Source organism: Polypterus senegalus, chromosome 8 (genome assembly GCF_016835505.1).
Source record: "Polypterus senegalus isolate Bchr_013 chromosome 8, ASM1683550v1, whole genome shotgun sequence".
NCBI classification, from domain to species: domain Eukaryota; kingdom Metazoa; phylum Chordata; class Cladistia; order Polypteriformes; family Polypteridae; genus Polypterus; species Polypterus senegalus.
Window position 1 is genome coordinate 160,722,685 of NC_053161.1, and position 72,089 is coordinate 160,794,773.

The following is a 72,089-nucleotide window of genomic DNA, read 5'->3' on the forward strand; positions in this document are numbered from 1 at the left end:
AAAAATAAAAATCTTAAATCTTAAAAATGTGAAAATAAGACAAAAAATTAAAGAACTGACAAAAACAAAACAACAACTAAAATGAATTAACTAATTATGAGAAAGCCAAAATTTCACAACTCAAAACATAAAATTTGAAAAAAACAAATCCAAAAACCCAACAAAAAAAAAAATCCCAGGGTGGTCAAGAGACCACTAAACTTACAAGAAAAGGCTAAAGCACCTGCTGTGATCCACACACACTCAACAATGCCCAATGGAGTCTAACGGCAGACCTCCAGAGCTCCGCTAGAATGGTGAAGTTGTCACTTTGTATTGTTTGCCAGTGATGTTATGTGATACTCCTGTATACACTATGGTTAATAGTAGGGTTGGGTGGGATTATCGAACTCAAATAATGACAACTGTAGAGTAAACCAAGTGACATGAATGTGTAATCCAATTGGCTTTTTAGAGGAGGTCTTGAGTCACAGAGCTCTGGAGGTCTGCAGCAAGACCCTTCTCCAAAATGGCCAAATGTTGTGAGACCGCCAAACCAGAACCAGGAGGCAGGCCTCACTCCCTACTAGCCTGCCCAGAGAAAGTTCACTCCCAGGCAGCCTGAGTGGTTAGCTTGCTTATGTTTTTGGGGTGTTGATTTGACTGAAGTACTGGCAACCTGAAAAGTGATACGAGTGTGGATGTCTCCTGCTTAAAAAAGCTGCGCCCAGCTAACTGGCTGAATGCAATAACCACACCAGGACACCTATGATATGAGAGCTCTGCACATGCGCACAATGCACAAGGGGCTCCAAATTTTTCCCTACCCTCTGTATCAGTAAATTGCGCTTTAACTGACATCGATCTGATATAGCGTCTTCATGTTGTCAGGGTCAAATAATATCTTCACCAAACTTGATCTTGATGCGACCTTATCACACGCATCAGAGAAATGGTTAGGTCCGTAAGTATTTAATTAAACAGTGAGATGATTTTGATCATTTTGGCTTTGAGCTCCACCACAATGCATTTGAAATGAAGCAATCAAGATGTGATTGAAGTGCAGACTTGCAGTTTTAATTTAAGATGTTTAAAAACATATTGACTTGTTTTTATTTGCATGGACTTCATCTTGAGAGTTCAAAGTGGCAGCTTCCAAATGCAAATTCCACACTTGGAATCAACTCCAGACCTTCTGCCTGCCTAATAGTTAATAAAATAACAAGGGACAAGCTTAGTAGTCAAATGTCCAAATACTTTTAAGCCCCTGGAAATGGGGAGCTTGGCAGAAAAATGGCTGTCATTCCTAAATGGCTCATGCAACATTTCTTTTAAACCTTCTGAATTAACACTGAAGACCTACACTTCAGTCACATAATTATTTCTTCAGTTCAAATCCATTGTGGTGGCAAACAGAGCCAAGCTTATGAAAATTGTATCTCTGTCAAAATACTTCTGGACCTACCAGTACATTTTAACACAGATATCTTTAGGCCACTCCATGCTTTTCTGAATTGCAGTCACCGCAATGGTGCCAACTCTTTGGCTTTATAGAGTATGGATATACAAGAGCATATTTAGCATATAGCTGATAACATGATATTCTGTTACAAATAGGATTATATAATGGGACACGACGCTTCATTCCAAGTGCGGACAGACCTTAAGATTTCATACTAGAATGAACGCATCTTACTTCGAGCAGTTAGATAAAAGGCAATGTGACTGAAAAGCTCAACGCACACAAAATATTGCAGAAAGGTTTTCCGCTGCAGTGTCAACTTCTACCAAGGGGCTGTCACTATCGTACTCCTCATGTTAATACGTGTGGTCATTTATGATCTTTTATTTACTATTAATCTACATGTCTTCACACATTTGCATGTTTCCGCTTGTATAAATTGCTGTTTAAAAAAAAAGGTAATGCCGCTAACGTCACAAAAAGCGACGGAATCAGGGACTGTGCGACGCTGCAACTGTTCGAGTGTGTCGCGCTGCTCAGTTCGCGGGGCTTGGCCGGAGAACAGAACTTCTGTATTATAAAAGGTACGTGCTTAAATAATATAAGAGAGGAAGAAAGAAAATGAAATAATAAATGATATTGCAGCACTGGCCCGGTCTGCTGTCGTGTCCACGGCTCCCTTTAAATAGCAAGGACACGTGGCGCTCTCTCTTGGATGTTCGTTTCTTGTGACAGTCCGTCTGCTGTCAGTACAGTTTGAGCTCCGTTTTTGGTCTCCTTTTGTGCCTCCCCATGGTGAGGGTTTGTCACTTTAACGGTCGGGAAATTGCGATCTTCTGCTTGCTGGTGGGCATGCAGCGGAGAGAAGACACCCGGCGTCCGCTCCCGTTAGTGGCGTCTCTCGTTACACGACAGCAGCACCTCGAGGCTGATCCCTCTTCACGGTTGTCGCTGCCCTCGTGTCTCGGTGGTCCTTTTGGGTCCATTCCGGTTCAAACCGTGTCAGTACCTCACTTTGCTGTGTTAAAGCGGCAATGCAGGACTTCGCGTTTTTGTTCGGTTCCTCTGGTCAAGCAGTGGACCGCCGAGGTCGCTGTCACTTTATATTCGTCCTAAAACTGCGTGTTGAACTGAACCAGGCACATCGATACGAATGAGATTAGATCAGATTATACTTTATTTTCCCCCAAAGAGAATACATTTTACAGAAGTTCCAAAAAGTAAAGAGAGAGAGAGAGAAAGCGAGACAGAAAGAAAGAAAACTTTTATATCAGGCAGCGTTTTCTATAATGATACAAATCACGCAAAAGTCCCAACAATGCAGACCTGCGATTATCAAGGGGAAACACTGTTGCATCCCATTTTTTTTTTTTACCAACAGAGGGTTATACTTAATACTAATTCAGCACACCGTTTAATTGCCGTGCCCTATCCTTCTATGCTCAGTTCACAGATGAGTGCCCAACTGCTTTAAGTACACAAAGCGTCACTTTATGGCACAATGGCACTTCATCTGATTCAGCTGAGGTTTTATATATATATATATATATATATATATATATATATATATATATATATATATATATATATATATATATATATATATATATATATATATAAGTAGTTTATAACAAAACATGCATACAAGAGCAGCATGTTGACGTAGTGGTAATGCTGCTCTCTCACAATAAGGAGACCAGGGTTCCTCCTTGCATGGAGTCAGTATGTTCTCCTTGTGTTTGTGTGGCTTTTCTCCCAATGTTCAAAGGCATGCTGCTTAGGTAAATTGGTCTCAAGTGTGTGTGTGTGTGTGTGTGTGTGTGTGTGTGTTTTCATCCTGAGATAGACTAGCATCCTGTCCGGGGTTTGTTCCTGCTCTAAACCCTGTGCTGCCTGGGATTGGCTCCACGAGACTCCACAATTTTAGTCTAGATTAAGCAAGTTAGAAAATTACATGCATACAAATTAGATTATTTTGACTATGCACAAAACAGTGTCAATTAACAATTATTCAGCAAAATAAAAATAAATCCCTGTTCCTCCCTGTGTGGATAGTGCTTTGAGTACTGAGGAAAGCACTATATAAATGTAATGAATTATTATTATTATTATTATTATAAGTTGTAGTGGTGCTGCATAGTAATAATGTATTAGATGTGTGTACTGAGTGCATGTTATTTCCCTCGTCCCGTTTACTGTTCATTATGTGTACATCAGTGAATGTTGTCCCCGTAAGTGTAAAGGTGATGGATGAGGGAGAGAGACCGCAGCCCCAGGATGGAAAGCACCTTGTCACATTCAGTTACATCTGGCTCTTTACTATTTAAACGATCAGAAGGGAAACAAGAAAGGAGAGAGAAGGAAGGAGAAATACAGATTTCATTTAACGACAACGAACCATCATTTCCTGCTACTTTTCACATCGCGATTTGTAACCAGTTTGTTTCTCATTCCGCCGGAGTCACTTCAGCTCAATCATCGCCAGAAACCCCGGGGTTGAACTTCATTATCCACCATACGCTGAGGAAACACTGTGAGATTGTTTCATTTTTCCTGGAGATCCAAACACATCGATTCTTTGTTGATCAGTCGTCCGTATTCAGGACAGTATACTGTATACCCGGACTCAAGTTCACGATCATTGTCATTACAGTATTCATTCATTATTGTTGCTTTGGTGGAGGGATGTACATATCTATCTATCTATCTATCTATTATAAGTTTGTCACAAATGGTGTAGCAGTTAAAGATAATTGGTGTTGTACTTGTAACCTTTTTTCAATCTGGACATTATGCAGTTGCACATGTTTATACAGCCCTGTTTGGGATCTGCCAGCTCCATTCAACTCACAAAGGTAAAGTCACATGTCATCAAAGCATTTGTGTTCATTATCTGTGGTTTAACTGTCTTTGAAATAGAAGAGTAGGTCTACTGTTGTGTCAAGAAAAGGCAAAGCACTGAATGTTTGCTGGCAACAGGGAAATAGACTTTAATTCAGCTTAGAAAATAATGGCACTGTAACATCATCCCCAGTTGCACTGACTGACTGCATTTGGGAAATCAATCATTATGATGAAAGCTAATTTTTTACAACTTAATCCTGATAAAACAGAAATCCTATTGGTTGGTACCAAATCTGTCCTCTCTACCCTTCGTGGGCTAACAATTGATGTCGATGGGATCCTGGTTGAACCGTAATTCGGATGTCATCATTGATCAGCTCTAACCACACATTAGCTCAATAGTACAGACAGCCTTTTGTCATCTTCGTAACATTGCACATCTGCATTTTTTCTTCAGTGTGAAGGATACCGAGACACTCATTCACGCTTTCATCATCACTACCCATCTGCACTATTGCAATGCTTTGTTTTATTGCCTCCTAACTAAACATATCAATAGATTTTCAGTATGTTCAGAATTCTGCTGCTCGTTTACTTACACACACTAAAAAATCTGCTCACATCACTCCTGTCCGCTATGATTTACATTGGTTACCAGTTTCTTCAAATATAAAATGATTCTTATTACCTTTAAAGCCCTTCATGGTTTAGCCCCTCATTATCTGTCTGAGCTGCTGCTGCTGCTGCTTCCTTACACTCCTGCCCGCCCATTTAGATCATCGGACGGCAACTTACTCACCGTACCTAAACACAGGTTAGTAACTATGGGGGCAGAGCTTTCAATTTGGAATGCTCTTCCTCTCAGGTTTTGTGAGGAGAAATCAATTATTCATTTCAAACGCCTGTTAAAAACTCATCTCTTCGATGAGTATTATTCTTCATTACCTTGTATGTTACTTCTACTGTCTTGTTAATGTGTTTTGTTGAATTGTAAAGTGCCCTTGAGTGTATTAAAGGCGTTACAGAAATACAACTTAATATTATTATTTAAATAAATGTGGTTCACCTTCTTAATCCTCCTGCTCAGTTCTCTGTCTGCCTTTCCATCACTTGTCGTCGGTGTCCTCAGGTATTTGTCACTCGCTCCAGCTCTTTTCCATTATGTTTGTGTAGCTCTGCTTTTCTGCTGATTTTCGTGGCCTCATTTTTCTTTGTATTCAGCTCCATTGCCGTTTCTGTAAGTTATCAGTCCATACTGCTACTGAATACTGCAGCTTGTCTCTCAAGTCTGCTAGCAGCAAATAACAATACAGTAGGACCCCTGAACTGGTCATTTGAACCTATAATACCCGGATAACTAAAACCTCCGATTAAAATAGATGGCCATAGGCATTTTGGATTATAATGTATGGATATAGCAGATTTTACCAATTTCTATGGTACAGTATCACTTTTAAGATTTCTTTCATACCACAGTGAATTTAATATTATATTAAAACAAATAAAATGATGCATTCAAACTTATTCTAAAGGAATAGTAGTTACATACTCTGTACAGTATTTATGGTAAAGCTTTTATGACAGTGAATTACACTTCCAGGTTTACCTCGGTTCATCAGAGGTACAGATAATTGGGGTTCTACTGTACTTGATATTTTCAATTTGAATAAATGTTGTGTTAAATGTGCAGATAATACCAACTTAAGTGGATTGCAAGCTACTACACATTCAGTAAATCCTGGTAAAAATAAAATTAGAATCGATCTGCTCCCAATTAAATATACAATCCTGCATAAACAAACAGACGGGTGAGTTTATTTTATTGATCCCTGAAAAGGACGTTCACCTGCTCCAGCAGCAAAAAAAAAAAAAAAAGCATAAAGTGGTAGTGCAACACAATAGACAAAGTGGCAAGTATTAAACAAGTGCAAGTGTTGTGTATGCATAGTAAATGGCACACCATGAGAGCAGAAGGAAAAAAAAAAGAGATCATAACTGGAGAGATCAAAAAGCCTAACATCAAAACCAAAAGGGAAATCCTAACTGTTAGTCAAGAAATAAAAGAACTAGTCGTAAACCCAAATGTTTAAACACACGTACACTTATTGTTCTCCATATCTACAAACTCGGGTAATACAACAATCCAATGGATTGAGCTTTATGGCCCTTGACCTTTGACAAAATTCTTAGGGTGACCCTGATCGTCTCGCCATAGCAACATAAACACAAAATAGTGACACAGGAAAATTCCAAGGTGGCGTCTCAGGAAAACTGAAGATTTACCTTTAACTACTGTAAAATAGAAGAATTCAGAAGTAATACCAAAGATGAATTCCATGACCGAAAAACCCAATAAATAGAAAAACAGGATTAAAGTTGTAATTTTCAGGTAAAAAAAAAATAAAATGTCTGTCATAACAGCAAGAGGCAGAACTGCACACATGATATACCCAGTTGTGCACTAAAAGAAATTGTGTTAGTTTTCCTATTTTCAGGTGCACCGAGTACAGTGAAAGTCTTACCTACATGTCTGATCAACAAATAACACCATGTCGGTGTGTCTACAATATTAGACTGGGATGTGGATTGAAACAATGGAGGAGGTATGGAAATGTAACTAACTGATAAGAGGTGTTAAATGATAACATTCATCTTACCTTTTACTTATTTGGCATCTTAATCCAAGGTGACATAAAAAATTTAAGATACAATTACTTGCATTTCTTTTGTTTTTCACAATCGGAGCACAGGCAGGTGAAGTGACCTGCTTGTGGTCTCACAGCGGTGTCAGTAGTGGGATTTGAGACCACAACCTCAGAGTTTGAATTCCAAATCCTTTGTAAAATAGCACCTTGAGTTACACGGTGTTGACACCATGTGGTGTACAAGTGACGAGAGGTTCTGTTTAAGCCCTGTATCCCATCTGGGAGGACATGACCTGGTAAGCTGTATGCACTGTTGGTCTCCATATTGTAAGAAGTGCAGAGAACAGCAGTTAGACTGAGTCAAGGCTGGTGAGCGGTGAACTAAATGGAACTACTGAAGCAGTCGACTCAAATGTGTGTTTAGGTCTTTTTGGTGCAGTCCTGATTTCTACTCTGCTCTGTTCACAGACAACAAAATGGAGTTTGTCATATCCAGCATGGAGGAGGTGTGCCCAGCTGTATCAAAACCCCTTCATATAGGATATAAATGTGAAGAGGGGGTCTCAGAATAGATGTGTGATGATGAGGATGAGAAAAATCTCACACTACACAGAGACCTCCTTTACAGGCATATCATGGAAAAAAGAAGTGTGGAAATTAAGACAGAGGAATGTGAGTGGGAGCCTGCACAACTTAAGCAGGAAAAAGTCCACATTAAAGAGGAGGAGTGTGAAAGAGAGCTAACAGACATGAAAGAGGCCGAGTCTCACAGCACCGACATGCAGACAATAGAGACAGTAAGCCCGATAAAGACAGAAGACTTTAAATCAGAGTTTGGCACAACATCATGTTGTCTAAATACAGAAGAAAGTGGATTAGGCTTTACAGCAACTGATCACTGCTCTCTACAGCATCGTCCTGACCACGTGAAGTCCGAATATATGGAGTCTGATGTGAACAGAACTGCAGAAAAACCTGGTTCAAGTGATACAAGAGAAGGTAAGTGCAAAAATGTAAATATATTTACAGTACACTGTAAATATAAAACACCCTTACAGTCTAGATGTTCCCTTTCTGTTTCACTGAAAATGGATGTGTAGACTTTTTCTGATTGATAAATTTTGCATTGAAAAGTTAAAGGTTGTGGACACTAGAGGGCACTGTTGCTCCTCAATCCCAACACAACAGACACAGGACACAAGTTAAAAGCAGAATGATCTTATTTGTTATGAGGAAACCTATTCATAAGTGTTTCCCACCACCACAGCCAAAGTAAATATGTGGCACAGTGCAAAGTTGTTCTTCTCTTTCTCCTCTGCTCCTCCTAGCAAGCTTCATCCACCTGACACTGGCTTGTCTCTGTGAAGTCAGTCAAGTCCTCTTATATTAGCAAACCCAGAAGTGCTTCTGCTCTTTCTCCCTCGTGATCTACAAGCACTTCCTGGTTAGGCGGAAACCTCATTCCATACAGCTTCTCCACTTTTACAACACCCCATAGCTGCACACGCGATACCCAACAGGGCTGAGATAGAGAGCTCCAAGCCCCATGTTGCCCTGTGGGAATTTGGGGCACTGTTGTAATCCAGGAGAGTTGCCATCTAGAATTCTGGGGGAGGCAGTGCCCTAAAGAAACTGCCTTCACCATTCCTTCCATCTCTTGGGCATCCCGGCCGGGTTGGGCTGCCAGATGTCTCTTACAAAAAACAGTTTTGAGTTTTAGAAATAATCCATTCTTTTTAAGCCCTTTAAAATAACACTGTGTGCACTGCCAGCCTGTGCCAGCGTGAGTGTGGCCTGGTGAGGAACTAGCCAATAATCAATTACTGTCAGTAACCAGTATGAGAAGAAATTAGTAGTCACAGTGGACTCTAAGCTATCAACTGCCAGACAGCGTTCAGAAGAAAGCTAACAGAATGTCAGGTTATATAGCGCCTTGATGTGTGGAGTACAAGTCACAGGAGGTTCTGCTCAAGCTTTATAACACACTGGGGAGGCCTCATCTGGAGTCCTGGGTGCAGTTTTGGTCTCCTGGCTACATAGCAGCACTAGAAAAGGTCCAGAGAAGAGCGACTAGGCTGATTCCAGGGATACAGTGGGTGAGTTATGAGGAAAGTTTAAAAGAGCTGAGCCTTTACAATTTAACCAAAAGAAGAATAAGAGGAGACCTGACTGAAGTGTTTAAAATAATGAAGGGAATTAGTACAGTGGATCGAGATTACGATTTTAAAAATGAGTTCATCAAGAACACGGGGGCAAAGTTGAAAACTTATTAAGGGTAAATTTCACACAAACATTAGGAAGCTTTTCTTTCAACATAGGACAGTAGACACTTGGGATAAGCAACCAAGTAGTGTGGTAGACAGTAGGACTTTAGGGACTTTCAAAACTCGACTTATTTTAGAAGAATGAATTGGATAGGAAAGTTGAGCTTTGTTTGTCTGAATGGCCGGTTCACATTCAAATTGTTCTAAACAGGCCAGAATCCGAACAGGCCTGTCCAAGAATAGATCTCACTTTAAAGGAGCCTAACCCTAGAAAACGGGGAGGCTTTGGCCTATAAACCCCCAAACAACTAGAAAGATAATTAGAAATGTCTCAGAAGATGAGAACATTTTTAGTAGAACAATCTAGACGAGAACAGGCCATTTGGCCCAAACAAGCTCACTTCATTCCAATGCTCACACAAGTACATAAGTGATCAAGCAGTGTGGTAGACAGTAGGACTTTAGGGACTTTCAAAACCCAACTTGATGTTATTTTAGAAGAATTAAGTGGATAAGACTGGTGAACTTTGTTGGACTGAATGGCCTGTTCTCCTCTCGGTTGTTCTAATGTTCTAAACGTCTTTACAGGTCTTACCCATAATCCTTCAAGCATGACTGAGTAAGTCATTACTAGTAAGCAGTACCACAGAGGGTGTAGTAACAGTCTGTTCCAACTCTGCTTTAAGAGAGGCAGAGGGTTTTTAAGTAATCAGCAGAAGGTGGGACACCTGTGCAAATTGTTCGCCTTAACTTGCAAGGCTTCATTTACTTGAATTGACACTACATCTACACTGACTACTTGCCTGGAGGAGATCGAGGCATGGATGAGGCTCAACTTCCTTCAGCTGAATAGATCCAAAACAGAAGCCATCTTAGTTATCACACCACACCATCTCTGCTCTTCTACTACCACCAGTATCACTTTCTCTGGCCAAAACATCCCCCTTTCCACATCTGTCACCAATTTGACTCACTTTTGACACCCACATCAAAGATCTCTGCAAGTTATCTTTCTATCACCTCAAGAATATCGCTAAACTCTGCCCAACACTCATCCTGGCAGATGCAGAGAAGCTCGTCCATGCCATTGTCTCCTCCAGGCTGGATTACTGTAATGCGCTTCTCATCGGGATTCCCGGCAAGAGTATCCAGAGACTCCAGTATATTCAGAACAGCGCTGCCAGGATCCTGATGAGGGTGCGAAGGTATGATCACATCACCCCAATCCTGAAAACCCTTCACTGGCTTCCTGTCCCACTTAGAATAGACTAACAGGTCCCCCTTCTCACCCATTAGTGCATTTATGGATATGCCCCCCTTTACTTACAGGAACTCCTCACCCCTCATACCTCTTCACGTACCCTTCGCTCTGTGCACACTAATACCCTTCAAGTCCCCAGAACTAAGCTCAGCAGCATGGGTGATAGGGCTATTTCATCTGTGGCACAGAGGCTGTGGAACGCCCTCCCTGATTACCTGAGAGCCCCACAGTCGACTGATGTTTTTAAACAAAACCTAAAAACTTATCTTTTCAAAAAGGCATTTTGTTAAAGTATTTCATTGATTCTTCTGTTTTTTTATTTTATTTTTTTTACTCTGTAGCACTTTTGAGATTGCTAAAATATAAAGTGCATTACAAATAAAATTTATTATTATTATTATTGAATTGCTGCAGAATATCTGTAGGTTGCAACCTATTAGTTGTTCCCTGAAGAAGGCCTATTTCAAATATTCTGAAATTACCTTATTATCAGTTTCTGCTAACCTAAACTTTACATTTAAACCACTGACAGTTCACTACTTACCTTTTCACCATCTTCAGTCATTCTTTGTATTTCAACTGATAAAATCTGAAGATAAACTTGAAAAACTGAGATGTTCTAAAACTTTTGACTGGTACTATATATTGTCAAGCTTGGGTCACAATGTTGCACAGGAGAGTACCGAAGATTTCCCAAGGAGTAGAAACTTTGTTGCTGTTCAGGCAGATACAAACACAAGTCTCTTTCAGAAGTGATCCAGCCTTGCAAGGAACAGCTGTCGAACTGTATGTAGCGGCCCCAATTCCTGCTCAAAAGAACAGGAGGTCTTATTCATCAAAGGGGGTACAGCAGCCCGAGCAGAAGGAGTCTGGGGGAAGAGAGACAGGAGAGTGAGAATGCAGGACAGCTGCTACTCTGTCTTTTAAATGTTCCAAGCTTACACGGTAAGCCAGCATGACATCAGCTAATCATGCAAATATATATATAGTGATGAATGGCTGGGGATCATGCCCTGCCAGGAGACCTGGAGAAACGGGGAACCGGGAGAAGGGCAATTCATTCCCCAGGACATGAGTGGACAGCCTCCCTGGGTTGCCACCGTCTCCAACCCATATAACAACACTTCACAGGATCTAAATCTGTTTGGTGGGACTCATCACTTATAAAGAAATGGCAGAAAGGAAAACTAACTCTACCCAAACTTCATTGAATTAGAGAAGAAATAAAGCAGAGACACAGGGATATGGCATTAATATATGGAAGGAGTGCGGTCACAAAGTTCTTGTCCGAGTAGAACAACCAAAATCAGTTCTGTACACCAACTCACAAAGACCTAACTGGACTTTAATTTCTATTCAGCATTGTAAGAATCACATTTGTTATTGTAAAATCCTGCAACTTAAAGTCAGGAAATACCACAGCTGTTCCACCTGCTACTACCAATATTCTGTCATTATGATTTGTGCATGCAAGGAGAAGCCAATAATATGACCAGTCAGCTGTAAGCAGCATCTGTTTGAACTCATGCCCCAGGACATGAGAGGACAGCTTCCCTGAGTTGCATCGGGGCCACGGGCTTGGGGTTTAGAAGTGCAATCTTGTTGGGGTTTGTGGCCCCCACTAAGGGGGCACCAGGACAGCTCCAAAATCATGGTCTGCAGCACTTGCCGGAAGAGGAGCTGGATTTGAATGCAGCATTTCCGACACACCTGGAAGTGCCTCCGGAAGGTGATCGGAAAGTGCCTGGAACACTTCAGGGTGCAGTTTAAAAGAGGCCGCCTTCCTCCATTCAGTGAGCCAGAGTCGGGAGGAAGAAGACAGAGCTTGCAGGAGAGGAGTGGAGGCGGCAGAAGAAAAGCGAAAAGAAAGTAAAGAAAAGGACTGAGTTATTGTGGCTGTTTTGGTGCACTGTATTGTGTTACGAATAGAAGAACAGAAATAAACGTGTGAACTTTTGGACATTGTGCATCCTTGGTGTCTGTGTGGAACCGGGCTGATCTTTCACTAGAGAGGTGGGTAGAGTAGCCAAAAAAATTGCACTCAAGTAAGAGTAGTGTTACTTCAAAATAATATTACTCAAGTAGAAGTAAAAAGTACAGTGGTGAGAAAAACTATTTGCCCCCTTCCTGATTTCGTATTCTTTTGCATGTTTGTCACACAAAATGTTTCTGATCATCAAACACATTTAACCATTAGTCAAATATAACACAAGTAAACACAAAATGCAGTTTTTAAATGATGGTTTTTATTATTTAGGGAGAAAAAAAAATCCAAACCTACATGGCCCTGTGTGAAAAGTAATTGCCCCTTGTTCAAAAATAACCTAACTGTGGTGTATCACACCTGAGTTCAATTTCCGTAGCCACCCCCAGGCCTGATTACTGCCACACCTGTTTCAATCAAGAAATCACTTAAATAGGAGCTGCCTGACACAGAGAAGTAGACCAAAAGCACCTCAAAAGCTAGACATCATGCCAAGGTCCAAAGAAATTCAGGAACAAATGAGAACAGAAGTAATTGAGATCTATCAGTCTGGTAAAGGTTATAAAGCCATTTCTAAAGCTTTGGGACTCCAGCGAACCACAGTGAGAGCCATTATCCACAAATGGCAAAAACATGGAACAGTGGTGAACCTTCCCAGGAGTGGCCGGCCGACCAAAATTACCCCAAGAGCGCACAGACGATTCATCCGAGAAGTCACAAAAGACCCCAGGACAACGTCTAAAGAACTGCAGGCCTCACTTGCCTCAATTAAGGTCAGTGTTCACGACTCTACCATAAGAAAGAGACTTGGCAAAAACGGCCTGCATGGCAGATTTCCAAGACGCAAACCACTGTTAAGCAAAAAGAACATTAGGGCTCGTCTAAATTTTGCTAAGAAACATCTCAATGATTGCCAAAACTTTTGGGAAAATACCTAGTGGACTGATGAGACAAAAGTTGAACTTTTTGGAAGGCAAATGTCCCGTTACATCTGGCGTGAAAGGAACACAGCATTTTAGAAAAAGAACATCATACCAACAGTAAAACATGGTGGTGGTAGTGTGATGGTCTGGGGTTGTTTTGCTGCTTCAGGACCTGGAAGGCTTGCTGTGATAGATGGAACCATGAATTCTACTGTCTACCAAAAAATCCTGAAGGAGAATTTCCGCCATCTGTTCGTCAACTCAAGCTGAAGCGATCTTGGGTGCTGCAACAGGACAATGACCCAAAACACACCAGCAAATCCACCTCTGAATGGCTGAAGAAAAACAAAATGAAGACTTTGGAGTGGCCTAGTCAAAGTCCTGACCTGAATCCAATTGAGATGCTATGGCATGACCTTAAAAAGGCGGTTCATGCTAGAAAACCCTCAAATAAAGCTGAATTACAACACTTCTGCAAAGATAAGTGGGCCAAAATTCCTCCAGAGCGCTGTCAAAGACTCATTGCAAGTTATCGCAAACGCTTGATTGCAGTTACTGCTGCTAAGGGTGGCCCAACCAGTTATTAGGTTCAGGGGGCAGTTACTTTTTCACACAGGGCCATGTAGGTTTGGATTTTTTTTTTTCCCTAAATAATAAAAACCATCATTTAAAAACTGCATTTTGTGTTTACTTGTGTTATATTTGACTAATGGTTAAATGTGTTTGATGATCAGAAACATTTTGTGTGACAAACATGCAAAAGAATAAGAAATCAGGAAGGGGGCAAATAGTTTTTCACACCACTGTAGTCTCAAGTAAGAGTAAAAAAGGATTCGGTGAAAAGACTACTCAAGTACTGAGTAACTGTTTGAACATAATAAATAATTTATTTTTTAGAAAAGTTGTAATAAGACAGACACAAATATAAAATAATGTGCAAATTCTGCTACTTCCAAATAATAACATAAAAAAATGAGTAAAAATAAATAACATCTTTACAAAATAAAGATACACAAATTACACAAAGTTCCAAATCAAAGTTTTGAAGCCGATACCTACAGTAGGTAACATGTATGTTTGAACAGTGCAAACTACTTACAGTGACGAGATATCCTGTACACTGACAGTATAATACTGCATATTCACTTTGTGGTGTAGCAGGTCTGCGGCTTCAACAAAAAAAAAAAGAAAAAAGGCCAATTTCAAACCCATTAAGCCGTGTCACTCTCCATGGGCGCAATCGCACGACCGCGGGGAGTTAATGAAGTAGTTGGAGCAAGTCGCAGCTGCATGTGCAGATGCGATTGTTCTCAATTGCTTCATTGGCTTCCTGCGGTGTATGATTAAGGCCCACGGAGACGGGAGTTAATATATGTGGGTCAGCACAAAAAAAGAAGGGGGAATTAAAGAAAAGGAGAAAAGAAAAAGAGGTTAAACGACATGAAAGGCAGGCTTGGGAACGATGATCTGGTTCTTGCAGTGAAGCTGTGACCATTTAGCAGTGAACAGGAGCCCTGCGTGACTAAAAAGTCTCTCACAGGCTGCAAGACGCGGGAAGTTTGTGTGTGGTCATGTGACTGCATGGCTACGTCTGATTGGTGAAACGGAGTAATGTGATTATTGTTGCTACATCTGATTGGTGAAACAGTCATGCAGTAGATCCACTGGCGAGTTACATTATAGTGTACTGTGTAAATGGTAAAAGGTAACGATCCGAGTGTTGTCCAATGTAGCAGAGTAAGAGTAGCAAGTAAAAGTAAAAAGTATGGTGCAGTAAAATTACTCTTAGAAGTACATTTTTTTAAAAAAGATACTCAAGTGAATGTAACAGAGTAAATGCAATTCGTTAATACCCACCTCTGTATATATAGTGAAAGAACCAGCCTTTACACACACTAAAAGGTCTGGGGCAGCCACACGTATATATTATCCCTGGCTGCAAAAGGGTTATGAAAATCGCACTAATGTACATAGACTGGAGTCCAAGAGTGATCTGAGGTATATGGAAGTTGACTGGTCTTTTAATGGCAGGGAACCAGAAGTGACTTCATCCTTGGTTCCGGAATCAGAAGTGCTGTTCTTGGGGTTGGAACCAGAAGTACTATTGTTATGGTTGAATTGGGCAGAATTCCTCATATTTGGTCTGCAGAAATAACGGAAGAAGATTTAGTGCACCCTGCCACCCCCTGGCCTGGCGTGGAATTACCTTCATTTGGTCCTTTCAGCTTCCTCCTACACACACACACATGCACATACATTACCAGTCACAGAACATCACCTTTTATATTAAAACTAAATCTGTGAACAACCTGAAATGGTACAAAGGTAAGCGGCAAACTGCCCAGAGGTTTAAAACAAATGTTTAGGTTAATAAAACCTGAAAATTAATGCAATTTTCAGAATTAGACCCTTTTCAGTGAAAAAGTAATAGGTTAAGAACTTACAGCTTTTTTGCAGTAACAGAAGTTAATGAAGCCTTAAAAATTGATGCAAACAATTCTTACAGGTGCCCCAGCATTTTATGATTGCATTTATACAGAGAGAAGGTTTGTAAGTAATAAGGGAATAAATCGCATGGCTACACCCTCTGCAGCATAATTTGGACAATATTGCACTATATATTGCTATCATAATATCAATTAATAAAGGAAGGAAGGCAGACCAGTATAACCCTTTAGAAGTGTTGGTCTCTCCTTTAGAGAAATGGGTAAAGAAAGAGAAGAGATCAATGAGTAAAGTGTCCCACACCATCCAAAGGAACCTGGAAACTGGAGGAAACTCTGTGACAGGAGCAGGTCTAGGGTAGAACAGAAGTGGTTAATGTGTTTCTGAGAGCTAACCGGTCACGTGGTAGGCACCTCACAGGATGAGAGCTTCAACCACAGGATAACACCGATTCAAGTGTCGCTTTCAACTGTGTAGAGAAGACTTCAATCTACAGGTTTGACAGGTTGAGGAGCAAAATTGCAAAATAAGAAAAAGAGGCTTGCCTAGGCTAGGAAGCACTGCCAGTCTCAATGTTACCTGAAATTAAAGTATAGAACAAATAAACAATTGGGAATGTGGATACTGAGTTGAAGCTGCTGTCTTATGAGATTCCTGTCACTCAAGCTGTTGACTCTCAGAAATTTCAGAAGTCAAGGAAGGTACGTTAGACATGGTAGGAACGAGCTAAAACTTACAGATAATGAGGAAGTGAATGCATTTTCTTTGTGGGTTTGTGATTGTATTGGATTTTAATTTTCATGTAATAATTGTAGTTAGCAGATACCATGCTGGGGTCATAACTGACAGTGGGTTTAAAAGGAATTGTCGAGAATCTGGCTTTGGCTTACTACAGTTTAGTTTAAATGTGCATTTGTTTATCATTATTTTGGTGTTGCCATTTCATGTCCCTCACCACAATTTTATTGCAAGTTTTGCACGGCCATAGCCCTATTGTTTACAGTCACTATCTGCTTGTTGCCTGTCTGACACAGAGGTCATTTGGCAAATTGTGTCATTGTTTCCTGCCTATTTAAGATGGCAGCATGCAGTTTCCGACCTCCAAGCTTTTGGATCCACAACAAAAAATAGGAGACTGACTTTGTTGAGAAGGATGGGGAGAATTTGAAACAAGTTAGCATTAGAATCTTGACAACATTTCTTTGACTTTCCTTTCTGGTGTGTTTGTGTAAGTTGTTTTAATTTGCCTCTCTTTGTGAATCTGACTATCATCATTTTCTTTTTGTCAGTATTCCCAGTTTCCTGTGTGCACGGTGTTGAAAACAAGAATAGATTCTCCAACAGCAGCATACTTCAGAAATGTGCCAGAATTCACAATGGACAGAAGTCTTATTGTTGTTCTGAATGTGGCAAACGATTCTCTGTTAAGAGCAGTCTTGAGATTCACTTGAGAATACACACCGGAGAAAAACTATATTGCTGTTCTGAGTGTGACAAGCAATTCTACAGTAGAAGCAGTCTTCAGACTCACTCAAGAATACACACTAGAGACAAGACATATTTCTGTTCCGAGTGTGGCAAACAATTCTATGACAGGAGCTATCTTCAGATCCACGCTAGAATTCACACTGGAGAAAAGCCATATAGCTGTTCTGAATGTGGCAAACGATTTACGGTTAGAAGCCATCTTCAGAACCACTTGAGAAGTCACACTGGAGAAAAGCCTTATTACTGTATTGACTGTAACAAACGATTCTCAACAAGTAGCAGTCTTCAGAAACATAAAAAAGTCCACACTGGAGAGAAGTCTTTTTGTTGTTCTGTGTGTGGCAAAGGTTTCTTGCATAGGAGCCACCTTCAGAGCCACACAAAAATTCACACTGGAGAGAAGCCTTATTACTGTTCTGAATGTGGTAAACAGTTTTCATACAGTAGCAGCCTTCAAAAACATTTAAGAATTCACACTGGGGAAAAGCCGTATCGGTGTTCTGAATGTGGAAAACTCTTCTCTGACAGCAGTAGTTTTCAGAAACACACAAGAATTCATACTGGGGAGAAGCCATATCAATGTTCCGAGTGTGGTAAGAAATTCTCTGTTCGGAGTCATCTTCAAAGGCACACAAGAACTCAGCATAGGAGCCACCTTCGTAGCCAAACAAGAATTAACACTGGAGAGAAGCCTTATCACTGTTCTGAATGTGGCAAACAATTTTCATACAATAGCAGTCTTAAAAAACATTCAAGAACTCACACTGGGGAAAAACCATATAGTTGTTCAGATTGTGACAAACAATTCTCCACCAGCAGCATACTTCAAAAACACAAACGAATTCACACTGGAGAAAAGCCATATTTCTGTTCTGAGTGTGGTAAACAATTCTATGACAAGAGCCACCTTCTGAGCCATACAAGAATTCACACTGGAGAGAAACCATATTGCTGTTTAGAATGTGGCAAACAATTCTCACACAATAACAGTCTTCAGAATCATTCAAAACTTCACAGTGGGGAGAAACCATATAGTTGTTCTGAATGTGACAAACAATTCTCCAGCAGTAGCATTCTTCAAAAACACAAAAGAATTCACACTGGAGACAAGCCCGAAAAGAGTAAGTTGGAAGGAAAATGAAAGAAGAAAGAAGAGGGTAGGAGTTGTGAAACTATGTTAACATTGTGAAGAGGATTCAAGGAAGATATTAATACTTGACTGAAAAGATTCCTCTCCCATCTCTGCATTAGAATAGGCGATGGTGGTAGAGGTCATGCAAATATCCAGATGAAAGCAACAGCTGCACATGGTGGAAGAGACGCCAGACCCCTAAACATAACTTGAAATGAAACAATGAGATGCAGTTCAGTGGTCAATTGAAGATAAAGAGGAGATCATACATTGTGACCTTTGGCAGATCAAACAAATTTGATTTTGATGCAGATTATAGAGTCTGTGACAGCTGATGAGCAATGAACGATCAGCCAGACGTGCACTGCACTGAAATGCTCACTGACTGAAAAGAGCTAATTGGAATTTCCAAACAGAAGAAAAAGAACGTCAAAAAGCAGAGACGGACATCACAAACAAACGAGAAGGAACAACTTTTGTAGTGCAGTAGGAGATTTGAAACAACACTCTACAGTCAGTAGGACGTTATGTAGTCAGTCGTTCTCTGCCTTTCCTAGTCATGTAATTTGATGTTCTCCTTGCAATGACATTTAGCAAATGCAGATTCTAAGTTTGACATGAGCACTGACTAGAAATCATGTAGTGTAACTCCGGCTTTAGAAGAGCTAAGAGGAGGGGATTAAAGCACAGTAGAGTGGATGTTACATTAACAACAACCAGACATTGCAAGAGTTGGCTCCTGGTGTACAAGAGCAGCAAATGAGAATCACATGAATTAACGGAAACTGCCCTGATCCAAAAAAAGAGGCTCACAGAAATCCACAGAAGAATTTTCTTAAACAGAATCATACAGAATTTTATATCTAATGTGAATAAAGCCATAACTAAAATGAGGCAAAACCATCAAGATATAATAACTTATAGAACTTCTTCTTCTTTCAGATGCTCCCATTTGGGGTTGCCACAGTGGATCATCTTTTTCCATATCCTGTCCTCTGCATCTTGTTCTGTCACATCCATCACCTGCATGTCCTCTCTCACCACATCCATAAACCTTCTCTTAGGCCTTCCTCTTTTCCTCTTCCCTGGCAGCTCAATCCTTAGCATCCTTCTCCCAATTTACTCAGCATCTCTCCTCTGCACAAGTCCAAACCAACGCAATCTCGCCTCTCTGACTTTGTCTCCCAACCGTCCAACTTGTGCTGACCCTTTAATGTCCTCATTTCTAATCCTGTCCATCCTCATCACACCCAATGCAAATCTTAGCATCTTTAACTGTGCCACCTCCAGCTCTGTCTCCTGCTTTCTGGTCAGTGCCACCGTCTCCAACCCATATAACAACACTTCACAGGATCTAAATCTGTGTGGTGGGACTGATCCCTTCTAAAGAAATGGCAGAAAGGAAAACTATCTCTACCCAAACTTTATTGAATTAGAGAAGAAATAAAGCAGAGACACGGGGAGATGGCATTAATATATGGAAGGAGTGTGGTCACAAAGTTCTTGTTCAAGTAGAACAACCAAAATCACAATATTGCACACCAACTCACAAAGACCTAACTGGACTTTAATTTCTACTCAGCATTGTAAGAATTACATTTGTTATTGTAAAATCCTGCAACTTAAAGTCAGGAAATACCACAGCTGTTCCACCTGCTACTGCCAATATTCTGTCATTATGATTTGTGCGTGCAAGGAGAAGCCAATAATATGACCAGTCAGCTGTAACCTGCATCTGCTTGAACTTGTAGTATCTCACACCTGAATGAGGAGATAAGAAATAAAGGCAAGACTAATTGCTTTTTAAAATCCGTTATGGAGTCTTTTGCATTTATTCTCCAAAAATAATGGATGTGTCTACAGTTCTTCCATCTATTCAACTGCAGTAGTTTATCTTCTTCTTCCTCTCCATCGTTTCCCACTTCTCTGTTTGGTCATTGTGCTTCATCAACCTTTTCCATACATCTCAGTCCTGCACCTTCTTCTTACCAGTCAGATGCATTTTCTTTAGATCTTCTTTTACTTTATCCATCCACCTCCACTTTGGTCTACTTCCTTTCTTTTCCACTGTACTTCCATTCCCATCACTTGTTTACCCGCATGTTCATTGTCTCTCCTCATCACATACCCACACCACCTCAACCTCCTTTCCTGTACTTTCTTAGATTTTCTTCCACTTCTGTTGTACCTCTGATTGTTTCATTTCCTATTCTGTCCTTTTATTTATAACTCCACACATTCATCTCAACCTTCTCTTTTCTGACACATCTAACCTCTTCTCCTGTGCTCCTTTTACTGCTCATGTCTCATCTCCATACATCACTGCTGGTCTTAAAAACCTGAGCTTTAACCTTCCCCTTGATTCTTTGACCACACAACTCTCCTGATGTCTTCCTCCAGTTGTTTCATCCCCACTACACTTTATGGCTTATCTCATTGGCACCATCTCCTTTCTAAATGATCTCTCAAGTTCCAGGTCTTGGGGTGCTACACTTGGCACAAGGTTGAGTGTGGAACCTGAACACACTTACACACACTGGACAAGTTGGTCATCAGTCAGCCTAACCTCATCAATGTCTGAAGCCAGCAGAACTCTTCACATTTCATCATAAACTGGTAAGTTTTGATTTTCTCTGGTATTTTTACTACACTACGGTTGGCTGGCGACCTGCCCGGGTTTTGCTTCCTGCGTTGGCTGAGATTGGCTCCAGCAGACCCCCATGACCCTGTAGGATATAGCGGGTTGGATAATGGATGGATGGATTTTTACTAAGGTTGTGCTCTAAGGAGACCTGTTGTGAAGACCATAATATAATCACAGTGCTGGAGAATGGTGACGTGTTGCATGTTGATTGGCACACACAAGTAAGAACTTCACTGTTCTCCATACCTATGACAAAAAGGACCCTCTCAACTGTCATGGTCTGCAGGATTTGGCGAGAAACCTCACAGAGAGGAGATGAGTAAGAACAATCCCCCCAGGCAGTGCCAGCTGTATTTATAGCAAATCCAAATGAAGGTGGGTTTCACACCACATGTCTTATCTGACTAACTGTGTTGATTCAGTGATGGTGACAAAATAAGCTGCAAAAATAAGAACATATCATCGCTCTCTGTGGGCGTCGCAGCTGTGGGGTGTTTGGTGGAGTAATTAGGGTGAGACGTATCTGTACGTGAGGGTGCGGTCTGTCTCAATTGCTTCATCAGCTTCCTGCGGTGTGCGATTTGAGATGTTGCACCCACAGAGGCACATAAGAGCCAGCACGTGAACAGGAGATGACTGAAAACAGATGAAAGAGAATCAAAAGGTCAGAAATTGATCGTGAGTAAAAAAAGAAATGAGGTTAAAGGATGCAGGGAGAGAAGGCAGGAGTAAGAGAGAGTGGGTGGCGAGTAAACGAAACAGACAGAGAAGGCAGACAGCCAGGAGGAAGTCCCTTAAAGGAGCGTGCAGATGATCCCCTTGCTTCATTGTTGTGCCTCACTGCAAAGCTCATCGATGACATTACCGACGGTGTCGGGTTCAGGGCTCCCGGAAGGACAATGGGAGCATGGAGTGAACCCGCATTGTCACACCAGGACAGAACAATTGCAGGTTAATGGCCTTGCCCAAAGGCCCAGGAGTCACTTTTGGCATTTACGGGATTCGAACTGGCAACCTTCTGATTGCCAGTGCAAATTCCTAGCCTCAGAGCCGCCCACTCCGCCTGGTTAGAATCAGCTGTTCAAATATTTTCATTGTATTGAGAAGTTTTGTTTTTTTTTCTAGAATTTGCTTGAACATCTGCAGTGGGCTGGCGCTCTGCCTGGGGTTTGTTTCCTGCCAGACGCCCTGTGTTGGCTGGGATTAGCTCCAGCAGACCCCTGTGACCCTGTAGTTAGGATATAGCGGGTTGGATAATGGATGGATGGATTCTTGAACATTCCGGTTGATTCTGCAACATCTCTTATTGCGCTAAGTATCATTGTTCACTTGCAGGAGCGATATATTTGCGCGAATGCAAGACAGAGCTGCAGGCCGAGATAACCCTCACTCACTCGCCAGACTCTCGCCGTGTACCTTACCTCCACTTAGCTAGTAAACGAGAGAACTACTTAACGTATTTAGATCTGGCTTTTTCTGTAATTTTCTTGAACACTCCGGTTGATTTTGCGACTTCTCTCATTGTGCTAAGTATCATAGTTCGCTTGCGGTAGCGATTTATTCGTGCAAATCCAGCCGAGGGGAGGGGGAAGTGGGTGGGGCCCTGATGGTTGGATGAGATATTACGGGGATCACGTGGCATGTCAGCAGCAGCTGATCAAGCAAAGAGGAGGTAAAAAAAAACTGTTTCCTGTTGTATCACCGTTTAAGAGGGGTTTTGGAGGAGCGACCACGTCTCCTTGGGGTGTGTTCAGTCCCCCTTTTCACAATGCGAGTGGCAGAGACACAAAGTGGCCAGCGTGTAACGCAGGCCAGGGGATGGTGAACGAAGCGAGCAGGGGGCGAACCCCCTAGTAAAAGCACAAGGCATCAGACAGACAGATTTCAATTAAGAGGTCCAAAACACCCCCATTACTCCTTGCAGCTGCATTATATTCATTGTACTTCATGGTGAGCACTTGTGGGTCATCAGCTGTCACATACAGTCAAGCCCACCCTGCAATTTAAGACATTAAATGCGAGTTACAGACTGACTGGACTGAGTCACTGGGGGGTGCCAGGCTACACAACTAGGGGTCACTTATGGGTGCCATACTTTGCTAAAATTATATATATGAAGTCTGCAATTAAAAATTGCTAGAAAGAAATCATGGAATGTGACAGGCCTTTAGCAGAGGGTTCATTTATATATTTTAAAAGTGTTCATAAAGTCATGAGAAATCCAAAAAACGTTTTGGATTATTCCTTAGGGAATGTTTGAATTGTTTTGCTAATCATCAATGAATGATTAATTCCAATGAAGATGAGTTGGAGTTCAGGAACGTCATGGAGGACTTTGTCTTCTGGTGCAGGGACAACAAAGCTTCTACTCAACATCAGCAAGACAAAAGAGCTGGTGGTGGGCTTCTGGTGTGCCAAAGAGCCTCTGAGGCCAGTCATCGTTAAAAAGGGGAGGATGTGGAAGTGCTGCAGAGTACCTGGGGGTTCACATAAACAACAAACTGGACTGGTCTGACAACTCAGTGGTGCTGGAGAAGAAGGGCCAGAGCAGACTGCACTTGCTAAGGAGACTCAGGGCTTTTGATGTGTGCAGCAAGCTGCCGGAAATGTTCTGTCAGTCCATGGTAGCCAGTGTGGTGTTCAATGCTGTGGTCTCTTGGGGAAGCACATGAACACAAAAGAAGCACAATGTCAGAACAAACTTATCAGGAAAGTCTGGTCAATCACGGAGAACCCTGGACACACTGGAAGCGGTTATAGAAAACAGGATAGTGACAAAATTGGATGCCATCATGAAAACTCCCCTCCATCCCATCCAGGATAAACTCTCATGAATCACTTTTAGCCATAAGCTCATTCCACCACAGTGAGCTAAGAAGTGGCTCTGGGGATCTTTTTCACCCACAATTCAATGCTTCCACCTGGTGCACTTGTTAACAACAACAACATTTATTTCTATAGCACGTTTTCAAACAAATGATGGAGCTCCAAGTACTTTACAAGATGAAGAAAGAAAAAAAATATCTAAAAATAAAAGTACGCAATACTAATTAACAAAGAATAAAAGTAAGGTCCGATGGCCAGTGAGGACAGAAAAAACAAAAAAAATCTCCAGGCGGCTGAAGAAAAAAAAAAAAAATCTGCAGGGGTTCCAGGCCATGAGACCACCCAGCCCCCTCTAGGCATTCTACTCAACATAAATGATCTCAATCAGTCCTCATGGTTTTCCGTGGAAGAATTAGAGGACGATGGTCATATGGACCTCTGGCCTTTAATCCATCAATGTAGGGACATCACAGTGCTTTGATCAGGTGGTGGTGGTGCAGATCAACACCACAGAAAACCGAAAAAGAACAGAAGAGAAAGTAGGGGTTAGTACAGATTACGGAGCCACCATGAATAATAATGATAGTTAAATGCATATACAGAGCACCAGGATTAAAGTAAAATGAAGCGATGAGAAAGCCATGTTAAAATAACGTTTTCAGCAGTGTTTTAAAGTGCTCCACTGTATTTGCCTGGCGAATTTCTATCGATCAGCTATTCCAGATTTTAGGTGCATAACAACAGAAGGCCGCCTCACCACTTCTTTTAAGTTTAGCTTTTGGAATTCTAAGCAGACCCTCATTTGAAGATCTAAGGTTACAATTTGGAGTGTAAGGTGAAAAACATTCTGAAATATAAGATGTAGTAGATTATTTAAGGCTTTGTAAACCATAAGCAGTATTTTAAAGTCAATTCTAAATGACACAGGTAACCAATGTTGTGACATCAGAACCAGAGAGATGCGCTCGGATTTTCATTTCCTGGTTAGGATTCTAGCAACTCCATTCTGCACTCGCTGTAACTGATTGATGTCTTTTTTAGGGGGTTCTGAAAGGAGTGCGTTACAGTAATCTAGCCGACTGAAAACAAAAACATGAACAAATTTTACAGCATCTTGAAAGGTTTTGCTATATTCCTTAAGTAAAAAAATGCTGTCCTAGTAATATGATGTCCTAGTAATCTGATTAATATGTGATTTAAAATTTATGTCTGAGTCAATAGTTATCCCTAAATTCTTTACCTCTGTCTTGACTTTTAAGCCTAATGGATCAAGTTTATTTCTAATACCCTCATTATATCCATTTTGCCAATCACTAAGATTTCTGTTTTCTTTTAATTTAGTTTGAGAAAATTACAACTCATCCACTCAGAAACACAAGCAAGACACTGTGTCAGTGAATCAAGAGAGTCGGGGTCATCAGGTGCTTTTGACAAATACAGCTGCGTGTCATCAGCTTAGCTAAGGTAGCTCACCTTATGCTTTCAGATAATCTGACCTGATAGAAGCATGTAAATCAAAAAGAGCAGTGGACCCAGAATAGAGTCTTGTGGAACACCATATAGAATATCATGTGTCTTTGAAGTATAATTAGCACAACAAAGAATTTTCTACCTGCCAGATAACACTCAAACCAATTTAAGACACTGCCAGAGAGACCCACCACCCACTGACTATGGGGATTTCTAAGAATATTGTGATCCAAGAGGATGAGAACAGAAACGGCCTCTGTCTGCATTTACCCACAAGTCATTTACTACTTTAACGAGTGCAGTTTCTGGACTGTTATTTGTTCTAAAACCCGACTGAAACTTATCAAGAATAGCAGGTTTATTGAGGTGATCATTAAGCTGCATAATGATTGTCTTCTCTAGGATTTTACTTAAGAAAGGCAGGATGGATGGATAGATAGATAGATAGATAGATAGATAGATAGATAGATAGATAGATAGATAGATAGATAGATAGATAAGGCACTATATAATAGATAGATAGATAGATAGATAGATAGATAGATAGATAGATAGATACTTTATTAATCCCAAGGGGAAATTCACATAATCCAGCAGCAGTATACTGATACAAAATAAAATAAATAAATTAAAGAGTAATAAAAATGCAGGTAAAAACAGACAATAACTTTAAATAATGTTGGCGCTTACCCACCCACCTGGGTGGAATTGAAGAGTCGCATAGTGTGGGCGAGGAACAAGTCTAAAATTTTCTAAAGCAGAGAAGTCGAGATTATTTTTTCTTGAGCAGGGGTTTAACTACAGCAGTCTTAAGACAGTTTGGGAAGACCCCTGTATCTAATGACGAGTTTACTATGTCAAGAATATTATCAATTAGCACGCCCGATACTTCTTTGAAAAAACTTGTTGGTATTGGGTCAAGGACGCAGGTTTAGGGTCTCAGTGGAGAAATTGTTTTACTTAAGTCAGGTAAATCTATCCTGGTGAAAGAATTTAATTTGTTTAAAATTGAATACTTGGGGTTTAATGGGATCAGTATTGGGGTGGGGAATGTACTATATTATTTCTAATATCATTAATTTTGATGATTAAAAAATTTAGCAAAAGCCTCAAAAGTTTCACTGGAAGTTCTTTGGAGGCATTCCATTGAGTGACCTGGGTTTAGCAGATGATCAATCATAGAGAATAAGACTCTTGGATTACCAGCATTATTATTTATAATTTTACAGAAGTAGCACCACCTCTCAAGACCGACTATGTTGTTGTATTCTGTTATCTTAACCTTCAATATTTCATAGTGGATAATCAGTTTAGTTTTTCTCCTTTTACGCTCAGTTCTCTGGCATGTTTTCTTTAAATCAGACACTTTTTCGGTCTTCCATGGTGTAATAGTGCTGCAGGATTTTTAACTGTCTTTTCAGGTGCGACTATGTCAGGAGCAGCTCTAACTTTATATATATTAAAATTTTCCACCTTACTATTTACATTATTCCCACTACTGTAGTAAGCACTACAAACAGACTGGTTGCTTAGAATGTCTGTAAACTCTGAAGCTGCAGATGAATCAAAGAAGCGTTTTTTTAACAATATGCTTCTTGCGAATTTTATCTATCATTATTTCTGTATTAAATAGTAAGAGAAAATGGTCTGATAAACAGAGATCCACGATGTGCCTCCCATCAACTTTCAGTCCTTTAGTAATCACTAAATCCAATGTGTACTCTCCTTTGTGTGTTGGCTGACTAACGTGCTGGCTCAAATCAAAAGAGTCCAGGAGGTTCATGAACTCTTTTACTTTCGGGTCACACTGATTATCGTGATTATAAGTCACCGACTATTAGAAACGTGTCATAATTCGTAATTATAATTGACACTAAATCTAAGAATTCCTCAAAGACAGACGCATTATATTTTAGAACAATACTAGAGACTGTGAAACTTCATGAATAACAACAGCAAGATACTCAAAAGACTTGAATGCACCAAAGCCAACATCTTTACAGTTCAACTGGTTTGAGTAAATGTTTGCTACCTTGGCGAAATGCATGAGTAAAGCTGTAATTGGGAGGTGCAGATTCAATAAAAACAGCCCCACCATCAGAACTAAGCCACGCTTCACTTAATGCAATAAAATCGATTTTCCTATCACTAATAAGAACATTGATGAAAAACGTTTATTTTAATTTATTTATTTGCTTATCAGTTGATTGATTGATTGAATCTGTCCTGTGAGTCTCTCATTATTTGTTTTTATATTTCTGCTGCTGCATGCATTTGTCCCCAAGGGATTAATAAAGTTTATCTAATCTTATGAAATAAGACATTTTTTCTTGTTGTGTTATAAAGTGTGGGTTGGGAGTCTTGCAATTGAGTAAAACTGGCCCAATGCGCAAACAATACAGCCTAAGATACCACAATGCATCTTTGTAGGAGAATGCTTTCACATCAGATGTTTCTCCAGCCCAGAGCCGCCGGCTAATTCTTTGTATTTTTCAATCACAGCACCTACCTCGTTCTGAATGTCTTGATCCAGATGCTTTTGCAGATGTCTTCATGTCAGATTCCAAAGATTCACACTTTACATGAACAGAAGGATCCTGCAGGGAGTACGGACTACTAATCATACTGAGTGAGTACTGAGCGTCAGGCTCTTATTTAATGTCACAGTCTTCTTCTTCTTTGACACTGTTAACCAGTTCATTTTTATGGCATGTTGGTGTTCAGAGCTGACTCAGATTCTCAGTCCCCTGTCTTAATGCTGACACTCTCTTGGTGAAGGTAAGCAAATTCCCTCTCACTGTCCTCTTGTTTAACATCCACACTTCTTTTCTCCATGTTACACTTTAAAAGGGGCACCTTGGTCAGTGCAGGACTCTTCCTCTTTATCACACACCTCTCCTCACATTTGCATCCCACATCCAGAGGTTCTTGAACAGCCGGGCACACCTCTTCCATGTTGTACAACTGGAAATGGTGGCTTCCTTTTTATTCTGTAGACAGAGCAAAGCAGAATTCAGATATGCATCAAAAAAGCACTGGAAACCATCTGAATCAACTTTTTCAATGGTGTCCCCATCGGTCATTGCCCACTTTGTCTGCTCCTTTCTGGACTTCTTACAAATGGAGTTAACCCTGCACATTTTTTTTTTTCCAAATGTGACCTCAGACGTGTGTGATTTACCATTTAAATCATAACCTGTGTGATTTGTAATTCAAAGTATTTCATCAGAATGGGAGCGGCTGCCACAGATCTGTAGTCAATGGGACAGTCTGACAGTTCTCACTCCCAACTCTAACAAAACGTTTGATAGACTCCTGCCAAGACTCACTCAACAGAAAATTCTAGATTGTCTGGAACACCTTCGCCATCGGACCCCACAAGGATGCCTTATCTAGTACACTTCATACCATTACCTGCAGTGATAATTACTACAAGCCATTAATGTTACGTCAGTCTTCCCATTCAAGTCGCTGTAAATAATCCTAAGAAATTTCTGATATCTCTTAACTCTCATCGTAATACATGTAAATAGGTTGTCAGGAAAAGAACAACACAACATGATTTGTTAAATCTCTTCTCTCTCTACTTAAGTTTTGGCTGCAGAAATGAAGGTAAAACACAAATTGCTAACAGCAGTTCCATGACAAACTTATGGCTGAATTTAGATAGCATGGAGCCATGAACATGAATTTGATACACACGGACTTTCAAATACATTTCGTAAATCATCTTACATTGACAAATATGTATTCAGTTGCATTACATTACCACAGAACCAGCTCGCAATTCTAAATACATACCATACAGTTGAGAAAATATTTGATCCCCTGCTGAATCTGTAAGTTTGCTCACTTACAAAGAAATGATCAGCCTCTACTTGTTATGTTAGTTTCATTTTAATGGAGAGAGACAGAATCCATCCTTCCATCCATTATCCAACCCGCTATATCCTAACTACAGGGTCACGGGAGTCTGCTAGAGCTAATCCCAGCCAACACAGGGCACAAGGCAAGAAACAAACCCCAGGCAGGGTGCCAGCCCACCGCAGGGCAGAAACGCACACACACTAGGGACAATTTAGGATCGCCAATGCACCTAACCTGCAGGTCTTTGGACTGTGGGAGGAAACTGGAGTACCCGGAGGAAACCCACGCAGACACAGGGAGAACATGCACACTCCACGCAGGGAGGACCTGGGAAGTGAACCCAGGTCTCCTAACTGCGAGGCAGCATCGCTACCACTGCGCGACCGTGCCACCCCGAGAGACAGAATATCAATCAAAAATCCAGAAAAAACACATTACATAAAAGTTATACATTGATTTGCATGTCATTGAGTGATATAAGTATTTGAACCCCTACAACCCAGCCAGAATTCTGGCTCCCACAGATTGGCTGGGTGCACAGATTACAATCAACCAATCACAGATACTCCTGATCTCAACTCGTTATATGTATAAAGCACACTTGTCCACAGAATCAATTTCTTCCATTCCAAGCTCTCCACCACCATGGGCAGACTAAAGAGCTGTCAGAGGACGTCAGGAACAAGACTGTAGACCAGCACAAGGCTGAAGTGGGCTACAAGACCATTAGCATGAAGCTTGGTGAGAAGGTGACAACTGTTGGTGCGATTATTCAGAAATGGATGAAATATAAAATGATCGTCAATCACCCTCGGTCTGGAGCTACATGCAAGATCTTGTCTCATTGGGTGAGGATGATCATGAGAAAAGTGAGGGATCAGCCCAAAACTACACGGGAGGAGCTTGTTAATGATCTGAAGGCAGTTAGGACAACCACAGTAACCAAGAACACCATTGGTAACACACTACGCCGTAATGGATTGAAATCTTGCAGTACCCGGATGTTGACTGGCAAACTTAAGATGGGCTTGTACATGTGCCTTCTCGAGCAAGGGGACCTTGTGGGCGCTGCAAGATTTTAATTCAACCTAGAATTCTGGCTGGGTTGTAGGGGTGTAGGGGATCAAATACTTATTTATCTCAATGACATGCAAATCAATTTATAACTTTTATGTAATGTGTTTTTGGTTGATGTTCTGTCTCTCTCCATTAAAATGAAACTACAATAAAAATGAAAGACTGCTCATTTGTTTGTAAGTGAGCAAATTTACAAATCGGGCAGGGGATCAAATAATCATTTCCCCCACTGTTTGTAAGCTGTACTTCCTTTACTTTGATGGAATCTTTTTTTTTTTTACTTTAAATATGTTGGATCACTAAATTCGTGCGCGCACACAGGCACACTGACAACATGAACCAAACCCTCCCGAGAAAGAATAAAAACAAAACTCAGCGGACAAAGTGCACAGCCATCGGAGTCACTACGCACGGAGTGATACATGGGCAGGAGTGGCAGCTACGGCAGCATGAAGTAAACGTGGCCAAGTAAAGTGAACCCCAAAGACGTAAGCAAGCGCGCTACTCCGGTGAGGCTAAGACCGCGCGATGGCTGCCAGCGTTGACCTACGCGACAGTGTGTTGTATTTATTTTTCTAATTTTCCTCCTCTGATATTTTACTTTCGTACTTACCTTTTATTGTCAGGGAATTGAATTCCTCAGCAGCGCTTCAGAGAAGGAACCAAGCCGCACGAGTCAACAGTTAAAGACTCACGCCGGACAGACGGCGAGAGAAGAGAACAAGTTCATGTTGTCAAAGAAACTTCAGCGAAAGGTGTCAAAATAAAAGTCCGCAAGCGTCGTCAATACCTTTCCCTCTGAAATTACCATTTTTCAAAAACGATAGCTTTACTCACTTTAGATTTTAATAGAAGCTTATAGTGGTTGTAATGGAATACAGGGATAATAAACTTCATTAAAAAAACAAAACATGACGGTTTTTGATATGAGTGTATATTTTATTATTTTTTTGAGCAAAAACTAATTTTTTAATTTACTGTGAGGGATGAACCGGCCAGTACCGACCTTGCTCCCTTACCTGACTGGGGGGCCTTGATAACAGAAAATCAGGGAAAGAGCGACAATATCTTTTTCCGTACCGGGAATTGGATTTGGGGCTGGTGTCCTAACAAGCAGCAAGTGGAACCTGGGATGGACTTGAGAATGCGGAAGGACAGCACAGTGGGTGACTGGCTGTTATGGGCAGAGTGTCCCCCCATTAACCCCTGGCATGTGTAAGAAAGGGGAACAAAAGTAATCTTTATGAAAGGTTTTATTGACAAAAATGGAAAAAAAAACAAAATACTCAAAAATATAACTAGGAAAAATTATTTGCCTAAAAAGCAATCAATTGTGGCCAAGTCCCGGTACAAACTCCAAAGACAGGTAACATTTCCAGCAAACCAAGAGAACTGAAACAAAGGCAATACTTACAATGCAGAACACTCCCCCGCCATAGTGAATACAAATTAACCATAAGGAACTCTCTTTCCCAGTCTGCCTTTAAAAGCTTGGGATGGTTCCTTGTGGTGAGCTAATGGTGGTCCTGCCTCTTAAGGGTCCACCAAGACACAAAGAGCATCAGAGAATAAAACTAATCTCTCCATATATAAAGTAATGCAGCGTTTCTCAACCTTTAAGTATTTGTGACATGAGTTTCCATAACAGTTTTAATTGCTCCCCCCCAACATTTTTTTGAAATGTAGATGCATATTTTATTATACCTAATCAACTTTTATCAACATTTATCTAACTCTATATTGTTCTAGTATCAGAATTTAGTTTAAGTTAATTTGTTTTGGTTTCAACAGATGTTTTTTTTCATATTTTTGATTCTTGTTTTTTTTTCACATCTTTGCACCCCCCTTTTTGTTACTTCACGCCCCCTAGGGGGCCCGCCCCACAGGTTAAGAACCACAGAAGTAATGAAACATTAACCATCCAGCATCAGACCTTCATGTCTGGGTATTATGTCACTTGGCATCTGATGAACAGAGAAAATAACAGAGCATGGTTTATGGATGAAACAGTGGTTACCCTCCTGGAGCTTGTTGTTTGGGGATGCAAAGCCCACCCCTAAAATAAAATAAATATTACTCTCGACTCTTCACTCCTTATATGCCCCACTCTTGAACTCTGAATCCTTGTCTCTCTTTCTCTCCATAAACGTTTTCTGTTTCTTTTTTTTCAGTCTCTTTCTTCTTTCCTTTAATGCCCTTCCTTCCACTCCTCTTCTTCTTTCTGTCTCTGACCTCTGGGTGTGAATCTCCTCCTCCACTATACAATAATTAAACAGCCCAAAAATCGTTTCTAAGAGAGTTGTGTATGCAACTTACACCCTTAAGTTAAATTGGAAGAGGTGACAATATGTTGACCTCGTAACATAATTCATTTGTACGTGATAAAAACATTTCTTCTAAATTACTAAAGAATACTTAAAAGATGTAGTGTTTCAGAATAGGTGGAATATTTCCAAAATATGGAGATATTAGCTTACCTATTTAAATGGGTGGGGGATGAGAACTAAAGTGCTGGCAACCTCAAAAGTGATACGAGTGCAGATGCCTCCCTCCTAAAAAAGCGTTGTGTGCCCAGCTAACTGACTGAACGCAATAACGATACCAGGACAGTTACGGTACAATATACAAGGGGCTCCGAATGTCTCCCTACCCCGGTATCATGAAATTGTGCTTTAACTGACATCAGTGCGTTTGTAAAATCATCGATCTGCTAATAACGTCTGCACGCTGTCAGGGTAAAATAATATTGTAGCGACTAAGAAGGATGAGACACAAAACAAGTGCTGGAAACGTGATGCTCAAAAGATGGTGAGTTTATTAAACAAGAACTGAACAGAACAGCAATAAAACTTCCCCAGCCCGCTATTTAGGGTCACATCTATAAAACAAAGAAATATCACTATTTGTTTTGTCCTCACCCGTCTTTCGTACACTGTTGACTTTTGAGACTTTCTTTCTCTCTCCTCGTCACCACCCCCTTCTTTCCTGTCTCCTCCCTCCCCCTGCGCGCGCACCTTCTGTCTTTCTCTGTAGTTGTAAAAACGCAGAGCCTAAACAGAGTAAATAATTACAGTAAGTCCCAATATCTTCAACAAACTTGATCTTGGTGCGACTTTATCACACATATATAAAAAGGTTCTTCAGACTTCTGCAAAGTATAAGAAATATATTTTAACACAGATATCATTAGACCATTCCATGAATCTGTGCATTGCAGTTACGGGAGTGCCGACATCCATCCATCCATCCCGCTATATCCCAACTACAGGGTCACGGGGAGCCAGTCCCAGCCAAGACAGGGCGCAAGGCAAGAAACAAACCCCGGGCAGGGCGCGAACATCCACACACTAGGGATAATTTAGAATCGCCAATGCACCTAACCTGCTTTTCTTTGACAGGGAGAACATGCAAACGCAGCGCTACCCATTGCGCCACCCGAAGTGTCGACAACCCTTTGGCTTTATAGAGTATGGATATACAAGAAAATATTCAGCATATAACTGATAACATGTTATTCTAGTACAAATAAGTCCATATGTGGGACGTTAAATCATCTTTTATTAGGTTTCTTGGAGAGTGGTACATGACGCGTCATTCCAAGTGCGGAGAGACCTTAACATTTTTTACTAGAATGGGCTCATCTTACTTGGATCAGTTAGACAAAAGACAATGTAACTGAAAAGCTTAACGCACAAAAAGGTTGCAGAAAGGTTTTCCGCTGGAGTGTCAACCTCTACCGAAGGACCGTCACTATCGTACTCCTTATCTCAATACGTGTGGTCATTTATTGTCTTCTATTTGCTATCCATCTCATCCTCTTATATATCCGCCTGGGTAAGTTGCTGCAAAAAAGAAAAATAATGACGAGGAAAACGCCGCCAACGTCACTAAGAGCGACGGAAACAGGGACTGTGCGACGCTGCAACTGCTCGAGTGTGTCGCGGGGCTCGACCGGAGTTCAGAACTTCTGGATTATAAAAGGTACGTGTTTAAATGATGTAAGAGAGAAAGAAAATGAAATAATGAATAATACCGCAGCACTGGCATGCCTTCGTGTCCACGGCTTCCTTTAAACAGCAAAGACACGTAGTGTTCTCTCTTGGATGTTCGTTTCTTCTGACGGTCCATCAGCTGTCAGTACAGTTTGAACTCCGTTTTTGGTATCCTGCCCACCACCCCATGTTGAGGATTTGCACTTAGCGGTCGAGAAATTGCGATCTACTGCTTGATGTTGGGAACACAGAGGAGCGGTGAAGAGACACACGGGGTCCGCTTCTGTTTACATGACAGCCATGTCATAAAGTGGCACCTCGAGGCTGATCCTTCTTCGCTTTTGTCGCTGCTATAGTGATTCGGTGGTCCTGCAGGTCCATTCTGGCCCCCATCGTGTCAGCACTTCAAGTGCCGTAATTTGCTGTTAAAGCGGCCATACAGCACCTTGCGTTCTTGTTCGGTTCTTCTGATTAATCAGAACCCGAGGTACATCGATACAAATTAGTTTAGGTTAAGATATACTAGATTACATTCAATTGTTCTTTTTGTCCCCAAGGAGAAATGACATTTTACAGAAGCTCCAAAAATAAATAGAAACAGAGCTTCCGTAATAGGGAGCGTTTTCAATGAAAATACAAATCACACAAAGTCCTAACAATGTACACCTGGCATTATCATGTTAAGTCCTGACAGGCACCGCAGTGGCATCCCATTTTTGTACCAATAGGTGTGATAGACTGAATGCTAATTAATCTCAAAGTTTTAATAACATGTCCTTTATCTTTCTGTACTCCGTTTACAGGTGAGTGCCCAACTGGTTTAAGAACAGAAGGCAGAACTTTATGACACAATGACACTTTATCTGATTCAGCTGAGCTGAAAAGTGGGCTACTACAAGGGGGTCAATGTGACGACATCTCATTTTCTTTTTCTTTATCCTTCCCGTTATGCCAATCACAGCACTGGGGGATCTCCTTCTCACAGCACCTCTTACATTTTCCTCATCTAGTGCCACTTTCTTGATATCCTTTAATTACTTCATAGTACAGTCCAGTCGATCAGAGACTTTTGCCACCGATACCCATTCTGATAAAAAAGAGTCTGTGATTTCTGATAACAGATATTCGTGGTCAGAAAATAGGTCCTCCCCCTGGGCTTGTAAAAAAATAAAATAAACTCAAGTACAAAAATATTCAAATAAATGTTTTATATTGTATAGCAAAATATGCATTCAAGGGCAGCATGGTGACGTAATGATAGCACTGCTGTCACGCAGTAAGGAGACCAGGTTCCTCCTGGCATGGAGTTTGCATTTTCTCCCTGTGTTTGTGTGGCTTTCCTCCCACTGTTCAAAGACATGCTGCTTGGGTAAATTGACTCCTCTGTGTGTGTGTGTGTGTGTGTGTGTGTGTGTGTGTTTGTGTGTTTGTACTGCGATACACTGGTTTCCTGTCCAGGGTTTGTTCCTGCCTTGTGCCCTATGCTGGCTGTCATAGGCTCCAGCACCCCTCACCACCCTGGTCTGGATTAAGCAGGTTAAGGCTGCACATCCTCTCTGTGACACACCAACACTAAGGACTTTCAGGCAATGAATTATTCAGCAGAAGTGTGTTAAGAATCACTATGGGGACTCCTTTTTACCAACAGCAATGTGTCTGTGTAATGCCTCACTGGGACTGGAACTGCTGAGTCAGAACTTTTTTTTTTTTTTATTGTCTTTTTTTTGTAGTCATCCTGGTGTGTGTTCATACCATAGTGTGGGTGTATTTATTTATCTGTTTTTCCATTAATTCATTCATTCATATAGAACTTCTGTTTAAAGTCATATTTCCACCTGGGAACAAATAAAGATCTATCTATCTACAGTGGTGTGAAAAACTATTTGCCCCCTTCCTGATTTCTTATTCTTTTGCATGTTTGTCACACAAAATGTTTCTGATCATCAAACACATTTAACCATTAGTCAAATATAACACAAGTAAACACAAAATGCAGTATTTAAATGATGGTTTTTATTATTCAGGGAGAAAAAAAATCCAAACCTACATGGCCCTGTGTGAAAAAGTAATTGCCCCCTGAACCTAATAACTGGTTGGGCCACCCTTAGCAGCAATAACTGCAATCAAGCGTTTGCGATAACTTGCAATGAGTCTTTTACAGCGCTCTGGAGGAATTTTGGCCCACTCATCTTTGCAGAATTGTTGTAATTCAGCTTTATTTGAGGGTTTTCTAGCATGAACTGCCTTTTTAAGGTCATGCCATAGCATCTCAATTGGATTCAGGTCAGGACTTTGACTAGGCCACTCCAAAGTCTTCATTTTGTTTTTCTTCAGCCATTCAGAGGTGGATTTGCTGGTGTGTTTTGGGTCATTGTCCTGTTGCAGCACCCAAGATCGCTTCAGCTTGAGTTGACAAACAGATGGCCGGACATTCTCCTTCAGGATTTTTTGGTAGACAGTAGAATTCATGGTTCCATCTATCACAGCAAGCCTTCCAGGTCCTGAAGCAGCAAAACAACCCCAGACCATCACACTACCACCACCATATTTTACTGTTGGTATGATGTTCTTTTTCTGAAATGCTGTGTTCCTTTTACGCCAGATGTAACAAGACATTTGCCTTCCAAAAAGTTCCACTTTTGTCTCATCAGTCCACAAGGTATTTTCCCAAAAGTCTTGGCAATCATTGAGATGTTTTTTAGCAAAATTGAGACGAGCCCTAATGTTCTTTTTGCTTAACAGTGGTTTGCGTCTTGGAAATCTTCCATGCAGGCCGTTTTGCCCAGTCTCTTTCTTATGGTGGAGTCGTGAACACTGACCTTAATTGAGGCAAGTGAGGCCTGCAGTTCTTTAGACGTTGTCCTGGGGTCTTTTGTGACCTCTCGGATGAGTCGTCTCTGCGCTCTTGGGGTAATTTTGGTCGGCCAGCCACTCCTGGGAAGGTTCACCACTGTTCCATGTTTTTGCCATTTGTGGATAATGGCTCTCACTGTGGTTCGCTGGAGTCCCAAAGCTTTAGAAATGGCTTTATAACCTTTACCAGACTGATAGATCTCAATTACTTCTGTTCTCATTTGCTCCTGAATTTCTTTGGATCTTGGCATGATGTCTAGCTTTTGAGGTGCTTTTGGTCTACTTCTCTGTGTCAGGCAGCTCCTATTGAAGTGATTTCTTGACTGAAACAGGTGTGGCAGTAATCAGGCCTGGGGGTGGCTACGGAAATTGAACTCAGGTGTGATACACCACAGTTAGGTTATTTTTTAACAAGGGGGCAATTACTTTTTCACACAGGGCCATGTAGGTTTGGATTTTTTTCTCCCTAAATAATAAAAACCATCATTTAAAAACTCCATTTGGTGTTTACTTGTCTTATATTTGACTAATGCTTAAATGTGTTTGATGATCAGAAACATTTTGTGTGACAAACATGCAAAAGAATAAGAAATCAGGAAGGGGGCAAATAGTTTTTCACACCACTGTATCTATCTATCTATCTACTATCTATCTATCTATCTATCTATCTATCTATCTATCATAAAATAAACTATAGTGTATATAACAATAAAAATAGAAATTAAATTATAGTAGTATAATTGAATAAGACAGAACCAAATATTCTTAAATTCTGTGTCATTTACAGTACAATAAATTAAACTCAATTATTATAAGTGCAGCTAATATGTGTAATGGGATGACAGTAATGTCCCCTCCCCAATTCCAGTAAAGGGTGGTTATAATTCTGAAGGCTCAGCTCTTCTGCCTCGACACCACTGAGCGAGCGCCTCCTGTCCTCTTGACGCTGAACTCCGGCTCTCTGGTCGCTGATGATGGCGGAGGAGCCAAATATCACTTTACCTGAACAGAGAGGTACTTGAAATGGTTCCAGTTAAGACTCCAATACTCAGACGGGCTAAGCACAAATGTACATGTATAGAACTTTTAACCTACGTTTAAATATATTTGAAAATGGTGAAAGTGGAAGCCCCTATGGAGCCTTAGCTGTCCAGGTTGTGTGCCCCTTGAGTTACCTAAATGGTGCCCCTCAGGTCGTGGTACCCTAAGCAGTCACCTAATGGATTGACCAGCTCTGTTTGAATACTAATATTTAATGTGAGTATCATGAGTATATGTATAACTTGACAGCTCCCGATAATCTTATTATTAATATGGTCTTAGTTTATTGTTACAGAAATACCATTTAATGCTTTACAGAGTGTAAAACCCAAAATAGATGCACGTGTCCTTACCCCCTGAGTGAAGATGTCTGCCACGCATGTTCAGAGTAGCAGGCTGTAGTTTACACAGTCAGTGAGTAGTTTACACTTTGAAGGACTGCCTTTCAAAAAAATCTCTTAATGAATAACATCCATCGACTGTAACATATTATAAACTTGTCATACAAATGGTATAGCAGTTACTTTAAGGTGATGTACTTGTAATGTTTTTCAGTCTGGACTGCGCAGATTCATACACTTTATTAAAGCAGCCCATTCATTACAATACCTGTTTGGGACGCACCAAAACAGACTGCAGCTACTGAATTCTATTCAGATGCGACTTTACGCGATTATTATTAGATTAGATAAACTTTATTAATCCCAAGGGGAAATTCACATTCATACAACAGCAGAAAGATTCAAAACAAAGATACAGAGCCACCCTGGCTACTACGTACTGATAGAACATTTCCAGTAGCCTGCTGCACACATCAAAAGACCTGAGTATCCTTACCAAATGCAGTCTGCTCTGGCCTTTCTTATATTTTAATATATTACATATTATTGTATATTATTATTTTATAATAGAAAATAATTAAACTAATAATAAAACTAAAATGTTGTAGCTCATGGAAGGATTGCAGGTCCACAAAAGTTGAAATGTTGAGGCGCCAACCCAATCATCACTGTGTTTGATCAAAGTGAAAGTTACAAACAAAAGATGCACTCAATGGTGCCAAAACAAACGAAAATCAGGGTTTCCTTACTTCAAGAACCTTTCTTGGCTATCGGAGCCTGCTTTACTCACGGAGGGAAGGAGCTCTGTCCTATGGTGTGCTCTCATATTGAGTACAATACAATACAATTTATTTTTGTATAGCCCAAAATCACACAAGAAGTGCCACAATGGGCTTTAACAGGCCCTGCCTTTTGACAGCCCCCAGCTTTGACTCTCTAAGAAGACAATAAAAAACTCCCAAAAAAACACTAGTAGGGAAAAAAATGGAAGAAACCTTGGGAAAGGCAGTTCAAAGAGAGACCCCTTTCCATGTAGGCTGGGTGTGCAGTGGGTGTCAAAAAGAAGAGGATCAATACAATACAATACAATAGACAGAACAGAACAAATCCTCAATACAGTATAAAAATAAAAATATTACAAGTATGGATCAGAATTTAACAGTAGATGATATCACATAATATGATTTGGATTTGTTTAGAGTCATGGAGACCTCATCCATTAAGCTGCCACCCCCTATTGGCCATTCCACAGCTGAGACAGTGCTGGGCCAGTCAATACGATGAAAGAACCACTCTACCCAATGATTCCTGTGATCCTCAATCAGAGATAACTTTACCTTAGGCAGGCAAAACAACTTGGCAGGTGGGCTGTGGCACCAAGTGGCACATTTGAGTACCACGAAGAGAAACAGAATAGGGGAGGGTTAGTATCCAATTATAACTATCTTGTTACTTATGTTTTAGTGCTAATGACTAACAACAGAGATGCAGTCTGTACAGTTAATCAGCAGCTCTAGTCAGGGTGTGCTAAACTGAAGTAGTGAGTCTTCTGCTGGGATTTGAAAGCTGAGACCGAAGGGGCATCTCTTATAGTAGCTGGCAGACCATTCCACAGTTTAGGGGCCCTGTAACTAAAAGCTCTACCTCCCACTGTTATTTTATTAATCCTTGGAATCATAAGCAGACCGGCATCTTGAGATCTTAATGTGCGCTCAGGTTTGTAAGTCATAAGTTCAGACAAGTAAGCCGGACCTTGGTCATTTAAGGCTTTATATGTTAAAAGGAGGATTTTGAAATCTGCCCTAAACTTAACCGGGAGCCAATGTAAGGATTTCAGAACTGGAGTTATGTGTTCATATTTTCTTGTCCTTGTAATAATTCTTGCAGCAGCAAGAACATCTAAGTGACCCCACCTTCTGAAAAACCATGAGGTAAAATAGCTAGGAGACCCATTGGGGCGAGTCAGTTGCACTCACTGGGCATCTTCTTAGCACTGTGGATGAAATAGAAGGTTAGCGCCACCTCTCAACCTGAACTAGTAGTACAAACATCAGAAGAGCCCAAAGGATGACCCACTGACGTGCAGGATTGATAATATTTATGCACTAAGAACAAATAAGGCTTACCTACTGTTTGAAATCAGGAGTTTTCTCAACTGCATTTATGTCCACTCTGAATATCATGCCATTTGTGTGTACACCAAATTCTACACATTTTGGCAAACTCTGTCACTCATTTTGTCCGGCCCATTTTTGGAGTTCTTTGTGACATGATGTCAGATTTGGCTTTTTTTCTTTGTTTTTTTGGGGTTGTTCCAATGCACATAAAGGAAATAAACATGTGTATACCAAAACATTTGGAATTGCAACACTTTTCTGGGAAAAATGGTGCATTTTCTGGGAAAATTCCAGGGGTGCCGATAATTTCGGCCATAACTGTACCTTATTACTGTTACCTTTCTGGTCTCAAACTGTTTAGGTGATGTAACCAGAACAGGGGTGCCAGCAAGTCTCAATCCCCAGACATCAGCACACCCAGTACAGTCCCAGGTTCAAATAAATGTTTTTGCTTATTAATGTAGTGCCTTTACACTTGTAGCCTCTGATTATATAATGTTCCTTTATCCCCTTCCAGTCCTCCATGTGAGTGTTGCCTTCTACTTCCCGACTCTGACACCCCTGGAGAAGTCTGGATGGCTTCCTTTTATATTAGACCCAGAAGTACTTCTGGTGCCATAACAATGAATGGTGGAAACACTTCCAATTCACATGGAAGGCCCACAAAAACAAGGAGTTCTTCTCCCTGCACCACCCACTGGCAGCATCGATGGACCCTAACAGGATTATTGTCCCTCAGGACTACGAATCCCTGCAGGTCTCCATACTGGGTCCACTTAAGAGGAGCACTGCTGTCTATTGTACTGGGGGAGAAATTGTGTTAGATAGGCAATTTCTCTTTGTCTATTCACTGTGGCCTCCCAGCCTGGAAAGACATAACCAACCAATTTGGCCGGGATGCCTGTCCATCTACCTGGGCACCTATAGTGGACAAACCCCTTCAGCTGTTTTCCTTCAGTTTTCTCTGGACCAATTTCTGCCCTGATTTATTTTTCTGCTTCTCAACTCCTTCCTAATCTTGGTGTCGTTTAACAATCTCCTTTCAGATTGATTGGACTGCACTTCGGTGTTTGCTTGTAACAATGTGGCTCTCACTATCGTACATCAGGGTAGGTACATAAACAGAGCTGCACTGTCCGTTTGCAGTTTCTTGGCTGATCCCCCTCCATGTTTTTAATCTTATGATAAATGTGATTCACTTTCTTAATCCTCCTGCTCAGTTCTCTGTCTGCCTTCCCATCACTTGTCGTCGGTGTCCCCAGGTATTTGTAGGAGGTCACTCGCTCCAGCTCTTTGCCATTACGCGTCTCTCTTGGATGTTCTTGTAGCTCTGCTTTTCTGCTGGTTTTCATGGCCTCCCTTTTCTTTGTATTCAGCTCCATTGCCGTTTCTGTAAGTTCTTCAGTCCATACTGCTACTGAATACTGCAGCTTGTCTCTCGGGTCTGTTCTTAGCACCACATCATCAGTGAAGAAGAATACAGTAGACCCTCTAATTATCTGAGATAATGTGGACTGATGCTACCTTAGATAACTAACATCTCTGAGGAATGGATGGCCATGAAAGATTTTGCCAATTTATATGGTAAGGTATCACTTTTAAGCTTTCTTTCATACCACAGTGAATTTAATGCTACAGTGGGATGCAAAGGTTTGGGCAACCTTGTTAACAGTCATTAATTTCCAGTATAAATCGTTGGTTGTTACGATAAAAAATGTCAGTTAAATATCTCATATAGGAGACACACACAGTGATATTTGAGAAGTGAAATGAAGTTTATTGGATTTACAGAAAGTGTGTAATAATTGTTCAAACAAAATCAGGCAGGTGCATAAATTTGGGCACCACAAAACAGAAATGAAATCAATATTTAGTAGATCCGCCTTTTGCACAAATTACAGCCTCTAAACGCTTCCTGTAGGTTCCAATGAGAGTCTGGATTGTGGTTGAAGGTATTTTGGACCATTCCTCTTTACAAAACATCTCTAGTTCATTCAGGTTTGATGGCTTCCGAGCATGGACAGCTCTCTTTAACTCACACCACAGATTTTCAATTATATTCAGGTCTGGGGACTGAGATGGCCATTCCAGAACGTTGTACTTGTTCCTCTGCATGAATGCCTTAGTGGATTTTGAGCAGTGTTTGGTCGTTGTCTTGTTGAAAGATCCAGCGGCGCAGCTTCAGCTTTGTCACTGATTCCTGGACATTGGTCTCCAGAATCTGCTGATACTGAGTGGAATCCATGCGTCCCTCAACTTTGACAAGATTCCCAGTCCCTGCACTGGCCACACAGCCCCACAGCATGATGGAACCACCACCATATTTTACTGTAGGTAGCAGGTGTTTTTCTTGGAATGCTGTGTTCTTTTTCCTCCATGCATAACGCCCCTTGTTATGCCCAAATAACTCAATTTTAGTTTCATCAGTCCACAGCACCTTATTCCAAAATGAAGCTGGCTTGTCCAAATGTGCTTGAGCAGACCTCAAGCGGCTCTGTTTGTGCTTCCTCTGCATCACTCTCGCATACAGCATCTCCTTGTGTAAAGTCGCGAATGGTTGAACGATGCACAGTGACTCCATCTGCTGCAAGATGATGTTGTAGGTCTTTGGTGCTGGTCTGTGGGTTGACTCTGACTGTTCTCACCATTCATCGCTTCTGTCTATCCGAAATCTTTCTTGGTCTGCCACTTCGAGCCTTAACTTGAACTGAGCCTGTGGTCTTCCATTTCCTCAATATGTTCCTAACTGTGGAAACAGACAGCTTAAATCTCTGGGACAGCTTTCTGTATCCTTCCCCTAAACCATGATGGTGAACAATCTTTGTCTTCAGGTCATTTGAGAGTTGTTTTGTGACCCCCATGTTGCTACTCTTCAGAGAAAATTAAAGGAGGAGGGAAACTTACAATTGACTCCCTTAAATACTCTTTCTCATTATAGGATTCACCTGTGTATGTAGGTCAGGGGTCACTGAGCCTACCAAGCCAATTTGAGTTCCAATAATTAGTTCTAAAAGTTTGGGAATCAATAAAATGACAACGGTGCCCAAATTTATGCACCTGCCTGATTTTGTTTGAACAATTATTGCACACTTTCTGTAAATCCAATAAACTTCATTTCACTTCTCAAATATCACTGTGTGTGTCTCCTATATGATATATTTAACTGACCTTTTTTATCGTAACAACCAACGATTTATACAGGAAAATAATGACTATTAACAAGGTTGCCCAAACTTTTGCATCCCACTGCATATTAAAAAAAGAAAATGACGCATTCAAGCTTATTTTAAAAGTATAGTAGTTACGTGCTCGGCCCTGTATTCACAGCAAAGGTATTATGAATTATAAGTGGTGAATTACACTTACAAGTTTACCTCGGATAATCGGTTCCACAGATAATCAGGGTCCTACTGTACTTGATATTTTCAATTTGAATAAATGACATGGAGGATGGTGTATAATGTCCAAATAACATCAACTTAAGTGGATTGCAAGCTACTATACATAACTCTGGGTATAAAAAAAATTGGCATTTGTGCCCCCAAATTAAACTAAATTTGCAATCCTACGTATGTAAGAGATAGGTGGGTGTATTTTATTGATCCCTGAGGAGAAGTTCATGGGCTGCTGCTGCAACACAATAAACAAAGTGCCAAGTATTACACAAGTGCAAGTGTTGCGCCTACATAGAAAATGGCATGTGATGAGGGTAGAAAGAAAAGGGACCACGAGAAAGATGAGAGTCAGGAGCACGAAAAAAAGAGACTATAAGTGGAAAGATCACAAAAGCCTAACATCAAAATCAAAAGAGAAATCCTAAAACAAATACACTTGTCGTAAAGCCAAATGTTTAAACACATGTACACTTATTCTTTGGTTTTCATATCCTCAAACCTGGATAATGTGAAAATTCAGCGGAATGAATTTTAAACTCCTTGACCTTTGACAAAATGCGTAGCGTGACCCTGATAGTCACTCCTTAGCAACATATACACAAAATAGCGACACACGAGAATTTCACGGTAGTGTGTCAGGAAAATTTAGGAAAAGTTTTAACTTCATTACCAGAAATTAAATCTGTGACCCAAAAACCTCCTAATTTTTTTTATAAAAATAGGATTCAATTTGTAATTTTAACGTAAAATAAATAAAGGGCAATTCATTACAATGGGAGGCAGAACTGTACACACAGTATACCCAGTTTACATTTAATATGCTGTGTCTCCAAAGAAATTGTGTTAGTTTTCCTATTTTCCGTTACACAGTGAAAGTCTTACTTACATATCTGATCAATAAATAACACCATGTTGGTGTGTCTACAATATTAGACTGGGGTGTGGATTGAAACAATGGAGGAGGTATGGAAATGTAACTAACAGAGGAGAGGTCTTAAATAATAAAATTCATCTTACCTTTTACTTATTTGGCACCTTAATCCAAGGTGACGTACAACATTTGAGATACAATTAGTTGCATTTCTTTTGTTTTTCACAATCGGAGCACAGGCAGGTGAAGTGACCTGCTTGTGGTCTCACAGTGGTGTCAGTAGTGGGATTTGAGACCACAACCTCAGAGTTTGAATTCCAAAGCCTTTACCACTACACCACACTGCCTATTTGGTAGCTCTGTCACTGTCCGTGATCAATTAAAATAGCACCTTGGGTTACACGGTGTCAACACCATGTGGTGTACAAGTGACAAGAGGTTCTGCTTAAGCCCTGTATCCCATCTGGGAGGACATGACCTGGTAAGCTGTATGCACTGTTGGTCTCCATATTGTAAGAAGTGCAGAGAACAGCAGTTAGACTGAGTCAAGGCTGGTGAGCAGTGAACTAAATGGAACGACTGAAGCAGTCGACTCACATGTGTGTTTAGGTCTTTTTGGTGCAGTCCTGATTTCTACTCTGCTCTGTTCACAGACAACAAAATGGAGTTTGTCATATCCAGTATGGAGAAGGTGTGCCCAGCTGTATCAAAACCTCTTCATATAGGATATAAATGTGAAGAGGGGGTCTCAGAAGGGTTGTGTGATGATGAGGATGAGAAGAACCTCTCACTACAAAGGGTTTTATTTGGTGGACATACAATGGAGAAAAGAAGTGTGGACATTAAGACAGAAGAATGTGAGTGGGAGCCTGCACAACTTAAGCAGGAAAATGTCCACATTAAAGAGGAGGAGTGTGAAAGAGAGCTAACAGACATTAAAGAGGCAGTGTGTCACAGCGCTGGCATGCAGACAAATGAGACGGTAAACCCGATAAAGACAGAAGACTTTAAATCGGAGTGTGGCACAACATCATGTTGTCTAAACACAGAAGAAAGTGGATTTGGCTTTACAGCAACTGATCACTGCTCTCTACAGCATCGTCCTGACCACGTGAAGTCCGAGTCTGATGTGAACAGAACTGGAGAAGCACCTGGTTCAAGTGATACAAGAGAAGGTAGGTGCAAACATTTCAAGTTTATATATTAAAACAGTTTTAGATTCTAGATATTCCCTTTGTTTTTCATTGAATATGGATGTGCAGACCTTTTTGATTTATAAATACTGTACTGAAAAGTTAAATACTTTTGAATTTTGAAAATAATCCATTCTTTTTAACCCCTTTAACATAACATTATGTTCACTGCCGGCTTGTGCCAGTGTTGAGTGTGGCCTGGTGGGGAGCTTGTCAATAATCAGTCACCGTCAGTAGCCAATATGAAAAGAAACATGAGAAGTATTTAGGAGTCATAGTGGACTCTATGCTTGACTGCCAGACAGTGTTCAGAAGCCATTAAGAAGGCTAACAGAATGTCAGGTTATATAGCGCCTTGACGTGTGGAGTACAAGTCCAAGGAGGTTCTGCTCAACCTTTATAACACACTGGTGAGGCCTCATCTGGAGTACTGAATGGAGTTTGGGTCTCCAGGCTACAAAAAGGACATAGCAGAGCTAGAAAAGGCCCAGAGAAGAGCGACTAGGCTGATTCCAGAGCTACAGAGGATTATTTATGAAGAAGATTAAAAGAGCTAAACCTGTTCAGTTTAACTCTTGACAGATGAATATTTTTATGTAGGCTGCAGGAATGCATAGCAGAGAAGCCGTTGGAGCTAAAGGTTGATCTGGCGAGAAAGCAAAGTGAATGCGCAAAGCAAAATACTCCATAGATAACATTTTGCGTATTATTGATGAATCTCAGTCTGACTTGATCTGGATGTAGAAAATGAAAGTGATGTTTCAGCATCAGCTGATCGTAGTGCTGGCAGCTCCTTATATTTTGTTATAAGCTGACACCTCCCTGAAACAACCAAAAGAAGATTAAGAGGACACATGACTGAAGGGTGTTAGTCCAGTGGATCAAAACTTTTATTTCAAAATGAGTTTATCAAGAACACGGGGACACAGTTGGAAACTTGTTATAGGTAAATTTTGCACAAACATTAGGAAGTTCTTCCTTAACAGAGAACCACAGACACTTGGAATATGTGACCAAGTAGTGTGGTGGACAGTTGGACTTTAAGAACTTTCAAAGTTCAACTTGTTCTTATTTTGTTAGAATTAAGCAGATAGGACTGGCGAGCTTTGTTGGACTGAATGGCCTGTTCTTGTCTCGATTGTTCTAATGGTCTGAATGTCTTTACAGGTCTTACCCATAATCTTTCAAGTGTGACTGAGGGTAGCAAGTAGTCAGATTTTGAGTGAGTGACCGCAGAGATGAATGACTGAACTGTCAAAGACACACACACACACCAGTCAGAGGCCTGAACAATCCTATTTTTTTAATGGTCACGTTGTAGCGAGTTCCTCTTAAGTTGAATGAGGAGCCCGGCACACGCAAAAATGTCCTACTCTTAGGAGAAATAATTCTATTAGGAATGGAACCAGACAGAACCATGGCCCAAATTTGATGCCCTCAGCTGGAAATGTGCTTTATGAATTAATAAAAGGAAATAACCACCACAACAATTATTTAAACAAACAAAAAAACATATATATTATAAACTAGCAAAATACCCGCGCTTTGCAGCGGAGAAGTAGTGTGTTAAAGAAGCAATGAAAAAGAAAAGGAAACATTTTGAAAATAACGTAACATGATTGTCAATGTAATTGTTGTTGTTGTGAGTGATGAGTGTTGTTGTCATATATATATATATATATATATATATATATATATATATACACACACACACATAAACATATATATATATACATATCTATACATATACACACATATATATACACAAATATATATATATATATATATACATACACACACACATATATAAACATATATATACATATACATACATATCTACATATATACACACACAGCTATTTCAGTATCAGTGCAATACGCTGTTTGTTAAAACGGATGACACCCGCTCTTACGTGCAAGTCTGCGTGGATATTATGAACTATCGTATTTGTTCAAGTTCTATTTAAATTTTAAATAGAAGGAATTTTTATTTAGTCGACAGAAATATCTTTGGTAGGAATGGTAAAACAGACAGGAATATTATTAGTGAATAAATCAACTCAAACCTTAAACAACTTATAATATTTTGCTCTCCATAAAAATTTATCCTGTCTAAATTATACAAGTTAGAAATAAAGTAAGCGTTAAAAGAACAAACATTCAAATTTCTTTACTCTTATGTAATTTTATATAAAAATAAACTTAGATTTTAAATATCCCAAAAGATTTTGCTCTCCATAAAAATATATCCTGTCAAAATTATACAAATTCAAATATGAACATGCTGCATAACAAAACCTAGAAATATAAATAAAATGTGTTCCTTTCAGCAATAACAAATCAAATCATTCAGTTGTCTTTGCTCATATGTCATTTTAGAGCTGGACGCCTGGCATCTTTTTGGCCACAGGTTCGTTTCTGTTTGGTGTGAGGTTCTGTGTTGTGGAGATTCTCAGGATGGATTGCAGGTGCTCATCAGTGAGGCGACTCCTGTGTGCTGTTTTGTTAGTCTTTATCACTGAGAAGAGCTTCTCACACAGATATGTGCTACCAAACATGCACAAGGTTCGAGCCGCATGTAGGCGGACTTTTTGTTCTTCAAAGTCACCAAAGCGCCGTGCAAACTCAGTGCGCTCAGTTTATCAGCAAAGTGCGATTTGGGAACACCGTAGTGACGACTTGGTTTAACATTACTTGGCAACAGGGAAAGTGGGGCAAGTGCACTGGTGCATTTGTGTCTCCCATAAAAGCAGCTTCACTTGAAATCACTTTGTGATTGTGCACGGGTAAAGCGTCCGCTGAAGTGTCAGATTCTTATTTAATTCTTCTGCTTTCTGTATCTTCTGCATTGCATTCAGGTTACCCTGATGTTTTGTCTCATAGTGCCGTCTTAGATTAAATTCTGTAATTACAGCCACATTAGCTCCACAAATGAGACACACGGGTTCAGTAAACATATACTCAGCCTCCCATCGGTTTTTAAAGGCTCTATTTTCAGAATCAACTTTTCTCTTCAGCATCGTGTGAGCTAGCTTCGCAATAACTTGATTAACTCGGTAAGTCTTGGCAAGGCAGCTGAAGCGCTGCATTATGGGATCTGTAGTTTATTGTGTTACCAGCGCTTCATATACCGGGCTTTAATAACAATAATACAGTATATAAAATGATCTCGGGCGGATATAATTACGCCGGGCGGATGTGGCCCTGACCCTTGAGTTTGACACATATGGACTAAATAGAACTTGAAAAGATATATTTTTCAAATGTGATCGCGCAATTCAGATAGAGTTGGCACTACAGCCTGCATGCCTCAATAAGTCATCCTCCCTCGCTCTTACTTTTTACCGTTCATCTAATGAATACACTGAGTATGGCTTTACCAAAACAATCATTGATGGCGAATAAAGTATCCATTATTCGAGTATGTAGATCGGGTTATATATATATACATATATATATACCAGCGTATCATAGCGAGAAGTAGTGTGTTAAAAAGCTAGAAAAGAAAAGGGAACATTTTAAAAATAGCGTAACATGACTGTCAATATACAGTATTTGTTTTGTGAGTGTTACTGAGTGTTGCTGTCATCAAGGATTTGATTATCATTATTTCTTTCAATCAGGTTCGTATTTGTAGGATGTGTTGTGTTCAAGTTACATTCCGTGTTTGTCAATCGTTGTAAAGATGACAGGTTTCATTCATCGATTCGTTTCTTACTGCATCAATAAACAGCTCGTCTTCTTCTTTATCTGAGACCTGACACACTGCATGCACGGTTTTTTACACTGTCTTCCTTTAGCGGGACATTGACTTTTTCCAACGTGTGCTTTGTTTTGGATTTATGAATATGCTTGTATGTATCAGACGCTTCATATTTTTGCTGCCTTTTCAATTGTGTAATTGGTTTTGTTCAGCTCTTTGGAACTGTTGCTTTTATCTGTGCACTCGTCAGTTCCGTGAGCCACTCGGTGTACATGCATCGAAGTTCCCAGCTGTGCTGGTGCCATCTCGTGCTATGTCCATGGCTGTATTTAATGTTACCTTAGTCCTGGCACTTAAAACTTTCTCTCGCAGTTTCGCTGAGTTTGTGTCAAACACCACCCTGACCATCTCATCTTCCTCTCAATAAACACAGTCCTTAACCCGTGAATATTTAGTGGAGTTTGCTATTGGATTGCGCTGACGGACGGCCTTATATGGGCAGGCACTAAATTACAAGCGCCAGCGCAGCCTGTCTATGAACTTAATTTAAAGTGTAGGTTTACATCGTGCTTTGTTTCAAGTAGCAGAACTCATGAATATGGTTGTATATGTCACTTTCGCTCGCTTCTTATTGTTTCGCTGCCTTCTCAATTATATAATGCATGTTTTCTTCAGCGCTTTTTTAGGTCTTCCTGGTTTTCTATGTACTGCGTGATTACGTGAGCGGCGTGATGATGTCACACGAAACTCCGCCCCCACGGCGTTGAAGCTCATCTCCATTACAGTAAATGGAGAAAAACTGCTTCCAGTTATGACCATTACGCGTAGAATTTCGATATAAAACCTGCCCAACTTTTGTAAGGAAGCTGTAAGGAATGAACCAGCCAAATTTCAGCCTTCCACCCACACGGGAAGTTGGAGAATTAGTGATGAGTCAGTGAGTGAGTGAGTGAGTGCGTGCGTGCGTGCTTGCTTGCTTGCTTGCTTGCTTTGCCTTTTATTAGTATAGATCACAAAACAATAAACACCCTTTAACCAATCCTTATGAAATCTGTAACAACTAAACAAACACTAATTAATATGCCCACCCCCTTAAATCCTTCTATAATATACCCAGAAAATGGCGAAACAGAAAAGAAAGAAAGCAAGGAAAAGAAATGGAAATATCCCCTATTTACATATACATATATTATGTATATTATAAACTGCTCAAAAAAATTAAAGGAACACTTTGAAAACACATCAGATGGGAAAAAGAAATCCTCCTGGATATCTACACTGATATAGACTGGGTAATGTGTTAGGAACGAAAGGATGCCACATCGTTTGATGGAAATGAAAATGATCAACCTATAGAGCCCTGAATTCAAAGACGCCCCAAAAATCAGAGTGAAAAAATTATGTGGCAGGCTAGTCCATTTTGCCAAAATGTAATTGCAGCAACTCCAAATTGTACGCAGCACTTTGTATGGCCCCTGTGTTCTTCTATACATGCCTGTGTCAACTAAGGCAGATTTATAAAGGTATATTTGCACAGAGCACAGTGACATATTAAACGTATGCTCTTATTACACAGCCCAATATGCTGCAAGCTGCAATGCACTGTGTGTCCTCATGGCTAGCATTAAGGTTTTCAGCAGTTTGTGCTACAGTAGTTGTTCTGTGTCATCAGACCAGGTGGGCTAACCACCTGCCGCTCGCATCAATGAGCCTTGTACACCCATGACCCAGTCACCAGTTCACCAACTGGTCCTTTTTTTAGCAGGTATTAACCACTGCATTCTGGGAACACCACACACATCCTTCCATTTTCGAGATGCTCCGACCCAGTTGTCTAGCCCAAACCATTTGGTCAAAAGTCGCTCCGATCCTTATGCTTGCTCATTATTCCTGCTTCCAATGCATCACTTTCAACAATTGACAGTTCACTTGATGCCTAACGTATCCCATCCTTGATAGGTGCCTTTGTAACAAGATGATCAATGTGATTCATTTCACCTGTCAGTGGTTTTAATGTTGCGACTGATCGGTGTGTGTGTGTAGGTAGTGCTGCTGCCTTGCAGTAAGGAGATCATAGGATTGCGTCCTGGGTCCTTCCTGAATGGAGTTTGCAAAGTGCTTTGAGTAGTGAGAAAAGTGCTATATAAATGTAAAGAATTATATATAAACACCCTGCATACATTGGCCTATAGGGGGCTTCTCAGAGCCACAAACACAACCACACAGACACAAGTTTCTGATTCAAAAACTGTTTGGTTTTTTTTTTTTGTAAAGGAAATTCTTGAAACAGGCTTCTTCCTCTTCCAAAATGTACCATCATGGTACAATTCTTCTCCTCTCCTGACTCTAATTTGCCTGCGTTCTTTATGCTTGTTCCAGGAGTACTTATGGTGGCTAGCATATTGCACCCAGGAAGCATTACTAAGTCCGATGGAGGAGGTTATGAGCAGGTGCTGATACAGTGCATTGCCACACCCACCACACAACAAACCAACTCAGGATCCGAGTGCAGCCATGCAACAGGTGACTCCTCAGCACCCCACCAGTTCAGATGGAATGGAACAGTGTGAGGACCCTCTTTAGGCCTCATCAAGGCTACAACTCCCATGCAGCCCTAAGGGTGTGCGTATGGGAGATGCATGCCACCTATGGCGTTGGTGGTCTCCTTTAATCATTCCATTATAAAGGTTTCCCAGCCAAGTATATGTATACTAGCCGACGCCCGCCGTAGCATATGGCGGTGTAAGAATAGGAACGGAAAATGGTGAGAAAGGAATTCAGAAATCAAGAAGGAAGAAATACTTCTTGAAAGACACAGTTGTGAATAGGTGTTTTGCTGGAGACGATTTGTGTCAAGAAATAACCCACTGATAGGAACAGGCAGTTGCCAGATCCCACAATAGAGATGATGTTGTACAAAAACCCGTCGACAGAGAAGATACTGTCGTTCATTTTATAAGAAAGGGTTAGGAAACAACCGTCGCAGTATAATGAAAATAGCAAGGAGCGAAACCAATGCCAATGGTCGAAAACATAGACATATATTGATAGACGCCGCATTCACTGTGTTGCCCAGTCTACACGATACATCAGTGCGTTCGCCCTATTGCGAGTGGTAAAAGTGCCATTTAAACTAATACAGGTAGGCGTGGAATCCGGGTTTTCTGATGAAAAAACAATAACGTTTAAATACAACAGATTTTGGCAAATTGTTTACATGCAATTATATTTATATCCATTTATACACTAATAATGGCAATTATTAAATAATGATAATAATTATTTTTATTAAATAATTCCGCCCATATAAGTAACATTTTTCAGACTGCCTTCTTCCATCTCCGAAACATTTCTAAACTTCGTCCTGTTCATATGCAACACAGTACTGAAGTATTGGTTAATGCCCGAGTCACCTCACGTATAGATTACTGTAATGCTATTCTATCTGGCATCCCACAAAAATGTATCCATTGCTTACAACTTCTTCAAAATTCTGCTGCCAGGATAATAGCCTGCTGTTCTAAATCCACTGAACATATTAAACCTACTCTCTCTCAACTTCACTGGCTCCCTGTGAAGTTGTGAATAGGTGTTTTGCTGGAGACAAAAGTTGCCGGATCCTACAATAGAGATGACATTTTACAAAAACCTGTCAACAGAGAAGATACTGTCGTTCATTTTATAACAAAGGCTTAGGAAACAATCGTCGCAGTATAAAGAAAATAGCAAGGTGTATGGGAGGTCGCAGGCAGTGTGGGGAAGGGTTTCGCAGAAGATGAATAGGAATCGAGAAATGCCATGTCGGCATTGTGGGCATTCTGCATGTGGGCAGAACCGGTTTTGAAGTGGAAGTAGGATGAAGCAGAAGAGAAATATATATAAGAGATTAAGTGGCATGGCTCCCCACTAACTATGTAAAAGCACTTAGAGTAGTGAGAAAAGCTCTATATAATTGTAAAGAAACATTTAGAGCTTTACAGCTTCAAGCACAGGTTAACACCGGTCCAAGTGTCACTTTCAACTGTGTAGAGATGAATTCAAGCGGCAGGTTTGACAGATGTGTGCAAGTTGTTCAAAATAAGAATCGATTACATAAAAGATTTGTTTTTCTGCATGCTTAAGTAATTAAATGAATTGTAATTAAACACAGTAATATGGGTGGGTCAAACTTTAATACTTTAGATTTTTATGCTTTCTTCCTTATACTGTAATTAGTGCTTTACAAGTTCTGCTGATGTTAAAGTACTGGGGTTATAACAAGGTGATCAGTTTAGGATTTTTTTTACATTCATATGCTGGTCTTCACAAAATGATTGCCTCTTGTTAGATCTGTTTTGATACTTCTTAAATTGACATTTATATATCTCTGCAGAGGTTCAAGCCAGTGGCAGCTTCTCCTTAATTTCACAAGCTCAGATGCCTCTTCAGTGCAGGTTAAAAGATAAACCAGATGATGCAAATATGAAGAAATCAACATATGGGCCAGGTAGTTTGATACCGGATTTATTGCAAGATAGTTCTTTGCCTGGTGGGAAACTGAAGAGGACGGATGAAAACAACACTCAAGTACAGGTCCACAGTACAATTTCAGCAACTTTGTTAGACTGTCGAGCACAGAAGAAAAGTTTTAAGACCAAAGCTGAAATCAAAGACAAGCAGAGTTATTATTCAAGACAGAAGCCGTATTGTTGTTCAGAGTGCGGAAAACAGTTTTCCACCAACAGTTATCTACAGACTCACACAAAAATTCACACTGGAGAGAAGCTGTACTGCTGTTCTGAATGTGACAAGTGTTTCTCCACTAGCAGTAATCTTCATATTCACAAAAGAACTCACACTGGGGAGAAGCCATATCAGTGTTCTGAATGTGGCAAACATTTCTCACACAGTAACAGTCTTCAGAAACACACACGGATTCACACTGGAGACAAGCCATACTGTTGTTCTGAATGTGGCAAGCTATTCTCCGATAGGAGTAGTCTTCAGGTACACAAAAGAATTCACACTGGTGAGAAGCCATATCGCTGTTCGGAATGTGGCAAACTCTTCTCTGACAGCAGTAGTCTTCAAAAACACACAAGAATTCATACTGGAGAGAAGCCATATCACTGTTCTGAGTGTGGCAAAAGATTCTCTGTTAAGAACCATCTTCAGAAGCACACTAGAACCCACACTGGAGAGAAACCGTATTGTTGTTCTAAATGTAACAAACAGTTCTCCACCAGTAGCATACTTCAGAAACATGCCAGAATTCACACTGGAGAGAAGTCTTATTGCTGTTCTGAATGTGGCAAACGATTCTCTGTTAGGAGCAGTCTAGAGACTCACTTGAGAATACACACTGGAGAAAAACCATATTGTTGTTCTGAATGTGACAAGCAATTCTACAGTAGAAGCAGTCTTCAGACTCACTCAAGGATTCACACTGGAGACAAGCCATATTTCTGTTCCGAGTGTGGCAAACAATTCTATGACAGGAGTTATCTTCAGATCCATGCAAGAATTCACACAGGAGAGAAGCCATATTGCTGTTCTGAATGTGGCAAACGATTCTCACACAGTAACAGTCTTCAGAAACATACAAGAATTCATACGGGAGAAAAGCCATATTGTTGTTCGGAATGTGGCAAACGATTCACGGTTAGAAGCCATCTTCAGAATCACTTGAGAAGTCACACTGGAGAGAAGCCCTATTACTGTGTTGACTGTAATAAACAATTCTCAACCAGCAGCAGTCTTCAGAAACATAAAAAAATCCACACTGGAGAGAAGCCCTTTTGCTGTTCTGTGTGTGGCAAAGGTTTCTTGCATAGGAGCCACCTTCAGAGCCACACAAGAATTCATACTGGGGAGAAGCCTTATTACTGTTTTGAATGTGGTAAACAATTTTCATACAGTAGCAGTCTCCAAAAACATTCAAGAATTCACACTGGGGAAAAGCCGTATCAGTGTTCTGAATGTGGCAAGCAATTCTCGACCAGTAGCATTCTTCAAAAACACAAAAGAATTCACACTGGAGAGAAAACTGAAAAGAGCAAATTGGGAGGAAAAGGAAGGAATGAAGAAGATAGGAGGAGTGAAACTACTTTAACAGTATGAAGAGGACTCAAGGAAGATATTCATACTTGACTGAAAAGATTCCTCTCTCACCTCTGTAGAGTAGGTGATGGCGGTAGAGGTAAACAGCATCTTCAGATAAAGGCAAGACCTGCAGTGTACCAGCCACATAGTGGAAGAGACACCAGACTAGTTAAATGTAACTTGAAGAAATGAAAAGGACTTGATACAGTCCAGTGGACAATTGAAGATAAAGAGTAGACCATATATTTTTACCTTTTTGCATATCAGACAGGTTGGACTTTGATGCATGTCATAGAGTCTCTGACAGCTGATGAGCAACAAGAGATCAGCCAGAAGTGAACTGCATTCAGTGCCCACAGACTGAGAAGAGTCAAGCTCATTCAGATCTGCAAGAAGAAGAACAGAGAACAGCAGTGATAGCGTCCAGAAATCAAGGAGAAGGAGAGCTCTGGATCATGCAAGTGACAGAGTGACTTGTGCAATTTGAGAGCAAGAACAAATGTCTCATCTCTGCTGCTCCATGATGGAGTACCTCACACTGATTAGAAATGCATTGTCTTTATGTTACTTTTATAGTGCAATAGGAAATTTGACACAATACTCTACAGTTGTGAGGAAGTTATGTAATCGGTCACCCACTATGATTCCTAGTCATTGCATTTGCTGCATCTCGTGGCTAGGAGAACATCAAATTACGATTCTGTTTGACATAAACACTGGCTGGAAATCATGTAGCATAGCCCCGGCTTTAGAAGAACTAAGAGAAGGAAATTGAAACACAGCAGAGTGAAAGTCATATTAACAACAACCGGACATTGCAAGAGATTGTTCCTGACTTACAAAAACCAGCAATCGAGGAGTAGCTAAATTAACTGAAACTGCCCTGATCCACAAAAAGGACACAGATATCCACAGAAGAATATTGTTAAACAGAATCATACAGGATTGTATATCTAATATGAATAAGGACATAACTAAAATGAAGCAAAACAATCAAATTATATTAGTCATAACAACACTTCACAGGATCTAAAACTGTGTGGTGGGACTCATCACTTCTAAAGAAACGGCAGAAATGAAAAATAACTCTACCCAAACTTCAGCAAATTAGAGAACAAAGAAAGCTGAGACACAGGGAGATGGCATTAACGTATGGAAGGAGTGAAGCCACAAAGTTCTTGCCAGAATAGAACAACCAAAATGACAATATTGCACACCAACTCACAGAAACCCAAGTGGACTTTATTTTCTGCACAACTTTGCAGGAGTCACACTTGTTACTGTAAAATCCTACATTCTAAAGTGGGAAAATACCACCGCTGTTCCATTTGTTACTGTCAATATTATGCCATTATGATTTGTGCATGCAAGGAGAACCCAATAATATGACCAGTCATCTGTAAGCTGCATCTGTTTGAACTTGTACAGTAGTATCTCACACATAAATGAGGAGATAAGAAATAAAGGCACAACCACTTCCTTTTAAGTATTGATATGGGGTCTTTGCATTTATTCTTTGAATGTAATGGATGTGTCTATACATCTTCAATCTGTTCAACTATCTCTTCTTCTTTCTCTTCTGTGTGAGGTCGTTGTGCTGATCTGCCTTCTCCATACAGCTCAGTCCTGTACTTCCTCAACAGTCAGACCCATTTTTCTTCAGATGATCTTTTACTTAATTCATCTGCTTCTGGTTTGTTTTCCATTGCTCTTTCTTCCTCTGAACTTCCATTCCCATCACTCTGTTGCCCACATATTCATTATCTTTCCTCATCACATGTCCATATCATCTCAATCTACCTTCCTGTGCTTTCTTAGATTTTCTCCCACTTTTGTTGTACCTCTGATTGTCTCATTTCTTATTCTGTCATATTTTTCATAACTCCACACATCCATCTCAACATTCTCATTTTTGCCACTTCTTCTCCTGCACCAACATCACTGCTGGTCTTAAGAACCTGACCTTTAGCCTTCCCCTTAATTCTTTGACCACACAACTCTCCTGATACCTTCCTCCAGTTGTTCCATCCCCACTGCACTCTATGGCTTATGTCATTGGCACCATCTCTTTTCTAAATGACCTCTCAAGTTCCAGGTCTTGGAGTGCTACACTTGGCACAAGGTTGAGTTTGGAACCTAAGCACACTTACACACGCTGGACAAGCTGGCCATCAGACAACCTAACCTCATCAGTGTTTTCAACTAGTAGAACACTTCACATTTCAACATAATCTGGTAAGGTTTGATTTTATCTTGTAATTTTACTGCAATTGTGGTCAAAGGAAACCTGTTGTGAAGACCATAATATAATCACAGTGCTGGAGAATGGTGACACTGATCGAGGCATATCTACCGCCCTGAGACATCTGGATCATGATTCATTTACCGCTATGGTTAGTGAGCAAAATGGCCTTAACTATATACAAATTATGAGCCGCTGAAAGGCTAAACATCTGACCCACTTAACCAATGTCAACCACTTCCTTTATAACCCACCTCCTCTTCTGGGCTGTCTGTTTCATTCAAATGTTGGCTTGAACTTTTACTCTTTAATAGCAACCCTATTGTCTAAGGTGTGGCCTGTAACAAAAGCCTGGGGAGACCCTTACATTGACATGGTAACCCTGTGCTGGACTTCAACATGATGGGTGAGGGTGCCATGTCAGGTCCAGACTCTGTAGGTAGCACAAAAAGAAAACATCAAAGCAAGTCTTTCTCCCAGCAGACTCACTAGCATATGAGACCATTAGATGGGAAACCTTGAGGGGTGTAACTGCAGTACAACCAGCAACCACCAGGTGGCACCAAACCACACAATACAACAGAACCCCAAAGAACAAAGACCGGGCACTTTCATCATCCTTCTGAGTGCCAGAGACCACCTGGTGGTGAAGATTTGCCCTGTGTCCACTGGACAGATAAAGTCCAGCAGGGATACTTTTGGTTCCTAGAGAGTTTGTAATATACACACATGGACAAAATTGTTGGTACCCTTCAGTCAATGAAAGAAAAACTCAAAATGGTCACAGAAATAACTTTAATCTGACAAAAGTAATAATAAATAAAAATTCTATGAAATTTAACCAATGAAAGTCAGACATTGATGTTCAACCATGCTTCAACAGAATTATTTAAAAAAATAAACTCATGAAACAGGCCTGGACAAAAATGATGGTACCCCTAGAAAAGACTGAAAATAATGTGACCAAAGGGACATGTTAATCCAAGGTGTGTCCACTAATTAGCATCACAGGTGCCTACAATCTTGTAATCAGTCAGTGGACCTATATATAGGGCTCCAGGTAGTCACTGTGTTGTTTGGAGACATGGTGTGTACCACACTCAACATGGACCAGAGGAAGCGAAGGAAAGAGTTGTCTCAGGAGATTAGAAAGAAAATTATAGACAAGCATGTCAAAGGTAAAGGCTAGAAGACCATCTCGAAGCAGCTTGATGTTCCTGTGACTACAGTTGCACATATTATTCAGAAATTTAAGATCCATGGGACTGTAGCCAACCTCCCTGGACGTGGCCGCAGGAGGAAAATTGATGACAAATCAAAGAGACGGATAATACGAATGGTAACAAAAGAGCCCAGAAAAACTTCTAAAGAGATCCAAGGTGAGCTTCAAGCTCAAGGAACATCAGTGTCAGATCGCACCATCCGTCGTTGTTTGAGCCAAAGTGAACTTCATGGGAGACGACCAAGGAGGACACCATTGTTGAAAACAAATCATAAAAAAGCCAGACTGGAATTTGCCAAGCTACATGTGGACAAGCCACAAAGATTCTGGGAGAATGTCCTATGGACAGATGAGACAAAAATTGAACTTTTTGCCAAGGCACATCAGCTCTATGTTCACAGACGGAAAAATGAAGCATCTCAAGAAAAGAACACTGTCCCTTCTGTGAAACATGGAGGAGGCTCTGTTACGTTCTGGGGCTGCTTTGCTGCATCTGGCACAGGGTGTCTTGAATCTGTGCAGGGTACAATGAAGTCTCAAGACTATCAAGGGATTCTAGAGAGAAATGTGCTGGCCAGTGTCAGAAAGCTTGGTCTCAGTCGCAGGTCATGTGTCTTGTAACAGGACAATGACCCAAAACACACAGCTAAAAACACCCAAGAATGGCTAAGAGGAAAACATTGGACTATTCTAAAAGTGGCCTTCTATGAGCCCTGGCCTTAATTCTATTGAGCATCTTTGGAAAGAGCTGAAACATGCCATCTGGAAAAGGCACCCTTCAAACCTGAGACAACTGGAGCAGTTTGCTCATGAGGAGTGGGCCAAAATACCTGCTGAGAAGTGCAGAAGTCTCATTGACAGTTACAGGAATCGTTTGATTGCAGTGATTGCCTCAAAAGGTTGTGCAACAAAATATTAAGTTAGGGGTACCATCATTTTTCTCCAGGCCTGTTTCATGAGTTTATTTTTTGAAATAATTCTGTTGAAGCATGGTTGAAAATCAATGTCTGACTTTCATTGGTTAAATTTCATAGAATTTTTATTTATTATTACTTTTGTCAGTTATTTCTGTGACCATTGTGAGTTTTTCTTTCATTGACTGAAGGGTACCAACAATTTTGTCCACGTGTGTAAGTGCTTACGGTTTGTTAGTTTTACTCCTAGCAACCTAAATGGAAGTCAAGTCTTTTAAAGTTAGTCTGGAATGAAAATTCCAAAAATCAGTCTGTACCTTCTTTATAAGAGAAGGGGAGACAAAACACTGAGCCCTGTTAGTGGCTGATATATTCAGGTGCAACTCAATAAATTAGAATATCATCGAAAAGTTAATTTATTTCAGTAATGCTATTCAAGAAGTGAAACTCCTATAAAGTATCTCACAAAAGTGAGTACAGCCCTCCCATTTTTGTAAATATTTTATTATATCTTTTCATGGGGCAACACTGAAGATATGACACTTTGATACAATGTAAAGTAGTCCGTGTACAGCTTGTATAACTCAACAAACAGCCATTAATATCTAAACCGCTGGTAACAAAAGTGAGTGCACCCCTAAGTGCAAAATGTCCAAATTGTGCTCAGTTAGCCATTTTCCCTCCCCGGTGTCATGTGACCCGTTAGTGTACAAAGTCTCAGGTGTGAATGGGGAGCAGTTGTGTTAAATTTGGTGTTATCGCTCTCACACTCTCTCATACAGGTCACTGGAAGTTCAACATGGCACCTCATGGCAAAGAACTCTCTGAGGATCTGAAAAAAAGAATTGTTACTCTACATAAAGATGGCTGAGGCTATAAGAAGATTGCAACACCCTGAAACTGAGCTGCAGCACGGTGGCCGAGACCATACAGAGTTTTAACAGGACAGGTTCTACTCAGAACAGGCCTCGCCATGGTCAACCAAAGAAGATGAGTGCTCGTGCTCAGCGTCATATCCAGAGGTTGTCTTTTGAAAATTAGACGTATGAGTGCTGCCAGCATTGCTGCAGAGGTTGAAGGGGTGGGGGGTCAGCCTGTCAGTGCTCAGACCATACGCTGCACACTACATCAAATGGGTCTGCATGGCTGTTGTCCCAGAAGGAAGCCTCTTCTAAAGATGACACACAAGAAAGCCTGCAAACAGTTTGCTGAAGACAAGCAGACTAAGGACATGGATTACTGGAACCATGTCCTGTGGTCTGGTGAGACCAAGATAAACTCATTTGGTTCAGATGGTGTCAAGCGTGTGTGGCGGCAACCAGGTGAGGAATACAAAGACAAGTGTGTGTCGCCTACAGTCAAGCATGGTGGGGGGAATGTCATGGTTTGGGGCTGCATGAGTGCTGCCAGCATTGGGGAGCTACAGTTCATTGAGGGAACCATGAATGCCAACGTGTACTGTGACAAACTGAAATAGTATGATTCCCTCCCTTCGGAAACTGGGCCGCAGGGCAGTATTCCAACGTGATAACGACCCCAAACACACCTCTGAGACGACCACTGCCTTGCTAAAGAAACTGAGTGTAAAGGTGCTGGACTGGCCAAGCATGTCTTCAGACCTAAACCCTATTGAGCATCTGTGGGGCATCCTCAAATGGAAGATGGAGGAGCGCAAGGTCTCTAACATCCACCAGCTCCGTGATGTCATCATGGAGGAGTGGAAGAGGATTCCAGTGGCAACCTGTGAACTCAATGCCCAAGAGAGTTAAGGCAGTGCTGGCAAATAATGGTGGCCACACAAAATATTGACACTTTGGGCACAATTTGGACATTTTTGACTTAGGGGTGTACTCACTTTTGGTGCCAGCGGTTTAGACATTAATGGCTGTGTGTTGAGTTATTTTGAGGGGACAGCAAATTTACAATGTTATGCAAGATGTACACGGACTACTTTACATTGTATCAAAGTGTCATATCTTCAGTGTTGTCCCATGAAAAGATATAATCAAAAATTTACAAAAATGGGAGGGGTGTACTCACTTTTGTGAGACACTGTATTATATAGATTCATTACACACAGAGTGAGATATTTCAAGCACTCATTTCTTTTCATTTTGCTGATTATAGCTTACAGGTAAAGAAAACTCAAACGTCAGTATCTCATCAAATTAGAATATTACAAAAGACCAATAAAAAATTATTTTTAATACAGAAATGTTGGCCTACTGTAAAGTCTGTCCATGTACGCTCTCAATACTTGGTCATGGAGGCGATCAGCCTGTGGCACTGCTAAGGTGTTATGGAAGCCCAGGATGCTTTGATCGCGGCCTTAAGCTCGTCTGCATTGTTGGCTCTGGTGTCTCTCATCTTCCTCTTGTTAGATTCTCTATGGGGTCAGATGAGTTTGCTGGCCAGTCAAGCACAGTGACACCATGGTCATTAAACCAGGTACTGGTACTTTTGGCAGTGTGGACAGGTGCCAAGTATTGCTGGAATATGAAAGCAGCATCTCCATAAAGCTTGTCAAGAGAGGGAAGCATGAAGTGCTCTAAAATGTACTGGTAGACAGCTGTGCAGACTTTGGAATTGATAAAACACAGTGGAGCAACACCAGCAGATGACATGAAATTTCACACTGGACCTCAAGCAACTTGGATTCTGTGCCTCTCCACTCTTCCTTCAGACTCTGGGACCTTGATTTCCAAATAAAATGCAAAATGTACTTTCATCTGAAAAGATGACTTTGGACCACTGAGCTGTTAGCAGTCCAGTCTGTTTTCTCTATAGTCCAGATAAGACGCTTCTGACGTGGTCTCTGGTTCAGGAGTGGCTTGACACCAGGAATTCTGTGACAGTTGTAGCCCACGTCCCCGATACACATGTCTGTGTGTGGTGGCTCTTGAAGCACTGACTCCAGCCACAGTCCACTCCTTTGGAATCTCCTCCAAATTCTTCACAATCCTCTCAAGGTTGCCATTATCCCTGTTGCTTGTGCACCTTTTTCTACTCTCACCTTTTTTCTTTCCACTCAAGTTTCCATTGAAATGTTTGGCACAGTGCTCTGTGAAAAGCCAGCTGATCCTTTTATGGCTTAGCCTCCTTGTGGAGGGTCTCAGTGACCGTCTTCTGGACAACTGTCAAGTCAGCCATCTGATTGTGTTGCCTACTGAACCAGACTAAGAGACCATTTCAAGGCTCAGGACAACTTTAAGGAGTTTTGGATTAGTTAGCTGAATGGAGTGGGACACAAAGAGCCTCATGCATAATGCTGTGTGTAGAATTCACACTAAAACGTGTCGCACGGACAAAAGCGGAAATGTGCATACACACAAAAAAAAATCGTATGTGTAAATCTGTGCGTTCGCCAACTTCCACGTTCTTCCACTCCATAAATCTCAGTCAGCGTGAAAGTAACACTAGTACACACGCCTGCTGCCACTCCCCAAACTCCTCCCAGAATTACGCCTCTTTGAATATGCAAATCAATATAAATAGCCCTTAAGCTTAGCGTTCTGTGAAAAAGACAGTGGCAAAAACACGGGGGAAAATAGAAGAATTTCAGTGAATACCAAGTGGAGGCAAAGAATAACGGACTATTTGCTGGTTAAAACAGTGATATAAACAACAAAAGGAAGTTGATCTAGTGGCATAGAATGTCGAAGAAACTCAAAATAAAAAAAAAAGTTGTCAGATATCAAGTCGCCGTGAAAAGGTGAGTCGTAGCCCACCATCTGAGTGTCATATGAAAGCTTATTAAGGTACAGAGAAAAGAAAAAAAGTGTCAATTTCGAGATTAAAGATGACATTTCAAGCTTTTTTCTCACTATGTCCCTTTAATCTTGTAGTTTATTTTGTCATTAAAGTAGATCATAAACTTCATCTTAAAATCGTTTAATTTACTAGTTTATCAATTCCATCGTAACTAAAGTAGCACGTTAAATGCTTTGTTTTGTATGTGATCTTCTATGTGCTCTTTGTGTGTGAATCACTACGTGCTTCTTAAACCGGCCATCTCTTCCTCTGACAGGACTCAGAATCCATTACATTCATGATATTACAGCTCTCTGAATAACTAAAATTCTGAGATGTATACGTGATATCACTTTCATGTTAATAATTAAAGCATGTTATTAAACATTGGAACACGGTAGCGCAGTAATTGTTCCTGCCTCCTGCAAGATGCTTCCTGCACCGTTCGCAACCTTCAATGAAATAATTTATTGCAGCAGTACTGTCCCTTTCAAACAACAACAACATTTATTTATATAGTACATTTTCATACAAAAAAACGTGGCTCAAAGTGCTTTACATAATGAAGAATAGAAAAATAAAAGACACAGTAAGAAAAATAAGTCAACATTAATTAACATAGAATAAGAGTAAGGTCCGATGGCCAGGGTGGACAGATGGCAGGAGAAAAAAATAAATATTAGACTGCCCAGTCCCCTCTGGGAATTCTACCTAACATAAATGAAACAGTCCTCTTTGGATTTAGGGTTCTCACAGAAGGACTTGATGATGATGGACATGCAGACTTCTGGCTTTTAATCCATCCATCATTGTTGGAGCATCATGATGCTTTGAGTAGGTGGAGGTGGCACAGGCTGCCACTACAGAAACCGGAAAAAGAGACAGAAGAGAGAGTAAGGGTCAGTATGGATTTTAGAGCCACCATGAATAGTTATCATGAATTGAACATACAGAGTATCAGGATTAAATTAAAGTGAAGTTATGAGAAGGCCCATGTTATAGTAATGTGTTTTCAGGAGTGTTTTAAAGTGCTCCACCATATCAGCCTGGCGAATTCCTATTGGCAGGCTATTCCAGATTTTAGGTGCATAACAGCAGAAGGCCGCCTCACCACTTCTTTTAAGTTTTGCTTTTGGAATTCTAAGGAGACACTCATTTGAGGATCTGAGGTTACGATTTGGTATTTATGGTGTCAGACATTCCGATATATAAGATGGAGCGAGATTATTTAAGGCTTTATAAACCATAAGCAGAATTTTAAAGTCAATCCTGAATGACACAGGTAACTAGTGTAGTGACATCGAAACTGGAGAGATGTGCTCAGATTTTCTTTTCCTAGTTAGGATTCTAGCAGCTGCATTCTGCACTCGTTGCAAATGATTTATGTCTTTTTTGGGTAGTCCTGAGAGGAGTGCGTTACAGTAATCTAGTCGACTGAAAACAAAAGCGTGAACTAATTTCTCAGCATCTTTCAATGATATAAGAGGTCTAACTTTTGCTATGTTTTTTAAGTGAAAAAATGCTGTCCTAGTGGTCTGATGAATATGCGATTTAAAATTCAGATTACAGTCAACAATTACCCCTAAGATTTTTACCTCCGCCTTGACTTTTAATCCTAATGCTTCAAGTTTATTTCTTATAGCCTCATTGTATCCATTATTGCCAATCACTAAAATTTCAGTTTTCTATTTATTTAACTTGAGAAAATTACTATTCATCCATTCTGAGATACAAGTCAGACATTCTGTTAGTGAATCGAGAGAATCGGGGTCATCAGGTGCTATTGATAAGTAAAGTTGTGTGTCATCAGCATAGCTGTGGTAGCTCACGTTGTGCCCTGAGATAATCTGACCTCCAGGGCCTCTACTATAGACATTGACACTTCATACACCAACAGCAGCCAAAGAATCTGTGGCAATATGCCATGCTGGTATATCCATGCCTTAAATCTGCCAGGTAAACCTGACTTATCTACTGCCACCAACCAAGTTTCCAGCTTCTTGATCGTTGTCTGTATTGACGCAGTATCTCGGAGACTATAATCAAAAACCTTACCTAGGCTAGCGACTGGTTTCTCATTAATTGATGGTATTATTACGCCATCCACAGTAGTGTGCACCATTTATACGATTTTCACAAAATTCTAATTTGAGATAATGAATTTTGAGTATTACCTGTAGACCATAGTTAGCAAAATAAAAACACTTGAAATATCACTGTACCTGTATAAATCACACACACACAGACTTTCACTTTTTGAATTGAATTACTGAAAATTAACTTTGATATTCTAGTTTGAGATGCACCTGTACAGTACACCCATTATCCTTGGTACAAGGAAGCTTTGTGTTGCACCAGTTGCTGTGAAATGCCCTGTGCAAACGGTCAGAGAAAGCAAAGGCCGCTTTGGCCAATAGTGCTGGGATCCCAGCTGGATCATGAAACACATTGGCACCCTCAATAGCAACCAACTCCAATTTCAGATTCGTACAAGAGTCTAAACAGAAATTTCCTCCTAGATTTAAAAAAAAAAAAAAATCCAATCAATGGAGTAAAAGCCTTTCATCTGAAAGCAGGATACTCTATCAACATCAAACACATAGTCTCACCCTACATGGGACTTTGGCAGTAGTGTCACAAAAATGAATGCCAAGAATACACAAATGCAAAATAACTTTGTTAAAGAAGTTTGCTGTCTAGAGCAGTGGATCCCACAATTTTATCCTAAACACATTTCTGTTAAACTGAAGTTTTAGCCCAATTAGGTAAGCGGTTTAGTTTTTTTTGGGCAGCAAGAAAAGGTGAGAAGTCAGCGTAGATACTAGGCCTGCAAGTTTGATGGAGAAACAGGAGGAGAACAGTCTCACTGGGACTCTGCTTTTCATTTTATTTACCATTTAGTTTTATTGGGTCCAACCCTCATAGTTGTCATGTTGAACATTAGGGTCATTGGCGCAGCAATCCACCAGGTTATTAAAATTTGGCCATTAAACACAGAAAAGCAATTTAATTCTGTACCAAAGGTCCAATTAAAGCTTTAGACTGTTGTACATTTCTAAAAACAGAGCATGAAAATTTGGTAGATAAATTGTGAATTCAGATGAACCACCACCTGTAGCTACATGGAAGCCCCAGAGAAATGGCATGCTCTACCCCAGTGGTGCCCTAGCTGTTCAGCCATTAGATCATCTCTTTTTACCAAAGACCCACGTAAGACTTTCCCACCAGGTTTAACCCTTTGTTCAAGGGCTATGGCAAGTAATAGAAATTCTACTTTGCAGCAAAGGGCCTTGGAGATGATTAAATTCAGACTTAGCTTGTCTAGTCTTAGTATTGGATACTACTGTATTTTCAAAGTGGAGACCCTTGGATTACAGCATATGATAGTGCCTAGATGGTCCCCTCCCTCTACGAATCAGCAAGACCATGCTTACAAAAAGGAGTACACAAGACAAAAAAAGTTGCAATCATTAAATTTATTGCATGGTATTAGCAATTCCATTTGCTTTTCTGTAGATAAGGAATAGTACAGCCACACATGAGACAGCCAGGACACCCACAACAGCTCCAAGGATGGAAGCTTGGTATTGGGACCCTGCATGAAGAAAAGCAAACATTAGGAATGAAGAAACTTTAATCCCACTTCAGCTGTTGGTACATCAGATTAAAGTAGCAGAGCTTAAATATGGCTAGCATACAAGACCTTAATGCATGTTACCTGAATAGGTTTTATCTTGCTGGCCGAACAGTGACTGTGGTACAGAAGACAAAGGAGAGACCTGCTCCAGATACAGGGGTCCAACAGAAATTGTCTCCTCCCACCCAGCTGGGACACTCACTTCACCTGGAAAACAATTGCAGTTTGTGTATCCAAAAGGCTGGACACTGCAGAAGTCTGCTGTAGAGGTCACTTACTTGCTCTCCTGGGTCTGTATCTGGGGGCACCAGAGCCCCTCCTAAAGGGAGGGGGGTTGGCACAGCTTGTGTCACAGCAGCTACAGACAGCATTGTCTCCATCCACTGAGCTCCACCTGAAAGCACAGCCACCAATCAAAACCTGCTACCTCATCTGAGCAGGTGCACCCTCATCCTTCCAGTCTGTCACTTACTGGGTCAGTGCAGAGTTGTATGAACAATCCTTATTCAAAGGATCAACATTAGCAGATGCTAAGGTCACCTTCAGATGGCAGGTAATGAAGATCTGAAAGAAGACTATAGTCACAACTGGATCTTCAATGGGATTCCTCCAAAGAACATGGGAGGGAAGGACTTACTGAACTAGTAGTCAGGCCATAAAACCTGAAGGCATCCAGCTGGAACTGCATTACAGACTGGGCAACTCTGGGGGACATGAACTGGGAATTGGAGCCTGTCAGTTGGCTGTCCAAGAAACACCTGCAATACACAAGACGGACCATAGCATTGTGTTTCCAGACCGAGATCTAGTCAGACTGTTGCTCACACCCACCCATTATTCCCAATGAAGGTGTAGGCTGGGGCTGATGCATTGGACCCAGGAGTGGCCACACAGCTGTCCACAAAGACACGGAGAGGCTCATGGTTAGTGCTGTCCACAGATGCTTGAAGGTTAATGAGGTCTCCTAGGAAGAAGGTGTTGGATGGACTTGGCCCACTCCAATCACCTGCAGAGTGGAACATGACAAGGTGTTACAGCCACATCTAACTAGCAATACAGATGGAAGGTCTTCATTAGTCGTACACCTACTGCTCATTATAACCAGCGAGAAGCCCAGAACATCCTCAGCAGAGATTGTGGAGGTGTAGGGAACCCAAGTGGGGTTTAGAGCATTGCTGCTGACATTGTGGAGCCTGTGGTGGGGAGAAGTTATCTGAATCAATTCCTTCTGACAGATTTGAAGCAGGACAGACAATGCGGACGTAGCTTAACACATCACTAGGCCTGGTTCCAAACATGGAACCAACTCCACTTGTACAGTTAGGTCATCTCTCACCTGTTGTAGTGGCATTCAATCTGAACCACAGCTGGATTTGTTCTTACAATGGGAAGACCATCAATTGGAGAAGGATTGTAGTCAAGGGTGAAGGTGTACACTATCTCAGCACCCTGCATCTAAACGATATCAGCCATGAAATTCGTTAACTCAATAGCTTTGAAGCAGAATATCTAGATTATGTTTTTTAATCTGTGGGAAAAGCAAAGATTACTAGGATTTGCAATTTAAGTGGATTCTATAGCAAATGGCTTGGAGGGGATAAGCCACAAAAGGTTTGGAGTTCTTCAATCCAACACTGATGTCTAAAGCATTAAGTTACAGTCTGCAAGAAAAATTTGAAAAGCAGTTTGAGGATGACTTGGCAAGTCGAAGCCACCAACATCTTTTTTGAAAAAAAAATAAAAATAAAAAACCCATCTACATACCAAAAAAAAAAGTGCCAGAATTGCATTAATTGCATATCTGCAATACATTTTGCCAAGACCTGTTTAATATCCTAATTCTGTACAGAATTTTAAATGAAGATCTTGGTCTTGTCACAATAAAATGTTTACCAACTTCAATATTTTCTACTATGTTTCAACAATGCAATGTTGGCACTTAACTAGTAAGGCCATAAAGAGCCTACTGTCCAGCCAGGTACTCCAGTTTACAAGTTTGGCTAAAAAATTATTAATTTTGTACATCTAACCTTCACAGGATGGGGACCTGCAGAGACCTTTGGCCACCTATTTTATTAAAACCTGTCCATAAGAAAACGTGGAGTGAAAGTCAGAACACTCCTGCAAAGGGTTTGGTCAGCATTTTAAGCTTTAATCTCATTAAGGGTGATGTTCAGGGAGCCTTCAGAATTTTGAATTTCCACATCCCACCACAGGATTGGACCAAAGTGGTTACTGAACCCCAGTTTAGTTTAATGGATAATAACCATTGCCCACCCTTATAACCACATCCACTTAAATTCTGGATGAAAAGTCAGCCCAATTAAAACAATGAAGCATAGCCATAATATGTTGCTAGACTCGCCGTTTAGAAAAATTAGTTCATCTCGACCTGCATGCTCCTTAACCCTGCAAGCACACGTGCCCACACAAGCCGGGGCACAGAATGCAGGCCTGAACTGTCCAAGTCTCATTTCCGTCATCCGTAATTACAGCGCGTACGGGCTGGCAGTCAGATATGAAGCTCCGTTTCTCACACGAGTGAGATACTGGGAACTAAGATTGTTAAGGAGTACATGATCAGAGGGGACTCTAGGGCCAAAACACATACCACTAGAGCATTCAGTAACGGTCATCTTGACACTGCAGATTAGGAAGACAAATGCGAGATCACTGAAGCCACTCACCTCCACGTTGCTCCCACAGCCCTGTAGAGGCGCGTCAATCACAAAGGGCTCAGCACCGGCCGGGCTGGTGACGCCACATCCACCCATGGAAAGATCAGACGGCTGGACCGGCTTTTGGATGCCTAGCAAGTCCGGACTGATGGTGACGATCACCTCACTGTCGGTGCACTGAGCGGTTACGGTCTGCGGAGAGCCAGCTCTCGGCTCAATAGGCTTAGCATAAAGCACGACCGCGGACTTCTGCTGCTTTGCGATAACATGCCGTCCTTTAAAACGGGGCTGAGCAAAAGCATCACAGAGAAAAAAGAGCAGCAATACTACGGATATCTGACCCTTACACCACATTTTGAAACTACAAATGGAGGAAAAACGACAAAACGAAGTAAAGTTTGAAGCGCAGCGCAGTCTTTATATACACGAATGAAGACGTTCGGCTGATTCAAGATAATAACACGTGCGGAGAAAAAGATCGCCAATCAGTCACCAGTCATTTGAAATAAACAATAAGCGTGAAATACTGAGGTGGATTACAAATTAATCACAAATTAAAACAAACGCCAAAGCGAACCTTCATCTCAAGCAATAACTTGACAGTTCTTCTCGTGAGGGCAGCAATTCGGGTTTTAAACTTTATGGTAATAAAAGCCAAAATGACTTGATTTGCGAAAGCGAAGAACGAAGACTACTAAATTCTAAATGTTAAGGGTGATGTCTTGAAGGAATTTCATTTTGGGGATTTGAAGGCGTGTGGATGCCTTGCAAACTAACATGGAAGACTTGTAAATAATTGATCAGTTTAATAAGTTTAACGTAGTGAAGTGTTTTTGTGGATATGAACGGGGAGCTGAAGTCTTGATTAAATATTTATGTAGCTTTGCTTTGATCTAATTTTGTTTATGATGGATTAAGACAGCGTTTCCCAAACTCGGCCATGTGGCTGCAGGTTTTTGTTCCAACCCGCATCTTTTTAATTGGATTCCTGGGCTAATTAAGTGATGTGTTATTTCCCAAGTTCTGTGTTTTGGGAACAATATAGAAATTAAAAAACTAAGCTTGGTCATATATATTAAAATGTACCAAGCAGTTATATGGTAATAACGTATTTTTTCTTTTTAACAATATTTTATTCTTGATTTTCATTCTACTTTTCTAGGCATTCTACTTGTTTAATAATCCATTACTTACTAATTAGGTGGTCTGACACTAAAGTAGTTGCAGCCTTTGATTATTCATTATGTTTTTTGCCAGCGTGTCTGCTTTGCTCATTTTAAGTTGTCATTATTAAGATACAACGAAGAGGAAAAACCTGCACAGAGAAAGAGCAAAATATAATGAAATCGACAAAAGAGAGTTAAACATTTAAATCTATAGCAAAAGCAGAAATATTTCTAAATGTCTTATAATTGTAAGAATCATGCTGCCGTGCTTTTCTGAATGTAGAGTAAAAGAGAAATCATTCCAGCTAATTAAATGAGATCAGTGCTATCAGCTATTGTCACTGATTAGGAATCTGGTTGGAACAAAAACCTGCAGCCACAGGGGGTCCCCAGGACGGAGTTTGACTGACTGACTGACTAAATGACCGACCGACCGACCTTAATCCAGTGTTTCCTAGTTTGTTAGTCAGTCAGTCAGTCTCCAACCTGCTATATCCTAACACAGACTCACAGGGGTCTGCTGGAGCCAGTCCCAACCAGCACAGAGTGCAAGGCAGGAACAAATCCCTGGGCCTGGCGCCA

At 40.7% G+C, this 72,089-nt stretch overlaps 2 protein-coding genes across 2 annotated transcripts; one reads left to right on the plus strand and one right to left on the minus strand.

The window, feature by feature from the left end:
* Nucleotides 1–1,937: 1,937 nt before the first annotated feature.
* On the plus strand, nt 1,938–57,369 carry LOC120534652 (zinc finger protein 721-like). The gene is made up of 7 exons (XM_039762243.1): nt 1,938–2,025; nt 7,399–7,929; nt 17,097–18,433; nt 30,938–31,066; nt 33,971–34,292; nt 45,575–46,096; nt 54,190–57,369. Exons 2-7 carry the CDS (start codon nt 7,503–7,505, stop codon nt 55,914–55,916), a joined length of 4,464 nt encoding a protein of 1,487 aa, XP_039618177.1. The 5' UTR covers nt 1,938–2,025; nt 7,399–7,502; the 3' UTR covers nt 55,917–57,369.
* A 10,113-nt stretch (nt 57,370–67,482) lies between these two features.
* On the minus strand, nt 67,483–70,747 carry LOC120533296 (zona pellucida sperm-binding protein 3-like). The gene is made up of 9 exons (XM_039760124.1): nt 70,351–70,747; nt 69,000–69,118; nt 68,753–68,856; nt 68,495–68,669; nt 68,301–68,421; nt 68,136–68,227; nt 67,942–68,057; nt 67,745–67,870; nt 67,483–67,621 (listed from the first exon to the last, which is right to left on the minus strand). The coding sequence occupies exons 1-9, from the start codon at nt 70,693–70,695 to the stop codon at nt 67,503–67,505; spliced, it is 1,317 nt and encodes a 438-aa protein (XP_039616058.1). The 5' UTR covers nt 70,696–70,747; the 3' UTR covers nt 67,483–67,502.
* Between the last annotated feature and the right edge of the window lie 1,342 nt (nt 70,748–72,089).

What these genes read in the sequence shown, in the direction of transcription:
- LOC120534652 (XM_039762243.1), top strand. Translation starts at nt 7,503, where the DNA reads ATGTGTGATGATGAGGATGAGAAAAATCTCACACTACACAGAGACCTC. An exon ending in AGAGTAAGTTGGAAGGAAAA is followed by an intron (nt 18,434 to 30,937) that starts TGAAAGAAGAAA and finishes TTTTATTGTCAG; the next exon opens with GGAATTGAATTCCTCAGCAG. An exon ending in CAAAGAAACTTCAGCGAAAG is followed by an intron (nt 31,067 to 33,970) that starts GTGTCAAAATAA and finishes TGGATCAGTTAG; the next exon opens with ACAAAAGACAATGTAACTGA.
- LOC120533296 (XM_039760124.1), bottom strand. Translation starts at nt 70,695, where the DNA reads ATGTGGTGTAAGGGTCAGATATCCGTAGTATTGCTGCTCTTTTTTCTC. An exon ending in GCTGTGGGAGCAACGTGGAG is followed by an intron (nt 69,119 to 70,350) that starts GTGAGTGGCTTC and finishes GATATCGTTTAG; the next exon opens with ATGCAGGGTGCTGAGATAGT. An exon ending in ATTGAATGCCACTACAACAG is followed by an intron (nt 68,857 to 68,999) that starts GTGAGAGATGAC and finishes TCCCCACCACAG; the next exon opens with GCTCCACAATGTCAGCAGCA.